Below are 71051 nucleotides of genomic sequence, written 5' to 3' on the forward strand. Positions count from 1 at the left end.
TGGACTCCCCGGGACCCTCCCGAGGGGCGATGGCGGCTGCTCTCCCCCCGAAAAAGCTCCTCTTAGGGAGCCCGGAGATATCCGGGGCTCGAGTCCGGGATCTGCTGGCTCCGAACACTCTCCAAAAAATCCTCCCGGAGACCCCTGGCTGGAGCCGGGGCGAGCTCGGCCTCCGCCCTCCCCTGCGGCTCGGGGCTGGGGGCGATGCTCCCGGGGCAGGGGGTGCTGCAGGCTCGGCGTGCGGGCGCTGCGAGCGCCGCGATTCTCCCGCTCCCGCTCCTGCTCCTCCTCTCCCTCCTCTTCCTCCCGCATTTCCTCCGCTGCCATCCCGGACGCTCCTTTCCCACCGCTCTGCCCCACGGCCCCACAGCACCGGCTGCTGGGGGGGAGCCCCCGATCGGCCCCAGAGCTGGGCAGGAGGCTCGGGTGATAGTGGAACCCTGGAAAAAGTTAAAGATAGAATCTAAAATGTTAGGCTTTGTGCTTACGCTGCTTTCCCAGATCAACTGCACCTGCGTAAGCAGTATGATAAATTATATAATTGTTAGATGTGATGATTGTTTAGTAATTAAATGTAATTATTATATAACCATAAGAAGAATAGTGAGAAACTATGTTGGAAATTCAGAGAGGGGCTAAATTTATGTATACAATAGAACAATATAAGTTTAATAATTAACATGAAAGTTATGTAACGATAGAGTATAAAATATGATCATTTCGGATGTATGGTCGGAGTCAGATTTGGGTTGAATATACCCCGATTCCCAGAGCTCTTAATAAAAAGCACTGCATATAATCGCTCCTTGATTATGTGTTTTTGAACGCCAACATTTTGGCAACCCAGATGGAACCGTTGTGAGCACTGCTGAGCGAGTTCGTGACTTGATCATGCTCCAGCCAGCACCGAGGGATTCTAGGGGAGCCCATTGGCCACGACCGCTCCTGCCGCTCACAACGTCCCCGGGAGAAAGATAAGGTGCTTTTTTTACTTTGGTTTGGTTTTGGATGCCTGCCAAATAAGACACAGCAAAAGCTACACTTGGTTGGGCTAAAGGAATTCCTGTTGGTACAAGCCTAGGCGCCATTCCATAAGACAATCACAAAAGCATTGCGGGTTCGGCATTTGTGGTGTATTTGAAATGGAGAAATTTAAAGGGATTTTGGGCAGTAACACCCCTATCCCGCAAACTTCTCCTTTGGGGTGCTTATTAGCACATTGGAAACAGGGTAACTTTGGGGAAGAATTACGTAAAACTAAGTTGATTGATTACTGTAATTCATGGTGGCCAGAATATGCCTTGGAGAATGGCGAAAAATGGCTAAAATACGGTACTCTGCAATATAACACTATTTCGCGGTTAATGTCGTTTTGTAAACAAGAAGGAAAATGGGATGAAGTCCCATATGTTGATCTGGTTTTCTATTTACAGGGAAAGCCAGAATGGCAGGATGAATGTGGATTATTAGTGGTTAAAACATCTGCAAAGTGTGGGGTTTGTGAGGAACATTGTTTAGAACACTTGGCGTTAAAAGAAAGCTTGAGTAGGGAAAATTATACAGATGTTGAATTACAAGTAGCTCCAATAGGAGCTAAGAAAGCTACAAGAGAACCTAACCCTATCCCACCTGTTTCACCTGTTTCACCTGTCCCTATTCCACTACCTGCTCCTCACCCACCTAGTCCTGAGCCCGTCTCGTCTAGTACACCTTTCCCTCTTTATCCTCCTCTCCCATCATCACCCGGTCCCTCTTCCTCAGAACATGAGCAAAACCTAACTGTGATAGAAAGGAGAAAGAGGTATGCGAGTGAAAAAGATAGCAATGGTAATGAATCAGTGACCCCAATTGCCCACAGAACCCGGAGTCGGGCAAAGCTTGCCCCAGTTGTGCATAGAAAAGGCATAAGCAAACAAAAACGGACTGTGATTGCCCCCTTACAACAAGGTGTCGGAATGGAAGGGCCAGTATTTGTAAAAGTGCCTTTTTCCCCTGCAGACTTAGTTATTTGGAAACAGTCAGCCGGAACTTATAGAGAAAATCCTGATAAAATGGCACGCGTAGTAAAAATGGTTATGAAAACTCAAAATCCTGACTGGGATGACATACAAGTAGTATTAGATACTCTGATGGATTCTACTGAAAAAGAAATGGTACTTAAGGCAGCCAAAGAGAGGGCAAGAGAAGATATTAGAAATGGGCTGGTAACAGGGAATTTAGATGTGAATTTCCCAATTGAGGATCCAAATTGCGACCCTAATTTATTGTGCGATATGAGGAAATTACGTAAATATCAAGAGTGGATCCAAATAGGAGTTCAGAACGCTGTGCCCAAAACTATAAATTGGTCCAAACTATATGAGGTTCAACAGGAAAAGAAGGAATCTCCCACTGCGTTTTTGGAGAGGCTTAAGGAGGTAGCAAGGAAATATACAGACCTCCAAATGGATACAGAGCAAGCAAAGGTTCAGTTCGCTCTCATATTCTTGGGCCAATCACAGGATGACATTCGTAGAAAATTGGAAAAATTAGAGGGGGAAGAATTAAGGAATTTGGATAAGCTACTTGAGGTTGCTTGGATGGCATATAGCAATCGGGAAAAAGAAGCTAGTAACAGACAGCAGTAGAATCTATTGGCAGTAATACAAGGAGAAGGTGACCCAAATTTCAGGGGACGTAACAGGAATATCCGCAGTAAGAGACCAGTCACACAAAGGTTAAGCCTGAATCAATGTGCGTATTGTAAGCGGGAGGGGCATTGGAAGCGAAATTGTCCAAGCTTGAATAACCAGTTTGACCAGGGCAATCAGTTCCAGCAGGGAAACGCTGCCAAAGCCATGGTGTTAGGAGAATATAACTAGCTGAACCTGTGGAACAGGTTCAAGAACTCACCACAAATATAGAATAGAATTTAATCCACCAATATTTCCAGTAAAGAAAACAAATATCTGAATATAGGTTAGCGCAGGATTTGAGAGCAATAAATAAAAAGGACATTTATCCAGTGGTAACAAATTCTCACAAATTGCTAACATCCGTAAAGGGGATTTATAAGTGGTTTACTGTAATTGATTTAAAAGATGCCTTTCTCTGCACACCCTTTGAGAAAGAAAGTAGGAAACTGTTTGTTTTTGAGTGGGAAAACCCAGGGAAAGGAAGAAAGACCCAGCTCACCTGGACACGACAAGAACTCGCCGACCCTATTTGGAAACTAACTGGCAAAGGAACTGGAGATTTGGACTGAAAATGGGCTAGTACTGTCGGAGAATGACTTAAAGAAAAGGCCATGAGACATAAAATTGAGAGAAAAGTATAAGGGAAAAGTAAGGCAGTTTCTAACAGTTCTCAGCCTTCTGATTTGTATAAACAATTAGACTCTCTTTATAAACAATAAAGTTCTCAGGCTGTCTTCCCATAACAAGTAGAACACCGTCTCTGGGAAGGCCTGCCATCCTGAGAGCAGATGTAAAAGTTTTGGGAACACTGGTTTCTGTTTTAGTTTCTGGTTTCTGTTTTGGTTTCTGTTTTTAATAAACAATTGTAGGTATTCTAAAACAAGAGGAGTGGTTAGAAATTTCTCTGTTAGCCTATCATGACATTGGATTACAGAATATGCATGAAGTTCGTTAACTTTGTTATTTAAAGTGATTGATTGATCAATAAAGTTGGAGTTCGATGCATTACCAGGATGGTCGTTCTCCCCTTCACTTCAATATATGGTGACCTCCGACCGTGATAGCGAACACCACGGGGAAGCGAACGCCACGTGAAGTGAAGCCAGGTTCGGGTTCCGTAAGATTGAAACTGCAGCCGGAACGGCGTAGAAGTGCGGAAGACAAAGCGGAGGGTAACCCGCCGGCCCGCGCCACGCTGCGAGCGACTATACAGATAGGCTCGTCTGAGACATGTGGCCGCGACCTTGATTTGAAGAGCTGCAACGTGCGCACATAGGTATGGAAAGGCAAGCCTCATATGAACTTTTTATTACCCTTTTGCAAAAACGGCAAATTAAGGGAATAGATTTACAGAAAGATTTACCGGGTCTTTTAGTTTATGGCCTAGAAAGGGGGATCTTTATAAATCCTCACACAGTTCACGAATTGTTGGAGTGGCGTAGATTTGGTGATTTATTGTGGCAGGCTACGTTAGATGATGATAAAACTGCTAAGAAGTGGGGTAAATTATGGCGGGTCGTTAACACCGAGCTTTTGCAAATTCAAGTTGAAAAAAGGGCCGCTCACCAGGCTACTGCCGCTTACGATCGTAACAAAGAATGCGATCAAGATAGGGAATTTGATAAGAACGCGGGAATTCCTCTTGGCCCCGCGATGCGGACAGTTTTATTACCTGCTTCGCCGCCTCCCTCGGAAAGCCAGGCTATGAGTCACACTATGAGCCAGGCGCAGACTGCCTCGCTGCCCGCCGCGCAGCCCCCCTTAACGGGCCAGGCTACAAGCCCGGCTACGAGCCAGCCTACAAACCAGGCTACGCAGACTGCTTTAGTACCCGCTTCGCAGCCCCCCCTAATGAGCCAAGCTCCGCGGGGTGCCTTGTTGTCTGCTTTGCCGCAGGCTACACAGAGCACCTCTGACTCTCCTGTACCTGCTGCGTCTCAGCAGCTGGGGCCAGATACGTGTACTCCGTTCCCAAAGGGCAATCAGCCGGTCCCTGGGTCGGAAATCGGCTTGGCGGCGGCGATTGCGAGGGAAAGACGGGACGCGTGGGCTGCCCTGGCCAAAGATGCAATTGACAAGGGAGATCAAGAGCTGATAAGTTCGGCTCGGGAACTGGCTTGTCCGGTTGTCTTTAACCCCCAGCCTGGAGGAGGTTTTCAAGCCACAATTAGCGCTCTTGACTGGAAGCTGTTATCTCAGTTGCGAGCTACTGTTAGTCAGTTTGGCTTTAAGAGTGAACCAGCTAAGCAAATGCTCGATTATATTTTTGACACCAGTATCCTTCTTGTTAATGATTGTCGTGGGATAGTTAAATTAATTTTTACTCAACATCAACAATTGCTGTTTAACGCCCACTGGCAAGCTTTAGCTAATGAATGTGTGGCAGTTCAAAGACAGCCGGGGGATCCCTTGCATGGTATCACTATAAATGAGCTTATGGGTCTGGGACCTTTTCTTCGTACTGATGCACAAGCTTCAATAGGTCCGGAAAAGTGCCGGAAGGCAATGCGGTTAGTCAGACTCGCGATAGATATGGTAAAGGAACCAGGAGGGATACCAGTGTATATGGGAATTAAGCAAGGCAAAGATGAGACATTTGGCGCTTATGTTGATAAAGCTGCGGCTGCAATTAAGAGAGCTGGCGTGCCAGAATATTTGCGCAGGGTCCTACTCAGGCAGTGTGTCCTTCAAAATTGTAATTCTGCTACTAGAAACATACTTAATGCTTTAGGTGCGGATTGGACTGTAGAGGAAGCATTAGAGAGGATGGCTCTTATTCCTACCAGGCAGCAGGCTTTTGTGGCAGATGTACTCAAACAGATAGGAATAGGTTTTCGAGAACAGGCAAGGTCCTCTCAAAGTCAGGTGTTAGCCGCTTTTGCACCTCTTCAAGCGTCAGCTGCGTTTGCAGCATCAAATAAAGAGGGCCGCACGAAATGCTGCGAAGGCACGGGCCGCTTGCACCGGGAATGCCAAGCACCATCAGAAGTCATCGCTGCATCATCGGTACCTTTTCCTGCCTTCAACCTGACACCACAGGGAGCCACCGCGGGCGAAGCTGAACCGCCGCGAAGGGAGTGACCCGCAACGCAAAGCAGAGATGAATTAGCAGAAGGATTCAACAGGACTTTGGACTTATAGTTACGGTAAAGGGATTTTCCATATGGTTTACGGATTACGGAAATGTGTGAATTCGGTGATTTATGGTAGAATTGCAGTGCTGTGCTACTCCGAACTTGGCACGGGCGCACCGGAGGCAGCGGCGGGAAGATCAAAAGCTGCCGCCGCAGGAGCCGAGCCGCGCCGCCCCCGAGAGCGGAGCCACTGCGCGGGAGCAGCCGCGCAGCCCCGAGAGCGGAGCCGCCACCGCAGAAACCAAGCCGCGCCACCCCGAGAGCCGCGCCGGAAGTGAACAAAGAGCGCCGCGGGGGGAGCGACCGGAGCCGCATCGCCCTCATGTGTGAACTGGGGGCCAGATGTCCACGGGCGGCCAGTTGCTGCTAGGGAACAGTAACTGGACATCGGAGAGCAGGTGATGGAGGAGCAATCATGCTGTGCATTGATAGTTTTCGTCCTGCACACTCCTTAGCGGATTCCGACTTCAGAGTGCTTTTTCGAGCGGTAGCGCTTCTCCCTCCGCCCCGTAGCCGGCAGGAGCTACAGTTTAAGATCTAACAGCCGTAATAACTGTGACTCTTGTCAACAAAAGAAAAGATTCCTATTGCAATTAAAAGATTAGTGAAACTAAACAAGCGACACCAAGGACTGTTGCTGTCAGGATGTTTTTCACCTAAGTTAGAGAGATCTTTTGTTCTCCCCAGCACAGACTGTAAAGCAGATCAGCGTAAATGAACGCAGGAGTCAAGTTTCGGCCGATTTGGCTCGGCATTGGGTATGCTGTCTTGGAAACATCTGTATTACCAGAGACTTTGAACATCAGAAGCCCGGATGGCTGGGCCGGTGGAACATTAGACTTTAAAGCTGTGTTTTGAAAAGTTTAAAAATGTTGAGATGTGTTGGATTGATTGTATGAGTGAGATGTTGTGAGTGTGTTTTTGGTATAAAAATGCTATAGCAAACACGTGAAGAAAGTTATTTTAGCTTAATATTTTAGAATCAGGCCTGTAAGTAAGTTATAGTAAATGCTATATATTATTTCTATACTAGGTTTTATCTGTCATTAAGTAGTTTAAGTTAAGTTATCAATTAAGTGCCATTAAATGTTAAGGTTAAAATTGTTGAGCTTGTTTTCGGTTGGGTTCGAGGTCTGCTAAGTTTAAATTATTTATAGGTTTGAGTTGTGTGAGATTTAAAGAAAATTAAATTTTGTTAAGTATTATTAAGTAAGTTAAGTTAGATTCTGTTAAGTTTGAATTAGATTTAAGTGATTTTACATGATTTGCAAATAAGTCTGTTAAGTTAAATATTTTAAGTGCCTTAAATGCATACTATCTTTTCACCACTCCAAATTAACAAAGGACTGAGACTCTCCCAGTTGATGCCATTTGAGCCAAATGACTAAAGGATTACAAACTGAAAACTGACTTTGAACATTTCTGGGAAGCTCATGAAAAAAGGTGGATGTGATAAATTCAAGGACAGAAAGAATAATTTTCAGACTTTTTCACCTCCTCTCCAGGGTTGCATGAATGAAAACAGTTAACAGCTTTCTTTTCTTAGTCCAATTACCACCTGTCGTGGAGGTAATGTCTCCTCCACAAGAGTTTCTGTGAGGAAAAACTTCACCATTATCTTACCTTGTTGCATTCAAAAAATAGTCAGTAAGATAATAGAAAAAACCTGCAAACTAACCTCCTTTCTTAAAAAGAAAAAACGGGGGAAATGTCGGAGAATGACTTAAAGAAAAGGCCATGAGACATAAAATTGAGAGAAAAGTATAAGGGAAAAGTAAGGCAGTTTCTAACAGTTCTCAGCCTTCTGATTTGTATAAACAATTAGACTCTCTTTATAAACAATAAAGTTCTCAGGCTGTCTTCCCATAACAAGTAGAACACCGTCTCTGGGAAGGCCTGCCATCCTGAGAGCAGATGTAAAAGTTTTGGGAACACTGGTTTCTGTTTTAGTTTCTGGTTTCTGTTTTGGTTTCTGTTTTTAATAAACAATTGTAGGTATTCTAAAACAAGAGGAGTGGTTAGAAATTTCTCTGTTAGCCTATCATGACATTGGATTACAGAATATGCATGAAGTTCGTTAACTTTGTTATTTAAAGTGATTGATTGATCAATAAAGTTGGAGTTCGATGCATTACCAGGATGGTTGTTCTCCCCTTCACTTCAATATAGTACCAAGAGACCAATACTTATTGTTGCAGTATGTTGATGATATACGAATAGCTACAGAAGAAAAAGTAACCTGTATAAAGGTAACCATTGAGATTTAAATTTCACAAGGGCAACAAAAACTAGATACTAACCATATCCAAGCTATTTGTGCTATTCCAGAGCCCCAGAATTTACATGAGCTGCGAGTCTTCCTCGGGATGGCAGGATGGTGTCGCTTGTGGATCATGGACTATGGACTGATTGCGAAACCCCTGTATGAAGCTCAGAAGATGCAGCCATTCACCTGGGGCAACCACAGAAAGAAGACTTCCTAAAATTAAAGGAAGCACTGACAACTGCTCCAGCATTAGGGTTACCTGATCTGTCTAAAGATTTTCAGCTGTTTGTACATGAAAGGCTGCGCCTAGCACTAGGAGTCCTGACCCAACGTCTGGGAAGCTGGAAAAGGCTGGTGGGCTACTTTTCTGAACAACTCGACAACATAAGTGCCAGATGGCCCCCATGTCCGCCGGCAGTCGCAGCTACTCTGATCCTGATACAAGAAGCCAGGAAACTTACTATGGGAAGGCACATAGATGTCTATGTACCAAACATGGTAACCACTGTCTTAGAACAAAAGGGGGGCCATTGGCTATCTCCCAGCAGGATGATGAAATTCCATGTAGTCCTGACTGAGGAGGATGATGTCACATTAAAAACAACTAACCTTTTGAATCCAGCTTTCTTCCTAGGTACCACAACTGAACAAGGCCCATTAGAACACGACTGTGTAGAAGTAATAGAGTACACTCATTCAGCAAGAGAAGACCTGAAAGACGTCCCACTAGAGCAGCCGGAGTGGGAACTGTTTACAGATGAAAGCAGCTTCGTGGAAAACAGAACCAGATACGCTGGATATGCGGTAACAACAGTCAATACAGTAGTGGAGGCAAAGGCATTACCACCAAATACATCTGCCCAGAAGGCAGAACTGGTTGCTTTAACCAGGGCACTAGAATTAAGTGAAGGGAAAATGTAAATATCTGGACTGACTCAAAATACGCCTTTGGAGTGGTGCATGTACACAGAGCACTGTGGAAAGAAAGACTCTTATCTTCTCGGGGTACACACATTAAACATCAGGATGCAGTCCTGCAATTGATAAAGGCAGTACAAAAACCTGAACAAGTGGCAATCATACACTGCAAAGCACACCAATCAGGAAACTCCAAAATCTGTGAGGGAAATCGAAAGGCAGACTGGGCAGCCCGACAGGTTGCTCGAGAGGTACAAACAACAATGGCATTGATACCTTTGAAGCTTAAGGTATCCCAATTCAATTTGCCTCCAAAACCAAAATATTCAGTAGAAGATGAGAGACTGGCACGTTTGCTAAATGCACAAAAGAATTCACAGGGATGGTATGTGACTGCACAAGGACAAATAGTGGTACCCCCTTGATAATGAGAGAAGTTCTATAAATTAAACATAATGAATGTCACTGGGGAGCAGAGGCATTGGTAAAATTGCTAAAGCAGAGTTTAATTTCAGTACGGATGCTAACAATGGCAAAATCAGTAATGACAAAATGTGATATCTGCTTGAAAAACAACCCGGTTGCCAGGTGACAGGCACAGCTAGGAAGAATTCAGGTAGGAATAGAGCCAGGAGACTATTGGCAGGTTGATTTTGTAGAGCTACCAAGGACTCGAGGATACAAATACCTGTTAGTGGGGGTTGACACATTCTCTGGGTGGCCAGAAGCCTTTCCCTGTCGCACGAACCAAGCAAAGGAAACAGTTAAGTGGTTACTACAGGAGATTATTCCCAGAATTCGGGGTACTCCTAGGGGTATCATCAGATACGGGACCCCATTCATAGCTACAGTAGTAAGAGAGGTAAGTAGATTGCTGGGGATAAATTGGGACCTCCACACACTGTGGAGACCCCAGTCAAGTGGACAGGTAGAGAGGATGAATCAGACACTAAAAAGGCAAATCAGTAAAATATGCCAAGAAGCCAAATTGCAGTGGCCCCAGGCTTTGCCAATAGCACTGTGGAGGATTCGGATAAAGCCTAGGAGTGGGATGTCAGTCAGTCCTTATGCGATATTGTATGGGAAACCATATGAATCTCCTGAACCCTAATGTACATGTCACAGGAAAGCAGGAAGTGTATAATTATGTTCTGTCTCTCGGGAAAACTTTAGCTCGGCTCTGGAGTATCCTCGTGTGGAATAGACCAGTGACTCTCGAGAACCCAGTTCATAACATACATCCAGGAGACGAGGTGTACATCAAGAACTGGAACGAGGAACCGCTGAAAGAAAAGTGGAGTGGACCCCATCAGGTACTACTGACCACCTTTACAGCAGTCAAAGTAGCCAGTGTGGACCCCTGGATTCACTATACCCGAGTGAAGAAAGTCCATCCTGGATCACAGACTGTATAAACTCTGGAATGAACAAAGGCTGCAGATAAGATGTGTTTAATTGCTTTCAGAATGCTATCAGTAATTGTGCTAACGTTATGGTTATTAATATCTTTGGGATGTGGAGTGCAAAATGATCGACTAACCATTCTTCATTCTAGAATGAAGAGAGAGGTACAAACAGAAACACAGGTGATAAAGGTTTCTAATGCAGTTCGGGCTGAGAATGTAATGATTGGATTAGTCAAAGATTTTGCCAAAATGCAAAACACCAGTCGAATAACTGCCTGTCTGCCAATGCCAAAGGCAGCAGGAGACCCAGTAAACTGGAGAATCATAACATCAAAACTACCTGAAATACAAAAGAACAAAACAATTACATGTAAACAGGTACCCGAATTGAGGCAAGTTACAGAAACCACTCTTGTATGGAAATGTGAGGCCAAGGATAGGAAAGATCAGATAGAACCTTGGGACAGTGTGTGGTCTGTGAGTATTCTTCAAAGATTCCAATATATGGCAAACACCCCTTGGTGTATTAAGTGGGAAGGCCCTGAGAATGAAACAGATCCAGCAATAACGAACACTGACACTAGTAGCAGAACGAGGGCAGACAAAGTAAGTTGGTGGACATGTAATAAAACTTACAACTGCACTTCAGATGATGTAGAGATAAAGCAGATGCCACCCCTGGCAATAGCCCTACAAATTGGTTGTGCTTGCAGAGGGATCAAACATAAACAAGGCAGAGTGAATTATAGAGTAATTATAGGGTGTACCAGGGTTACAGTCTGAGGTCCAGCACAATTTGTATGGGCAGCAAGTGATGGTACCTGGACAACATATCTGCCTGTAGACGGGAAAGTAAAGGAGATTACTTTAGGCCTCCCAGCCTTATGTCCATTTTGGAAAAAGTCCCCATTTAATGGAAAACATGAACTTCTGCAGATAAGAGCAAGACGAGAAGTTCTAGACGATAAAAATCCAGATGACACTTGGCAAGAACCCTCTAGTTGAGTGAAATTTGGATGGGCCCTAGCTAGAGTCATTGCTTGGTCCTAGAGCAAACTATAAGAGCAGAGAGATGCTGTACAAACTTACAGGTCAGGTAGGTAGACTGGCAAGAGTCACCCGGGAAGGATTTAAAGAATTAAATATACAATTACAAGCCACCACAAAAATTACTTTACAAAATCGATTGGCCCTAGATATGTTACTCCTGAAAGAGCATGGAGTATGTGGATTCTTAAAGGGACAAATTGATCATTGCTGCATTCATATCCCAAATGTAACTGCCGATGTGGAATATGACATCAATCAGTTGAAACAAATAGAGCATGAAGCACAAGAAGGGCAAAAGGATTTGGCTACAAGCTGGTTAGGAAAAACATCAATCAGTTGAAACAAATAGAGCATGAAGCACAAGAAGAGCAAAAGGATTTGGGTACAAGCTGGTTAGGAAAAATCTTTAATAGATTAGGGTGGAATGTGAGTTCATGGATTAAAATCTATCATTGAGAGTGTGATAAGCTTACTAATTGTATTCTTAGCAATTTGGTTCGTTTACAGCATCTTAAAGGGAGAGATACAGAAGAAAACGTCCTGGAACCAGAGGATAATAAAGGCACTAACACGAGATCCACACCCACCATCTTCTGGTTCTCCAGTTCGTAACAGCATCCACGACAATGTTTACATCAACCCTGGATTTGAAGAACCAAGTACGAACTGAGGAATAAAGGACTGTATCAAGTGAAAACATTTACACCTATAGTGAAGTGAAAATGCTTTCAAAGGGGGGAGAATGATAGTGGAGCCCTGGAAAAAGTTAAAGATAGAATCTAAAATGTTAGGCTTTGTGCTTTCCCAGATCAACTGCACCTGCGTAAGCAGTATGATATATTATATAATTGTTAGATGTGATGATTGTTTAGTAATTAAATGTAATTCTTATATAACCAAAAGAAGAATATTGAGAAAGTATGCTGGAAATTCAGAGAGGGGCTAAATATATATATACAATAGAAAAATGTAAGTTTAATAATTAACATGGAAGTTATATAAAGATAAAGTATAAAACACGATCCTTTCGGATGTATGGTCGGAATCAGATTTGGGTTGAATATACCCCGATTCCCAGAGCTCTTGAATATTAAAGCACCGCATATAATCCCTATGTGATTATGTGTTTTGAATGCTAACATTGCCAGCAGTTGCTCCAGGTGCTCCTGCCATCAGCCCTGGCAGGAAGGAGCACAGCCCCTAATGCACGTGGGCTTTGGCTCCCTGTGGCACAGAAGCCCCCGGGGGCACAGGTCTCTGGGGCAGGAGACGGGCACCAGCGCTGCCAGGGCTCGGGGGGTGGCAGCTCTGCTTGGGAAGGGACTCTGCCACACCTGCTGATGGCAGCGCTGCCCGGACCCCAGGGCTCAGAGCAGCATTGGTGCCCGGGCCCACACGTTCCTTGTGCGAGTCACACCCGCGGGTTTAGGATGGCCACGGGCCGGGACGTGTCCCAAGGAGGCCGTGCCCGCTTCCCTGGAAGGGCCTGTGCCTTCCCAGAGCAGCTGCGTCGGCAGCCCTGGGGGCTCCTTCTGCTGCCCTGGGCCCACAGAGCAGGGCAGCGTTTGCTGATGCTCTGAGCCCCTTCCTAAAGATCCTGTCAGGCTGCCTTAGACACCTGGGGCCAGGCATTCCTTCCACCCTGGGCCACTTTGGCTGGGCTGGGGGCAGCCCCAGGGCAGGCGGCAGTGTGTGCAAGGGCCCTTGGTGACACACTGCAGCACGGTCACTGTGACATGGAATAGAACCCGGTGTCCAAGGTCCCTTTGTGACACGTGAGAAATAGAAGCATGCCCGGGTGCTGGGAGAACGCAATGGGACAGGACGGGACAGAGCAGTGCCGTGAGGAGCCCCCGCACAGCGCACTCGTTCGTGTCCCACCTGGAAGTTATCTGAGGCGTTGTTCTTTTAGCTGAGCTTGAGGCCAGACCATAAGACTTGCTGACCTGTGGTCTCCCCGAGGCTTCTCTTTCGCAGCTGCCCTTGAGGGCAGCGTGTGGGACTTGGTGCCCTTGGAGCATTTCCAAGGTATCTCTTCTGCAAGAAGCTAGTGTCACTGACATGAAGCACAGAACCCCAGAAGTGCCCAATCTGGCCTGGGGGGAAGAGGAGGAAGAAGGCCCTGGAGCTGCTTCACCACTGGTGACTCAACAGTTGGAGCCATTCCAGCCACCACAGGAGGGTGAGTGGCAGAGCTAGGCCACAGGACTGGTGCCTGCAGCCAACTTGACCCTATGCCATGCCATGCCATGCCATGCCATGCCATGCCATTCCCTGGGGACATGCCCAAGGACAGGACGGAAAAGGGGCCGGGCAGACACCCCGCAGGGGCCGTGCTCCATCCCCTGGGCCATCCCGGGGCTCTCCCTGCCTGGGCAGAGCAGGGCTGGGCTGTGTTCTCCGGCCTCTCCCGCAGCCCCTCAGCTCTGGCTGCACTCGCTCTTTGCCAGGTGCAGCCCTGGAGCACACACAAGAGCAGGAGTCCAGCCGTGGCCGCTTCCGCAGCACAGCCCAGGTACCTGCAGCCACCCCCACCTGGGCTGGGCCTGCTGTCCCTGCTCAGCCCAGCACCGTGTGTGGAGCACTCCATGCAACATCCCCGGCTTCCTGCCCTTCTCTTACAGTTGGTCTGCAGATTCATGAAAAGAATTCGGCAGGAAGAGGGCATCACCATGGGCACTGGGCTCAGAGCAGATTCAGAGCTCCTCGAACATGAGACCAGCGCGGCCCTCCTGTGTATGTTTGTAGAGGAAGTTTTTTACAATCCAAAGCAAGTAAGGAGCCTGTGGCCAGGCTTTGATCCTCCCAGCAATTGCTTGGCCTCCCAAGCCACACATGCTGGTTGCTGTGAGCCTTTGGGGCCACATGGCAGTGCGCTGGGAATGGAAGCACTTCTCTGGGGAAGCTGGCAACATTGCTCCCTCTGGCAGCTTTCCAAGTCTCCCTGTGCCTTCTCTAGGTGCCCGCCATGGTGAGGTTCATCCACCAGAGGATCATGGCCAATGATTGTGATGAGCACAGGCTGGAAAAGGCCCTGCTGGACCTCACTGAAGCACAGCCAAATGACGCAGTCATCACGCTCCTGCGTGTGGCCCCGTCCTGTGACAGGTATGGGGCCCACCTGCCCATAGGGCTCAGGCCTCCCCAGCCCATCACCCTGTACAGCCTGCCCCAGGTGTCTGAGCAACAGAGACTTCCAGGGCCCTCTGGCTGCTGCCTTTCCCAGCCCTGGCACGTCAGCCCCTGAGTCTGCTGCCATGCTCCCTTGCTGCCTCTCAGGGCTCTGTCCCCAAAGGGCTGGGCTGCCTGGCTGCTGCTGGCCATGGCCAGTGGGCAGAGGCAGAAATGGCAGCCAGCTCAGCTCCCCTCGTTGCTGTGTCTGAGACCCCCCTGAGACATTGCTCTGACCCCACTGAGCTGCCATGGCCATGTGGAAGACCATCATGGGCTCAGCCAGGACTGCAGAGCTGGCACAGCTGATACTCCTGGATGTGCTGGAGAGCTGGCCAGAGCACAGCACGTGCACCTCCGATGGGGACAAAACGGCTGTCTTTGCCCTGGCTGTGAGTTTCTGACACTGGCCTTTGCTGGCCCCAAGGCCGCCTCTCCAGCAGCTCTCCATTCTCCTTCCCCCACTGCATCTCCCTGCCTCAGGCGCTGGCCTGAAACCTTGCCCAGTGGCAGCTTCAGGCCCACCAGGCCCTGTGCTCCCCCTGCCTCTCTCCGGGCCTCTCCCTGCCACGCTCGGGCCCTGCCACACGGACACCTCGGCACTGAGCGCTGTCTTGGGGGCTTTGCCCTTTTCAGGCAACCGTGGTGATGTGGAAGATCCTCCAGGAGTCCCATGTTCCATGTATACTGAAAGTGTATTTCCCCCGCCTGTTTGTGCATCTGCTCTTCCAAGCGTTTCTCAGCACAGAAGAGATGCCAGAGGAGGTCGATACATTCTTGAAAGGATGCCAGGAAGAGCACGGCCTTGCCACCAGCCCCAACAGGTGCTCCATGCCACTCCTCCTGTCTCTGCCACATGGCCTGGGAAGGAGCCAGTGCTGCCAGTGTGACCCGGGCTTTGCTGTGTGTTATGGTTTGGGCAGGTTTGGGCTGTGTGTTATGGTTTGGGCACACAGGTTTGCAGTGCAGACCCTGAAGTCCCTGCTTTGCCGAAAGCAGTACAATGTTGTGGTGGTGGCAATGGAACGCAGGTGTGGCTGGGACAGACTGCTCTCTGTTGACACCCGCCACTATGCTGTGGGTCTGCTGGCCAGGTGAGACCCCTTTCTCCCCACTGCCTCTGACAATTGTGCCCTGTGCCCAGAGTGACCCACACAGTCCCCGTGGTCATGGGCCAGAGGGCCTTGTCACTGAGGGACGGCCAAACAAACTGGAAAGGCTGGGGGAGGAAGGTGGCCAAAAGAGCAGCCTCTGAAGTAGCCCAAGGGCGCTTGCAGGCTGTTGGAGAAAAACCTGACCTGTGCGAGTCACTCCTGTGAGAGGTTTTATTCTCCTGGCTTACAGTCTTGCTGACTTTTTCTCCTGCCAGGGAGATGTCCTGCGTCTCCATACCCTCCTGTTCCCGGATCCTTCACTACCTGCTCCGGTTGCTCAGAACACGGGAGCCACGCTGGGATCTGCCCGCCCTGGCGTCCCTTGTGGAGGTGAGCCTCAAGGCCAGCGCTGCCTGGCTGAGCTGCCTCCCAGCTCTCTGCCCTCTCACAGCCACAGCTGCCAGGACAGTGCCCATGCCCTGTGCTGCTGCCTGGGCCCAGCCCTGTGCGGCTCCAGGCTCCTGCTGGCCGGCTCCCTGTCACTGCCCTGTGCCTTTCAGGTCCTCGAGTTCCTGGACTTGAAGGAACGTGATGCTGAGAGAGTCCTGCAAATCTTCTCAAGGTACCTGCAAAGCGAGTGCAGCGAGAGGCGTCACCTGGCGTTCAAGGCCCTTCTCAAACTCACTGACGATCCCTCGATGGTGAGAAGGGGTCAGTGGCTGAAGCCGTGCAGGCAGCGGGGGGCTGGGCAACGTAGTCGCTTGGCCTTGCCTGGGCTTTGGGCGCTGGGGCAGCTGCTCCCAGCTCTCCTGCCTCCCGCTTCAGCTGCCCCAGTGCTTCGGGACAGGCCTTTGGCCTCTGGGCCCTGCAGCAGCAGGGTGATGTTTCACAAAATTGTGTTCCACACAGACCAAAAAAATGTGGAGCCTGACTAAAAGACTTGTGGGGCTCCTGCAGGATGAAGATGGAGAGATAGTTAAGATAACAGTCATGGTGCTCAGCTTTATAGTCTTGGAGAAGGACACATCAATACCCAGCCCCATCGCCCTGCAGCTGGCTGAGGGGCTCCTGCCAGTCTTTGACCATGTAAGGCTCTGTGCCCACAGCCATGGCCACTGGCTGCTGCCCTGACACTTGGTGCCCTGTGCAAATGCAGGCCTGCACCCAGGTGAGCCTCTCACAGCCCATGCTAAGATCATCTTTTCTTCTCTTCCTACAGGATAATAGCCAGGTGAAGCAGCTCTCCATATTGCTCTTTCACACATTGCTGAGTCTTCCACTGGAAAAGAAAACAAAGGACCTGAAGACACAAGTGCGCCACAGCCTGCTCCCACTTTTCTTCTACTGCCATAATGGGAATCGGCGTGTGGCACAGGTGAGGACTTATGGGCTGCTTGTGTGCCCCTGGGAGGGGACTCAGCTGCCTCCTGCTCTGGTCACCTCCCAGGCTGCATCCTCCCCAGGCTGTGGCATTGGGACATGGGTCCTGCACCCTGGGCTTTGTGGCCATATCTGGGACTCTGCTGCTCTCCAGGTTTCTCAGGAAACACTACATCGTGTGGTCAAATTCCTGAAGAGGAAAGATCTAGAAAAACTGGCGAGGAAGGAGAAACTCTGGATTTTCGCCAATTGCCTAGTAAGGACAGCCTGTAAGCCCCAGCCTCAGCCTGGAGAAGGCCCCTGAGGGCGCTGCTCAGTGTGCGGGCTGGGCAGCTGTGCCCCTGCCCACTGCTGCGGCCAGAGGCCACGCGGGCTCTTCTCCAGGCTCCCGTGGGCCCGAGCCGGGTGCCCATGGAGCCCTGGCCCGGCGGGGCTGCGGAGCGGCACCGCGGCTCCCCGGGCAGCAGCCGGCCCTCTGCCCCCTGCCCTCAGGAGCCCTTGGCCAGTGGCTGCTGGCCGCGCCTCAGGGCTGTGCAGGTAGGGGAGGCCGGCGCTGGGCGCAGGCAGCGCCCGGCCCGGGGGCTGAGCCCGCGCCAACCCTTCCCTCCTGCCGCTCTCTGCAGCTGGCAGACGACAAGCGCCGAGCGGCCGAGTACCTGCACCAGGCCCTGCGCTACCTACAGAGCCCACAGGAGCCCCTGCGAGAGGCGGCTGTCAGATTCATGGGTGAGCCACCAGCCCGGGCTCCCTCCCCGCCCTGGCCTGCCACAGCTTGGCCCCAGCCCCGCCGGCTGCCTCGGCAGCGCCAGCGGGGCCCGGCGCCGTGGAGCCCCGCCTGGCCTGGGCATTGCTGCTGCCGCCCTCTGGCAGCCGTGCCCTGGGGCGGCAGCGTGCGGCAAGGGCTGGGCTGAGCCCTGCCGGGCCAGCAGCCCGTGTGGCCACAGCGCCGGCAGCACCGCTGGCAGGGAGCCGTGCCACTGGGGCCATGACAGGCTCTGTGTTCACAGGCATGGCTGGGCGGCGCCTGAGGGGGCAGCAGCAAGAGCTGCAGCTGATCTGCACTGCTGAGTGAGGGCAGCGGGCTGCCAGCGTGGGCTGCCGGGGGAGCTGCAAGCCTTGCCCTGGCTGCTCACACACAGAGAGATTTCAGGGCCACGTGGGGGATTCGTGGCTGCTCTTCGGGCTGATCCCCTTGCTCCCTGCTCCCTCCTGGCCATGGCAAGAGCCGGCTGTTATGGCCCTGGCAGGGGGCTCTCCTCAGCTCCCCACAGATCCAGGATCTGATCTTGGCTCTGTTCCTCTGTCTTGCAGTCCTGGAAGACATGGCAAATGACATCAGCCTCTCTGTGAGAAGCCTGACAATTCAAACTTTGCATATTCTCAGGGCACTACACAGAACTCAATATTTCACTTTTACAAATTTGCCCGACCTACTTTGCAGGGTGTGGAAGACAGGGCCACAACTGCTGGGGCTCAGCTGGCTGTGCTGCTGGAGCTCTGCAGAGAGATGATCCCTGCTGGTGCCACCAGAGCCAGCATGGATTTTTTCAGTTTGTTCAAGACTGTTCTTTTCTTCTTTTTTTTTTCTTTTGTATGTAAATATAGAATGTATTATTATAGAGAGAATCCCAGGATCTTTATTTTGCTGCCCAGGGTCCATAGGGCATAGAAGAAGAAGGGAAAAGGTGCTTGTGCTCAGCCAGCTGCCCAGGCGTGCAGTGTTGCAGGGAAAATAGCCAGAAGCCCCTTGGCCTTTGGTGGTTCTGCTGAGTTCTTTGTGCTGCCCACAGAGCAGCTGGGCAAGGGCCAGAGCTGTGGGAATCCCTGCCAGAGCCGTGTCTGGAGATGGCCACAAGCCCAGGGCCAGGCAGGAAACGCCATCCGTGTCCTTCTGCCCGGGTGCTGCTGGCTGCCTTGCTGAGGGCTCCCAGGTGCCTCTGGATGGGGCTGCTCTGGAGCTACTGTGGGACTGCGGTGCTGCTGCCGGGCAACTTGGCCGGGCTGGGGCAGCCCCTGAGGGGCTGGGGCGCTGGCAAGCCCTGAGCAATGGGCTGTCAGAGGCCACAAGCAGCCCCCTGGCAGCTGCCTTGATCCTGACAGCTGCCTGCTCTGGCGCTTCCTCAGTGGGCGGTTGGAGGGACCCCCTGGAATCAGGCATGGAACCCTGGTCCTGGCCTTTCAGGGCTGTGAGGCCAGGAGTTGTGGGACTGGGCGTGTGCCCTCCCTGTGCTCCAGACTGGAGCCCCTTGCCCCTCAGCCTTAGGCATTGAGCACCACTGCCTGCCTGCCGAGTCTTGTTCCTGTTGCCGTGAGGGAGGCCAAGCTTTGTGGTTTTAGGCCCCATTGAGCCAGAAGAGCAGCAGCTTTGAGCTCAGAGGGGCCACAGAAAGGCCCTCTGCACGAAGGGCATTCCTGGCTTTCCCAGGGCAGGGACACATGAGATTGTGGCAGGTACCTTCAGGGTGCCACGCTTCCTTTTGCACTGGGCCACCTCCCTGTGTGCAGGGCTGGCTCTTTGCTTTGCTGTCCTCGGCCTGTTGCCGTCATGCTCCTTTGGCTGCCTGCAGAGAGGGGCAGCCCTATAAGGAGGGTGAAAGCCCTGTCTCCAACATCTCAAGGGGGAAATGGAGCTCTCCCGGTCCTCAGCCCATGCTGTAAGCAGAGCAGAGCCTTTTCCCCAGCTCTCATGGATTTCTGCCTGCTGCTGGCCCCTGGCCCCCATGACCCACTGCACTCGCTCTGAGTCACCTACAGGATGGCTGGTGCCTCTTCATTTGCTGATGGGATGTGAGGGGCACTGAGAGAAAGGTGGCTGTCCCAATGCTGAGGGCACACTGAGCAGACTTGAGGCTTCCCCAGCAGGTTGCAGGTGCCTTCTGTGTCACTGAAGGGAGAGCAGAAGCCCTGCATGCCACTGAGGCCAGCGAGAGTCCCTGAGGGGAGGCGGGTGTCTGTCGTGTCCCTCAGGGTACGGCGGTTTCACTGAGGGAACGGGAGCGTCACTTGAGGGGGACACGGGCACGCTGCGTGTGGCTGAGCGCACATGCCGCTGGCTGAAGGGACGCCACGGCCGCTGAGGGGCCGTGGGCTCGCCCTGAGGGACACGGCAGGGCCGGGCCGGTCCCCGCTGCGCCGCCGCCCGCTCCCCTCAGCCGCAGGGAGCGTTTCCCGCCCAGGCGCGGGCGGCCCCGCCCCGCCGCTCCCCTCAGCCGCGGGCGGCAACTCGAACCCGCTGGGGCTGCCCCGTGGGGCCGGGCGCCGGGCGGCCTTCCAGAAGCCCTGGGAGAGCTGCCCCGGGAATGCCCTGCACTCAGACACACCGAGGAGCATGGGGCAGCCTTGGCTCAGCGCCAGGGAGTGTTTCACTTTGCCAGGGGTGAAGCTGCAGTAGCTTAGAGGGACAGAACTTCCTAGCACAGGGCTGCTGGAATTTCCTGGTGTCACCTGTAGGGCACAGAATGAACGTTTGGGCTTTCAAGTTGAGGTAATCACTGGACCGTGAGAATAATGAAATCGGAGGTGATATGTCGAGTACATGTAGTGGATGTTTGAGCAGGAAGATCTGAGGTGATCTCCAGGGGAATAAATTTCTTTTCAGGCAAAGTCTGAGTAATTTCTAGAGGGCACATATAGATCATTTTGTGACAAAACCTGAGGTAAAAGTTACGGCAAAGCCAGAACATTTGGGGATAAAATCTCAGGTTCTCTGCCTTCCCACTCCCTCATGCCATGCCCCACCAGGGCAACTTTGCCCTCCCTGTGCCCAGCCAGCCCAGCCTGGGCACCTCAGGGGTGCCCCCACCCTCCTGCTGAGGCCCGGCCTCGAGGGCTTCTGCCGCAGGCCTGGGAGACGCTCTGGGCAAGCGCCAGAGCAGCCGGGTGCCAGGGACAAGGCAGCTGCCTGGGGGCTGCTTGTGCCCTCTGACACCCAATTCCTCAGGGCTTCCCAGCACCCCAGCTCCTCAGGGGCTTCCTGGTGTTCTGCCAATTGACTGAGGTGATAAAAAGGACACATCACTGGAAATAATGTTCTTCTTTTACTGTGAATATGAAGGAACCACAATGTAAGATGATACATTCAATAAAAAATATGCTTTTGGTTTAAGTGACAAGCAATAACAAGCAAGGTAATGCACCTAATACAGTAGTATAAGAGAGAAATGAGAGCGATTCAGAAAGATGCATCACCAGTTGCCTAAATTGTTTATCATCTTGCAGATCTGCACTTGCTGGTGAGTCCCATTTTACACCAAGGACCTGGGGAACCATTCCCCGTAATTGGGAAAATCCTAGGTCATCTGTTCACACAGAGATGAGATCTCCAAATTTGCCCCCAAAAGTGGGTCCAGCTTTTATAGACCAAAGAGAGCAAGTCAACATGACTTAATTATATTTTTAGCCCAGAAACACCTGCAGGTGATGGCACACTTCACAATCAGCAGGACACACAGCCAGGCCAAAGCCCAGACCTCTGCTGGGAGGGTTTCCCCTCAAATACCCTTCAAACGAACCTCTCTTCAAGTCAGTTGGGAATGTTTCTTCAAATGATCTATTTCTGGCACCTAGCCCCACACTGTTATGTGAAAGTTTCTAAAGCAGCTGCTTTAGAGTCCAAGAGCCACCATTAAGAGTCCTTGTCATCTATTCCCGGCTAAATCACACTTAGGAGCATTTGAAGGGTTTGGACCGAGTGAGAAACCAGACCTCTGAGCTTTTTAGATGATGCCATTTCTTTTTCTTATCTTCTACATTGATAGGAAGGATGAGTTTGGCTCACATCTCCACTACAAGGCTCAGAAGGTCACAAGACTTCTAGTTCAAAGGCCTTTTAAGGATTTATTGGCCAATAAAACATTGCCAACAAGGATATGTATGTTTCTGACCCAATCCGTCAATATTTCATTCTACGGACTCATGCTCCAGCGTAAGCTTTCTTAGGAAATCATGTTCTGACACACAAACCTACAGCACTGCAGTCTAAACTTCGTGTTTACTGATTCAACTACTTTTATTTTCTCTACATCTTAAACTCTAAAATGCTAAACTTTCCTTCACTTAGCTTAAGGTTTCTGTGCCTTATACTAGAAATCTACATTCTCGCTTCTAGCACCTGAATTTGGAAGCCCTTTGCAAGGCCTCAGCTCAAATCCTGTGTTTAACTGTAGGCCTTGGCTAACAGGCCCAAAGATCTGAGAACTCCCTGCATTTCTGTTTCCAACAACACTGATGCTGTCAGTTCCAGAGTGCCCAGGAACCGCCTTGCAAGTCAACTCTGTCAGGATCAAGGCAGCTGCCAGGGGGCTGCTTGTGGCCTCTGACAGCCCATTGCTGAGGGCTTGCCAGCGCCCCAGCCCCTCAGGGGCTGCCCCAGCCCGGCCAAGCTGCCCGGCAGCAGCGCCGCAGTCCCACAGTAGCTCCAGAGCAGCCCCATCCAGAGGCACCTGGGAGCCCTCAGCAAGGCAGCCAGCAGCACCCGGGCAGAAGGACACGGATGGCGTTTCCTGCCTGGCACAGGGCTTGTGGCCATCTCCAGGCACCGCTCTGGCAGGGATCCCTGCAGCTCTTGCCCCTGCCCAGCCGCTCTGTGCGTAGCACAAAGGCTTCAGCAGAACCACCAAAGGCCAAGGGGCTTCTGGCCATTTTCCCTGCAGCACTGCACGCCTGGGCAGCTGGCTGAGCACAAGCACCCTTTTTATCCTCCTCCCCTAAGCCCTGCCGATCCTCGCAAGGAAAAGATCCTGGGAGTCTGTCTACTATACATATTTTTATTTACATACAAAAGAAAAATAAAAATATGAAAACAAAAATCTTGAATAAAAATAAAATCCCTGCTGGCTCAAGTGGCCCCAGCAGACTAGAGTCTTCCAGATCAACTTTACACAGAGTTCCAGCAGAACAGCAAGGCTGTGTGCCACAGACGAGGCCGTTTCCTCCATGCGCTGTGGAACTCACCTCGCAGCTTACGCCACGTGGAGTAGCGAGCCCTCTGTACAGCCCGGAGAACGAACCCAGCTTCAGCTGACAGATTTCTGATGGCAGGACTGCTGTCATATGCCATTTCTTCCAGGGCTTCAAGAGAGAGGAACAGAGTCAAGGTCAGGTGCCATATCTGCGAGGAGCTGAGGAGAGGCCCCTGCAAGGGTCATCCCAGCCGGCTCTTGCCATGGCCAGGAGGGAGCAGGGAGCAAGGGGATCAGCCCGAAGTTGCAACCAACAAATCCCCCATGTTGCCCTGAAATTTCAGTGTGCTCTGCCCACGGGAGCAGAGCCCTCCACAGCCGGGGCAGGGCTTGCAGCTCCCCCCAGCAGCCCCTGCTGTTAGCATGCTGCCCTCACTCACCAGTGCAGATCAGCTGCAGCTCTTGCTGCTGCCCCCTCAGGCGCCGCCCGGCCATGCCTGTGGACACAGAGTCTGTCACGGCCCCAGCGGCACGGCTCCCTGCCAGCGGCGCTGCCGGCGCTGTGGCCACATGGGCTGCTGGCCAGGCAGGGCTCAGCCCGGGCCCTTGCTGCACGCTGCCGCCCCAGGGCACGGCTGCCAGAGGGCGGCAGCAGCAATGCCCAGGCCAGGCGGGGCTCCACGGCGCCGGGCCCCGCTGGCGCTGCCGAGGCAGCCGGCGGGGCTGGGGCCAAGCTGTGGCGGGCCAGGGCGGGGAGGGAGCCCGGGCTCGGGACTCACCCATGAATCTGACGGCCGCCTCTCGTAGGGGCTCCTGTGGGCTCCGCAGGTAGCGCAGGGCCTGGCGCAGATGCTCGGCCGCTCGGCTCCTGTCGTCTGCCAGCTGCAGAGAGCGGCAGGAGGGAAGGGTTGGCGCGGGCACAGCCCCTGGGCCGGGCGCTGCCTGCGCCCAGCCCTGGCCTCCCCTGGCCGCACAGCCCTGAGGCACGGTCAGCAGCCGCTGGCCAAGGGCTCCTGGGGGCAGGGGGCAGAGGGCCAGCTGCTGCCCGGGAAGCCGCGGTGCTGGCCTGCAGCCCAGCCAGGCCGGGGCTCCATGGGCACCCGGCTAGGTCCCACAGGAGCCTGGAGAAGAGCCTGCGAAGCCTTTGGCTGCAGCAGTGGGCGAGAGCACAGCTGCCCGGCCTGCACACTGAGCAGCGCCCTCAGGGGCCTTCTCCAGGCTGAGGCTGGGGATTTGTGGCAGCTCTTACCAGGCCCTCGCCGAACCTCCATGTCTGATCCACTTGGAGCATTTGTTCAATATCCCTCCTTTTCAGGAATCTGGCTGCAGAATGCAGCGTTTCCCGGGAGGCCTGGAGAGCACCAGAGAGGCATTGTTGGCCCCACAGGCCAGGGCACAGGAGCATCCCAGTGCCACAGCCTGCAGGAGGCTGCAGCCCGCAAGGTGCCAGGGCAGGAGGCAGCCCAGCCCCCTCCCAGGGGCACCACAGCCGGCCACAGGTCCTCACCTCAGCAACAATCTGATTCTCATCATGGCAGTGGAAGGACAGTGGGACCAGGCTCTGGCGCACGTGGGACTTCAAGGCCTTTCTTCCATCTTCTGTTAATAACTCCAGCATCTCTTGAAAGACACACATGCAGCTCAGCTGCACCTGGATATCATCCTGGATGAAAGGAAAGGCCAAAGACCTCAGCATCAGCTGCTTCAGGCCCCCCAGGGCACAGGCGTGCATCTGCACAGGGCACGAAGTGTCAGGGCAGCAGCCAGTGGCCGTGGCTGTGGGCACAGAGCCTTACATGGTCAAAGAGTGGCAGGAGCCCCTCAGCCAGCTGCAGGGCGATGGGGCTGGGTATTGGGGCACCAATATTCAGCAGCAAATATCTCAGTAGAAGGATGGTCATCCTGATCACATTGCTTTCATTTTCCTGCAGGAGCTCCACAAGACTTTCAGTCAGGCTCCACATTTTTTCAGCCTGTGTGGAACACAAGTTTGTGAAAGGCCACCCTGCTGCTGCAGGGCCCAGAGGCCAAAGGCCTGTCCCGAAGCACTGGGGCAGCTGAAGCGGGAGGCAGGAGAGCTGGGAGCAGCTGCCCCAGCGCCCAAAGCCCAGGCAAGGCCAAGCAACTGCATTGCCCAGCCCCCCGCTGCCTGCACGGCTTCAGCCACTGCCCCCTTCTCACCACGGAGGGATTCTTGCCCAGCACTACGAAGCCTCTGAGTGCCAAGTGACGCCTCTCCCTGTGCTCACTCTGCAAGTTCTCTGACATGATGTCCAGAACACTGTCACTGCATTCGCTCAAGTCCAGGCACTCAAGGACCTGAAAGGCACAGGGCAGTGACAGGGAGCCCGCCGGCAGGAGCCAGGAGCCGCACAGGGCTGGGCCCAGGCAGCAGCACAGGGCACGGGCACCGGTCTGGCAGCTGTGGCTGTGAGAGGGCAGAGAGCTGGGAGACAGCTCAGGGAGGTAGTGCACCTGAAGAAGGCGTGAGGAGACTTGGAAAGCTGCCAGATGGAGCAAAGTTTCCAGCTTCCCCAGAGAAATGCTTCCCTTCCCACTGCACTGCCATGGCCTCAAAGCACCCAGTGACCAGCAGGCGTGGCTCGGGAAGCCATGTGATTCATGGGGGAATTGAAGCCTAGGCACAGGCTGCTTACTTGTTCTGGCCTGAAAACACCCTTCTCCACAAGCAAATGCATCAGGATGACGCTGGTCTTAAGTTTGAGGAGCTCAGAGTGTGCTCTGAGCCCAGTGCCCATAGTGCGGGTGTCTTCCTGCTGAATGTTCTTGGTGAATTAACAAACGAGCTGTAAGAGAAGGGCAGGAAGCCAGGGATGTTGCATGGAGTGCTGCACACATGGTGCTGGGCTGAGCTGGGACAGCAGGCCCAGCCCAGGTGGGGGTGGCTGCAGGTACCTGGGCTGTGGTAGCAGCCACGGCTGGATTCCTGCTCTTGTGTGCGCTCCAGGGCTGCATCTGGCAAAGAGCGAGTGCAGCCAGAGCTGAGAGGCTGCGGGAGAGGCCGGAGAACACAGCCCAGCCCTGCTCTGCCCAGGCAGGGAGAGCTCCGGGATGGCCCAGGGGATGGAGCATGGCCACTGCGGGGTGTCTGCCCGGCCCCTCTTCCGTCCTGTCCTTGGGCATGTCCCCAGGGAATGGCATGGCATGGCATGGCATGGCATGGCATGGCATGGCATGGCATGGGGTCAAGCCGGCTGCAGGCACCATTCCTGTGGCCCAGCTCTGCCACTCACCCTCCCGTGGTGGCTGGAATGGCACCACCTCCTCGGTCTCCAGTGCTGGAGCAGCTCCAGGACCTTCTTCCTCCTCCTCCACCCGGGCCAAGTTTGGCACTCTCAGGAATCTCTGCTCTATATCTCTGATTGGATTTGTGGCAACTTGCAGGAGAGACGCCTTGGAAAAGCTGCAAGTCACCAAGTCCTACAGTTGTGCCTGGGAGCCACCTTCAAGAGAGAAGCCTCAGGAAGGCTGCAGGACAGCAAGTCCTGAACTTGGTCTAAAGGGCTCCTGCCACAAGGACAGGAGACTCCTGTCAAGGACTGTGATCTGGCCTCGACGGTGCCAGCGGCAGGGATGGGAGATGCTTCAGAGAAGTTCTGAGTCACCAAGTCCTACAGTCTGGCCTCATAGACTCCTGCGAAAGAGAACCTCGGGAAGGCCACAGATCAGCAAGGCCCGCAGTCTTTCCATGAGGTCACCTGTGGAAGTAACGCCTCGGAAAAGCTCCGGGTAGGACACGAATGAGCGCGCTGTGCGGGGGCTCCTCACAGCACCGCTCTGTCCCGTCCTGTCCCGTCGCGTGCTCCGGGCACTGTGGCCTGCTCCTGTCACCGCCAGCTCCTTTGTCACCACGTGTCACAAAGGGACCTTGAACACCCGGTTCCATGTCACAATGACTGTGCTGTGCCGTGTCACCAAGGGCCCTTGCACACACTGCCGCCTGCCCTGGGGCTGCCCCCAGCCCAGCCAAAGTGGCCCAAGCTGGAAGGAATGCCTGGCCCCAGGTGTCTAAGGCAGCCTGACAGGATCTTTAGGAAGGGCTCAGAGCATCAGCAAACGCTGCCCTGCTCTGCAGGCTCAGGGCAGCAGAAGGAGCCCCCAGGGCTGCCAATGCAGCCGCGCTGGGAAGGGCACAGGCCTTTCCAGGGAAGCTGGCACGGCCTCCTTGGGACACGTCCCGGCCCGTGGCCATCCTAAACCCGCGGGTGTGACTCACACAAGGAACGTGTGGGCCCGGGCACCAATGCTGCTCTGAGCCCTGGGGCCCAGGCAGCGCTGACATCAGACGGTGTGGCAGAGTCCCTGCCCAAGCAGAGCTGCCGCCCCCGAGCCCTGGCAGCGCTGGTGCCCGTCTCCTGCCCCAGAGACCTGTGCCCCCGGGGGCTTCTGTGCCACAGGGAGCCAAAGCCGACGTACATTAGGGGCTGTGCTCCTTCCTGCAGGGGCTGATGGCAGAAGCACCTGGAGCAACTGCTGTCCACACTTGCTGTCTGTCAGAAGGCAGAAGTTGTTAGTCAGTCCTGAAAGGATTTTCTCATGGAAGGGATTGGCAATAGCAGCAAAACACCATCAGCTTCTGAGCTTCCCAGGACAATCAGATTTCAGTGGAACGCTGTGCTTTCCTCACTCTCTTTTCCGCATTCTGGAAAAAATAGAATCTGCGCAGCCTCTGATATTCTTGGCTTCAGTTGCTGTCTGTCTGGCGGAGGCAGCTCATGTCTGAACAAAACTGTGTCCCTGCTGAGCACAGCAATGGACAGCCACAAATAGAGAGGTTCCACAGTGAGTATGAAGGCAGACACATGGAAGTGCAGAGGATAAGGATAACTCTGAGAGGAAAAGCTGTTCTGTGTCTCTGATTATGGTGCCCACACCCTGAAGCAGCAGCCAAGAGAAGTGCTGTAAGCAGACAGGTGCAGTTTTTGGCACCACAATATACAAATATATTAAGCCATTAGCCAGAATGCAAAGGAGGACTGCAAGGATGAAGCGTGGTCTGGAGGGGAAGCCCTAGATGGAGCTGAGGCCACTCTAGTCTGTTCAGCCTGGAGGAGAGTAAAGGGCATCTGTGTGGTCTTCAACATCCTCCTGAGGGGAATCAGAGGGGCTGCTGCAGCTCTCGTCACTGTTGGGACCAGTGACAGGACTCGAGAAAAGGGCAGGGAGCTGGGACAGGGCAAGTTTCATTCCCATATCAGGAAAAGGTTTTTCACCCAGAGCACGGTCAGGCACTGGGACGGGTTCTCCATTGACGCAGCCCAGCGGAGCCCGGGCTGGCTCTTGGGAAAACTGCGGCGCTGCGCCAGGAGTGGGGAACGGCCAAGGCATGGGTTCTGCCTGCGGCTGACCCTGGTGAGCCACTGCTCAGTGATTCAGGATCTACTAACTGCAGCATGGAGCAGGCAAAACAGAAGGAGGAGGCTCCTCGAATGTGAGGTTCCACAGGCAGAGGTTTATTCTAAGGGAAGGATTCAGAAGCAAAGAGCCACGAGCACTTCTGTGCATGGGATTTTATAGGGGTACAGCTCAGGGGGTGGATACAAACGATTGAGCAAGAAGGAATCTGCAGGGGAGGAGCGAGGGGATTCCATCAGTTGCTTGGCACTAATTAGGACAGATGAGAGGAGAGGGTAGGTCCCATGGGCCAGTGGGGTTTCCTGCAATAGGGGAATTCCAAAGGCGTGGTGCAGCCAGGGATTGGTCCAAGACAAAACTGACAGGGAAGGTTCAGGAATAAAGAGCTGGGTCATCTTGAGAGGCAGGGAAGGAGCTGCAACAAAGAGTGGGACATGGCATGAGGGACAGCTTTGAGGGAGGGAAAAACCTAGGGGTAAACCAACTTGGGGAAAACATGAGGTACATTAAAAAAAACTATTATACCATAACTGATAAATAAACACGAACTGCAACACCCCAGGGAAACGGGCACAGCACCAAGCCCATCTGAGGTTGAGAAGTGTTTGAACAACATCGAGCAGTCACCCAAGCTTTTAGACACTACATAAAAAGTCAAGGGTTGTGAACTCTAGGTTTACATGAGATCTATTCCTGAATATTATTTTAGAAACTTGTTTTATCTCCGATCATACCCCAGTTCCTTGTAGATTGTGTGGAATGTGTAATCCTTTTGTGTCCATTGCTTGTTAGGACTATAAAAAAGAATTTTGGTTCTGGGTGATTCGGAGACACCCAGTGTGTGTTAGGTGCAGTACACAGGGCATAAGGAGAAGGAAAAGAGAAGTACTAACACATACTGATATGTTTCGAGATTTAGATAGCATTAAGAATGAGTAACACAAGAAGTAAAAATGTTATTGAAAAGAATCCACTAGAATGTATTTTAGCACATGAGAAAGATTTGGGAGGAATCCCAGAGGGTAATTTTTCAAAGAAAGCTAATCTGATTTAATACTCTACCTAATGGTAGCCTTGGTATCAGTTAGAAAGTGGTGAAAAGTGACCCCCTAATGGAACTTTAAATTATCATACATTCTGACAGTTGATGTTATTTTTAAGAAAAGAAGAAAAATGAGATCAAGTGATATATGCAGACATATTTTTTTTCCCTGAAGAATAAACCTGAGTGGCAGAAAGAATGTGGCTTTTATTTGGCCCCACAGGACCCTTTAGTCCTAACTTTGGAAAGAGATAACAGGCAGGAAATGAAGCGATGTTGTTCTGCATGTAGCATAGGGCAGAGATGTTTGAAATTGACTAAAAAGCACAAGGAAATTGATTTCTAGGTGTCCAAAACTTACAGCCGAGTTACCCCAGGCCAGCTCGGGTACATTCCCCCTCACAAAACCACTCCACCCCCTGAATTAAACCCAAATGGCAGTGAGGATGAGATGAATAATGCTGGTGAGGGGACAATTTCAGAGACCCCAGGGACAACCAACACAAGGAATCAAACCAACAAAGCTGTGCTTTTAGTCTCCCCCTTAAGGCAATTAGTGGGTCCCCCAGGTGAAGCCATGTGGGTGAACTTCTGCTTTTCTACTAATGACCTGAATCATTGGCAGGAAAAAGTTAAAATGGATATTGAAAACCCCAGCAAAGTAGCAAAATTATTTGAGTTCATAGTCGAAAATCAAGACCCAGACGGAGGTGATAGTGATTTCATGCTGACAGAGCTAAGAAAAGCAGCAAAAGAGTTGGTGATAAAGACAGCCTGAGCCCATGTGCAGGGACAAATTGCTAGTGGAGCCTGACAAGGTACAGTGCACCAGTTGTTTCCTATTGTAAATCCTTTGTGGGACACGAATGATACAGGCAGCTGTGCAATGTAAACCAGATACCAAGAACTAGTCAAATTTGAATTAAAAAATACCATTTCAAAAGCAATAAATTGGTTAGTAATATACAATGTTACACAGGGACAGCACAAGTCACCCACTGACTTTGTGGACAGGCTCTGAGCAGCTGCACGTAAACACAGAGCCCTGGATCCCTGGTTGGATATGGGAAAGCAGCAGTTCATTTCCCTGATGTTTGGGCAATCTAGCCCAGATGTCAGGCAGAAACTTCAGAAGCAGAAAGAGCCTGTAAAGAGAGAGTTAAAGGCATGAATGAAAAAAGCAGAGAAGGTGTATGATAAAAAAGACAGAGAAAAAGGAAAAGAACTCCCTGCAGCCATGGTGGCAGCTCTGGATCAGGAGCACCAGGGAGAGGACGTGGGCGTGGATGAAGCAGAGGCAGGGGCCAAAACAGCAGAGGCAGAGGAGGTTCAAAGCAGCCACAGACAACCTGGAGGCAAATCAAGGAGGAGGAGAGGGGACTCCAGCTGGGGGCAAAGTCCAGCTTTATTAGAGAGCTTCAAGGAGATCTGCAATCCCAGGGATTCAGCCAACTGCAGACAGAGAACTGGGCTGTGCAAGGTGTTATAAAGGGGCGAGTGAACAGGGGAGGGGATCGCCCATCTGCCAATGGAATTACAGGAGGGCGTGGGCAGCAGGAAAACAGACATATAGGGGAACCAATTTGGGTAAACCAGGGGAGGGGCCCCAGTGCCTGAACCTATCACTCGACGCCCTTGGAAGAAGTTTCTGGAGGGAAGGGATGGGCTGTGGAGTGACAGACAGGACACAGGGGAGGGGTTGAGGGAATAACAAGGCAGTTTTCAGGGAATCAGGGGAGGAGGCAGCGAGATTGACATTAAAAAGGAGGGAGGAAGCAACGGGGGCAGAACCACTGTAACAGGGAGAAACTGCAGCAAACCAAAGTACAGCTTAATGCAACTACAACTAATCAGAACACAATACAACAAGCAACAAGTGGATATGGGGTCTCGGGAGGATAACGGTCTTTGGGAACTGCCTGGAAGGAAGCAATTTGAAGACACCTCAACCACAAACTTTAAGATAACTCCCTGCTTTCCTTGGAATGACAGCTGGGTGCCAACTGCACATATACAGCTACAGATTGATCATGAAACCTTTATACAAATTGGTAAAAATACTGTGATATGGACGCCTGAATTGAACAGGGCCTTTGAAGAACTGAAGCGTGAACTCATGAGGGCCCCTGCTGTGGGGCTGCCTGACGAGAGCAAGCTGTTTTGGTTATTCCCAGTGAGAGAGAGAATAACTTTAGGGGTTCTGGCAAAACACCTGGGTCCTTACAAATGGGCAGTGGCCTGATTTCTAAACGACTCGATACTGTGAGAAAGGGCTGGCCTGCCTGCCTCAGGGCAGTAGCAGCAGTGATCATGAACATTGAAGAAGCATAAAAGTTTATATAGGACAAAAGATGAGTGTCTCAGTTTCACACACAGTGTTGGCTGTTTTAGATCAGAAAGGGAACCATTGGCTGTCTTCCTCGAGGTTCCTGAACTACCAAGCAGTCCTGGCCAAATCTGATGATACCGGAATCAAGTGACCAATATTGTTAACCCCGCCTCTTTTCTGCAATGCAAGTCCAAAGCTGAACCTGTAGTACTCGACTGCCTAGAGGCTATGAAAGCTATGCACTCCAGCTGCCAAAATCCAGAGGAACAGCCGCTCCCAGATGCCATGAACTGGTTCAGCCATGAACTGCTGCTGTGATGGCAGCAGTTTTGGGAGACAGGGAGTGCGAATGCTGGTCTACACTGTGAGCACAGTCTTAGAGTAATCGAGTCAAAGCCATTTCCAGCAGGAACCTCAGCACAGGAGGCTGAGCTGATAGCCCTCCCTCTGGCATTAGAAGTGGCAAAAGGAAGGGAAGTTAATGTTTGGACTGATTCCAAACATGCCTATGGAATTGTTCATGCCCACAGAGCCATATGGAGAGAAAGAGAACTCCTGACTGCACAAGAGAAGATGGTCAAATATGCAGCTGAAATCCTCAGGCTCCCCGAGGTGGTGGAGCTCCCATTGCAAGTGGCAACTGTGCATTGCTGAGGGCACTCTAAAGGTAACACCCTCCTGGAAGCAGGTGACAGATTTGCAGATTATGAAGTTCAAATCGCTGCTGAAAGAAATGAACCACTTGTGGCAGCTCTAATACCTACTGCAGTATCAACCAAGCAGCCATAAGATACCAACCTTCTCATTATAAATGGATTAACGAAAGTAAAGGAAAACGTTCAGAAAATGGTTGGGGACAATTAGAAACAGGTCAACTCATAATATCAGGAAAGTAAATGAGACAGTATGTGAAATCTGAACATGATAAGACTGGCTGGGGAGCAGAAACCAATACCTACAGGTAAGAACTGCAGGCCCAGACATGCAGAACGCTGTTAAAGAAGGATCATCACAATGTGTGACTTGTTTGAAGAATAATGCAAATCCAACAGTCAGGCTAGAACAAGGGGTTTTGAGCAGAGGAGCTTTTCCTGGAGACTTGTGGCAGATAGACTTTGCTGGACTCCCAAGAAAGTGAGGTTTCCAATATTTGCTGGTACTTCCTGATACTTTCTCTGGGTGGGCAGAAGCGTTCCCTTACAGGACAAAGGCAGCTAGTGAATTGATACGAAAAGTATTGCTGAATGAGGTCATACCTAGGTTTGGTGCACCTAGAGAAATATCCTCTGACAGAGGATCTCATTCCTGTGCCATCTCAAATGGTGCAAGCTGTCAGCAATGCATTAGAAATCCAATGGCAGCTTCACATGCCCTACAGAACACAAGCTAGTGGTCTGAAAGGCTGAATCATATGATCAAAGAACAGATAGCTAAAATTTGCCAGTCTTCTATTGTATTTTTTATGAGATTTTATTTATCCTTTTAAATTTTTGGAAGTGAGCATAATTTCTCACAAATGGGGACTCGTCTGGGAAATACACCTGATGGCTTTAGGAGTTTTCAAAAGGGGCACCCCTGCCACAGATTGGGCAGAGTCTGTTGGACTCTCCCGGTTCCACCAATGGTTGTGGGTTGGAAGCCCAAAGACACCAGGAGACTGGATAAAGAAAAGAGAGGAAGGGGGGTGAGCACCATCCACATAACTATTTTTGGCCAGATTGTGACTCCATAATTCCAGTGTATGAACGTGAGCTTCACCCTAGTAATATACTGGATCCATCCTGGTCCCTTAAGTGTCAGGATATTGGATGGTAGAAAGAAAAAAGGAACAGCGGGATGCATGGGAGGGAGGGAAGCGGGGATCCCATAGACAAGGACCCCATGGCCGGTGGGACATGTAGGATTGAAGGGTTTGTGGGGACTTGGGAGCAGGGTTCACCCATCAGGGACCCACAGCAGGATTCCTATCCAGCACGCACCAAGGGAGCCGGTGAGCTCCACATGGCTCTGTGGCTCCCACGGTGCTCAGAGTGGGGGCAGCCTCTGGGGTGCAGCCAGTGCTGTAATTTCCAGGGCCAGCCAAAGCCGGGCTGGAAGTGGGGTGACCGCTGAGGGGTTTGCTGCAGGGGGTCACCCAGGAGCCGGTGCAGCAGTTTGTGTGCTGCTGAGCCAAGAGGGTCAGGGCAGTCTGGCCAAGCCAAGTCATGTTAGGGCAGAGCTGCGGAACCAAGGGGGTCAGACTGGGCTGGCTGCTGAGCCAAGCCAAATCGGGGCAGGTGGAGTCACTGAGGCTGAGCCGAGTCAGGCCAGGGGCAGGACTGCAGCTGCTGAGCCGAACTGGGGCGGGCACAGCCTCCAAGTTGAATTGGAGTGAGCGGAGCTACCGAAGCCAAACCAAGTTTGGTTTGAAGTGGGATGGAAGCCTCTGCGTCGAATCAATAATCGATACTTACACATGGCGGAGTTGCCGAAGCCGAGCCAGGTTGAGCCAGGTGTGGGACTGCAGCTGCCAAGGTGCATTGGGCCGGGGCAGGCCACAGCCGAACTGAGCCAGGTGGGACAGGGAGCAGAGTGTGACCGTGGGACCAGCGCATTGAACCAAGGAGGAGAGGAAGGGCAGGGACCAATCCGGTGATACGGAAGCCCCTGGATTGTAAGAATTTTTTTTATTTTTACTTGTCAAAAGAGAAGTCCAGTTTTTTGGGTTTTTTGTCTCTCTTCCCTTTCCTTCTCTTTCCTCCTTTCTTTGTCTCTTTTTTTCCCTGCCCCCCTTTCCTTTTCCCTTCTGAGAGAGGCAGGCTCTGTCTGGAGGGCCTATGGTTGGAAAGGTGGGCTCTGTCAGAGGAGGGCCTGTGATCGGCCAGTCAGGATGGGACTGTGGGCAAATAGGGAATCCCCAAGGGGAGGAGTAGAAATTGAGGCAGTACCAATAGGTATACTCCCAGATGGCCCACTGGGAAGGAAACTAGACCTGTGGAAATATGACCCAAATACCAGAGATAAGGATGAGCTCAAAATGATTCAGTATTGCATGGTAGAATGGACCAGAAGGGAAATTAGGAGCAATCATGTACACTGGCCGAGATATGGGTCATATGGGTCAAAGGATGGATGTGTCAGGCATTAAACATCCATGTAAGAGCTAAGAAACCATTCAATCAGGAAGAGAGTGACTATGCTGCCTGCTGTGGGAGGGAGAGTTCACCCTCAAAGGTGAGCATGTTTAAGCTATCAGAAAATAAAGAATGGGACCCATTAGAACACTTAGCCCCTCCACCTCCAATAGCCCCAGATGCACCTCCCCTACCCCCTGATGGGCCTAGTCAAAACACCAGAAAGAGGGTGGCACAATGAGAGGAAAGCAGGTCAGGGGATGGGAACCAAGCAGTGGGATTGTATCCCCTGAGGAAAGTACCCTTGTGTAGGGTGCTGGGAGGAATTAAATTTGTAACTGTGCCTCTTAGTTCTTCCTATGTGAGAATGTTCAAGAAATAACTGAAAGGATTACTAGAGGACCTCACTGGATTAGTGGAACAGTTAGATCAGTTTCTGGGACCCAATATTTATACATGGGAAGAGATGCAATCAATAATGACCATGCTATTCACACCAGAAGAAAGACAGATGATCCAAGTGGCTGAGATATGGATATGGGAAAGGGAGCATGTGCAAGGACCTCCTGGGAATCTGAAAATGCCCATAGTGCACCCCACCAGCAATCACAACAGCATTAGGGAGAGGCAAGACATGGAGGAATACAGAACATTGATTATAAGAGGTATCAAAGAGGCACCTCCATGTAATTAAAACACTCGTAAAGCTTTCAATGAGCAGCAAACTAAGGAAGAAACCATGACAGAGTGGCTAGAAAGATTGAGAAGGAATATGAGGCAGTATTCAGGGGTTGACCATGATACAGTGGCTGGACAGGTCTTACTAAAGATAAATTTTGTCAGTCATGCCTGGCCAGATATATGGAAAAAGTTAGAAAAGTTAGATGGTTGGCAAGAAAGGAGATTAAAAAATCTTTTAAGAGAGGCACAGAAGGAGTATGTAAAGAGGGACTAAGAGAAGACTAATACAAAAACCAAGGTAATGGTAAATGCCATTACGGAAGGAAACAAACACATAAAGAGCAACCCATGAAAGGCTGAGGGATTTCGAGTGGGAGAAGGTAGAGGGAGGGAGGATGCAGCACCTTGGGACTGGACACAGCAAGGAGAGTTTGGGAAACACAGGAACCTAGGACCAGTTTGCTTTTACTGTAAAGAGAGTGGGCATATCAGAAAGAATTTCCCCCAGAAGGGAAAGGAGCTGAGAGCCTATGAGACTAAGCAAAAAAGAGAAGTGGAAGACTAGGGGTGTCAGGGGCTCTCCTGGGGGACAGAATACCATCAGGAGCCCTTGATAGCTTTATAAATAGGTCCTCAGGAGGAAGAATTTGAGTTCTTAGTAGACATGGGGGCTGAAAGAACTTGTGTTTGTAGAATCCCAAAGGAGTGTAAAAAGGATCAAGATACCATGCAAGCAGGAGATGCTAAAGGGGAAGGGTTCAAAGCCACAGTTATAACACAAATAAAATTTGAAGGAACAAATAAAATATGAATTGGGGATGTTCTACTAGCTCCAGATGCAGGGTGAAATTTATTAGGATGGGATTTACAGGAGCAGTTTGACATTGTAGTTCTTCCAGTGGAAGGGAAAATGGTAGTTCAGCTTCTCCAATTAAGGGAAGAAGATGAAGACAAAATTAATGAGATGAATTCTGGGCAAAACCAAAAAAACGAGGTAAATTGAACATGAAACCTATAGAAATTAAATAGTTAATGAGAACCATCCAGTTCGAGTTCGACAATATTCACTCTCCCTGGAAGGGAGACGAGGACTGCAGCCAATGATCCAGGACCTACTTGAGGACAGGACCTTAGAACCATGTATGTCCCCCCATAATACACCCATAGTAAAGAAGTCAGATGGGACTTACAGGCTTGTCCAAGATTAGAGAGAAGTGAACAAAAAAACAGTGAATTGATACCCAGTAGTGCCTAACCCCTATACACTACTGAGTAATATCCCTCCAGAACACCAGTGGTTTAGCATGATAGACCTAAAAGATACTTTTTGGGTGTGCCCACTGGCAGAGGAAAGTGGAATACATTTACCTTTGAATGGGAAGACCTCGATTCTGGGAGGAAGCAGCAGCTTTGGTGGACTAGGGTAGCCCAAGGGTTTTCTGAATCCCCAAACCTATTTGGTCAAGCCGTAGGAGAAGTACTACAACCCTTCTCTATCAAACTTTAGATAAAGCTCATCCTATATGTAAATTATTTGCTCCTCTCAGGACAGGAAGAAAAAGAAGCTCGGGAATCTACCATAGTGTTGTTAAATTTTCTGGGGGACCAAGGACTTTGGGTATCAAAAGGAAAACTTGAATTTGTAGAAAGGGAAATAAAATACCTAGGACATGTGATTTGTCAAGGGAGCTGGCGGCTGAACCCTGAGAAAATTGCAGGGATAATCTCACTCCCATGGCCAAAAACTAAGAGGAAAGTCAGAATGTTTTTAGGCCTGTTGGGATATTGTAGGCTATGGATAAAAGGATACAGGCAAGCCATCAAGCTCTTGTATGAAAAGTTAGTTGAAGAAGAGATTAGGCGGAAAAAAGACGATGAACAAAAGTTTGAAGCTTTAAAGCAAAAATTAGTCAGTGCATCAGAACTGAGTCTTCCTGCCTTAGACAAACCCTTCTATCTGTTTGTAGATGTAGGAAAACAGGCAGCTCACGGAGTACTAGCCCAGGACTGGGGAGGATCCAAGAAACCAGTGGCCTATTTATCAAAATTACTACACCCTGTCAGCCAGGGGTGGCCAACCTGCATTCAGTCAGGGGTAGCGACTGCTGTACTCGTAGAGGAAAGCAAAAAATTGGGAGAAAATTGAAAATATGTACCCCACACTCAGATAGAATTATCCTGAGCCAAAAGGCTGAGAAATGGCTCACTGATCCCCAAGTACTAAATTATGAAGCCATCTTAATACATAATGGTTTAGAGCAACCAACTCAACCCTGCCCAGTTTTTGTGTGGAGAACCAGATGAGGAACTAATACATAATTGCCTAGAGGTTATAAACTATCAAACTAAAGTAAGACAGGACCTAAACAGATCGAAGTCTCCAAGGTGGAAGACGATTGTACATCAATGGATCTTCACAGGTAATAAAGGGACACAGGGTATCAGGATACGCTATAGTGCATGAAGGTTTAGCGGCCATAGAAAAGAGAAAGTTACCTTCCAACTGGTCAGCCCAAGCATGTGAGTTGTATGCCCTAAAATGAGCTCTGGAAATATTAGCGCAGAAAAGGGGAACAATAGATACAGACTGAAAATATGCTTTTGGAGCAGTGCATATTTTTGGAAAAATTTGGGAAGAGAGGAGGCTATTAAATTCAAAGGCAAAGGGACTGATTCATAAAAAATTTATTTTAGAAGAGATAGAAACCTTACAATTACCAGAGGAAGTAGTGGTGGGATATGTTGAAGGAAATCAAAAAGGGGCATAAGGGAACAATTTAGCTGATTTAGAAGCTAAAAATGCAACTGAATCAGAGACAGAAAAACTAATAATAGTATTAACACCCATGAGAGAAATGCAAAAAGTCCCTGTAGTCAGTGGGACAGAAGAGGAAGAACTCCTCAAAATAGGAGCCAAGAAAAATAGTGAAGGGAAGAGGAGATTAACAGATGGGAGATAAATGTTGAATAAATCCCCAGCCAAGAAAACATTAGAAGGCATACATGGAACAACACATTGGGGTACAGAAGTGCTAAGTGATCAATTTCTGAGGGATTGGGGATGCATAGGAATTTTCAGAATAGCTAAGCAAGTAACTGAATGGTGTGTGATATGTCAACAAGTAAATAAGAAAATCACAAGGAAAACAATCAGAGGAGGATGAGAACTAGTCTTAAAGCCCTTTCAAAACATCCAAGTAGACTTTACTGAGCTTCCCCAGATACAACGGTGGAAGTTTTTGCCAGTGATAGTAGATCACGTGGCTCATTGGGTAGAGGTGGTACCCACTGTGAAAGCCAATGCAAATGTTCTGAAAAAAACAATTCTAGAATCAATCATTCCCCAATATGGGATGGTAAACAGGATTGATTCAGACCAGGGAAGTCATATCACATCGAAGATATTGCAGAAAGTTGTTCAGGCCCTGGGAGTAAAATGGGAATTACACACTCCATGGCACCCACAGAGTTCTTGTTGGGTTGAGAGAATGAATCAAACTCTTAAAAGAGCTCTAGTTAAGCTAATGATTGAAACCTTAATGTCATGGGTAAAATGTCTCCCTTTGGCCTTATTAAGAATTAGAACCCAACCCCAGTCAGATCTGGGGGTGTCGCCCTATGAAATGATGTTTGGGTTACCCTACCTGACCTTACCCCAGAACATTGCCACCTATGAGGAAGAGGAAACCAATGCCAAGAAATAAGTGAGGTCTATAGCACAAACATTAGAAGGGCTAAGACATAAAGGGGCAATTCTCAAACTACCACCCTGGATTTCAGAATCCATAATATTAATCCCAAGAATTGGGTGATGATCAAGCCATGGAGAGATCAGCCTCTAACTCCTCCGTGGGAAGGTCCCTTTCAGGTACTGCTCATCACCGAATCAGCCGTGCGAACTGCAGAGCGGGGATGGAGTCATGCCAACAAAGGCCCAGCAGGAGAACTTAAAGAGTGGACTATAACATCCAAGTCAGGTGAAACAAGATTGACTCTCAAGCAGAGACTGAGAGACAACCAGAAAAACACCAAGACGCCCAAAAAATAGAGTCAAGCTTCCACCAGCCAGCTTGAGAACTCTTCCTGTTTTCATGAGTGAGAATTACCAGCATCTGTTGAGGAGAAGTACACAAGGGACAGTAAAAGGTAATGGGACAGCTTCTTCAGGAAAATACGGCAAAGGAAGGAGTGCAAGACCGGGTTGGCCCCTTTGTTTGCTACCAAGAAGGCTCCATAGCCCTGCTGCGAGCAGCAACCCCATAGGCATGGTAAGGTAGGGACAAAAGGCCATTCCAGACCTCTATCATTTCTCAGTTATCTTTTAATTCAACAGGGACTGGAGGACAGGACCGAGTTGGCCTCTGTACTCACCCCTAAGATACACTGACTATGGCTGGCAGCCACAAAGTCACGGTAGATGGGAGTCAATGCCATACTGGACCTCTGTGATGCCTTTTTGTCCATTCCAGATAAGTGTGTCTAGGGAAAACCCGAGATATTTTTTCTCCTGTTCCCACTGTCCTTGACCACATCAACAGATGCTGGTATGACTCATTCAAATGAGAGAGAAATTTTTTTCTTAATTGTTCAAGCAAAACGACTGAGAGAAAAAGAAAAGGGAATAGTGTTATAGATGAGTAATCGTATGGTGGACTCTTACAATTAAGGGGTCAATATTAAATATATGTCAAAAGAAGTTTTGTAGATGTATAGTTATCCTTCCCCTCCCCCTTGCATTGTTATCACAGGATGGCCTCAGTAGTTGGGGCATGTTGGAGGGTTGGCTTGTTACTATGGCAGCATCTGACCCCCAGTCAAGGTGTTAGACAGTGATGTCCACCACTGGACAGTGAACAAGGAATCAATTGACAAGACTTTGGGAGAGGCTAGAGGTATAAAAGACAGAACATCCATTTTGTAGATGAGCACATGGTGACTGAATTCTTTGGTCCTGGCACTGTATTCTTTTCTTTATTCAGTCTTTGGTTGTATTTTAACAGATATGAAAATCAAGATCCTTCTGTTGTATTTTTATAAGGTCTTAATAAATCATTTATATTTTTGAAAGTGAAAATCGTTTCTCAGATAGGGTTGGGGAATGTGGGGCAAGGTTGTCCACACTGGGTCAGCTCCAAGGTACAACTTTTCTGACCTGGCCAGACCTCCTTAGGAGAGACAGTGGATCAATATCAATCACCGAATTCTGCAATCACCTCTTGTATAATAAGAACAGCAATAAAAGACACCCTTTAAGATAGGAATACAGATTTCTTAGAAGCTGTTTCAAATATTTCTCCACAACTGTTAAAGGAAATCCACCTAATGAATTGCTCCAGAGCCAAGAGAAATCAAGGCAGAGCCATGGTTTGTCAGGTATTGCTTGATGCTAATGAGCCCTGTGGTGTATTTGGAGATGAGCCCTGGAAACTCAGAGCTTTAGATTGCACAAACCTTTCCAAGAGTCAAAGTCAGAGAAAAAACTCAAAGTGTCTCAAAGCATGAATGGGTCCCACTGAGGTCCATCCCAAACACAGGCTCTTCATGGACTCTTTGGAGGCGAGAATTGGAGGCCAGAATTGGAAAAAACACTTCTCAGATATTCAGAGTGGAAAGGAACATCCAAAGTACCTCAAAAACCTTGAGTATCTCAAAGCATTAATGAGCCCCACTGAGTGTATATACGAAGCTCTCAAGGGACTCGTTAAAGCAGATAATTGAGGCCATGATTGCAAAAACCTCTCATAGAGTCAATATCAAAAGGGCAACACCAAGTACCTTAAAATAACTGAAGTACCCTGAAGCATTAATGAGCCCCAGTGAGTGTTGTTACTGACAAAGCCTCTCCAGGGACTAATTAAAGCAGAGAATTGGAGGACAAGATTGAACAGAGCTCTCAGAGACTCCAAGGCAAAAGCAAAACCCAAAGTCCTTTGAAAAGCCTGCAGTCCCTGCAGGGAGCATTCAGGAGCCCCCATGGCCATTGCTGAGCAAGGCTCCCCAGGGACTGCTTCCAGCAGATCCTTGAGGCCACTGGGAGGTGGGCTAGGGGGGGATGCTGAGGGCAGGACAAGGGGCTGACAGTACCCAGCCTGGCTGGGGCTGTGCCAGGAGGCCCCAGTGCCTCAGGACAGGATGTCTCCTCACAGCCCTTGGTGGCACAGACCCTTCTGTGCTCCAGGGCACCAAGACTTGGCTTCTCTTTCTCCCCAGCTGTCATCAGTGCCTCCAGTTCTGTGCTCTGCCTGGGGCCTGGGGACACTTTCTCAGTCGTGTCCCTCAGTGGGACCCATTAAAAGTCCAAGAAACTTTGGAGTCGGATTCTGACTTGGAGTTCTGGAGAGGTTTCTTCAGCTCCCTCTGAGGGACTGATGTTCAAGGCCTGAGCACAAAGCCCCAGAGGCTCATTAAAGTCCTGGTGCTCTGTCTGTGCTGCTGAGCTGAGCTGGGCTCCTGGCACAGAGGCAGTTCCTGGTAACCAAGAAGAGCTTCAAAAGCACATTTCTCTTGATGAGCAGCTCTTCTGCCAGCCCAGCAGGGCTGAGGCACTGCCTGAAGCCACCCGAGGCACATCACAAAGGCACAGAGAGCTTTAATCAGTCAGGGCTGGGAAGGGGCTGAGAAGTGCCTGGGGCAGAATCACTGCCAGCACTTGGCACAGGAACCTCTGGCTGCAGGACAATGCAGCTGCAGCTCCTGGAGCCATCTCCTAAAGCTGGAACATCCCAATGCCTACAGATTCTGTGAGTACATTCTCTGATTGTGTCTTGTGCAGAGCAGCCAGGGGTGCCCAGGGCTGTCCTGCAGAGCAGGGTGCTGCAGCCCAGGGTGCTGTGCTGGGGCAGGGACTCTGCTGCCTGCCAGGGACAGCTCTCAGCCAGCCCTGGCAGCTGCTCCCAGCACTGGGGGACAAGATCTGGGTGGGAGGAGACAGCTGGTAAGGCTTGGAAATGTTCTCCTTGTGTGGAGAGGATGCTGCATTGTTCAGGACTGCTTCCAGCGTGCCATTTACCTGCAGAACTTTTCCAAGTAGATTATGCAGGGGGAACAGCGAGGCAGGGGATGCATAAAAGGGAAAATCCTGGTTTTTTTAATCTCCTGCTCTGCGTTGCCTGGATGTGAAATTGCACATAGATATTCCTCTCTCAGTTCTGGCAGTAAAAAAAAAACAAAATTTCCCTTATATCTGAATTAATTGGGCAGTTATTAAGATCAGCACAGGGCCTCTTAGAAGCAGGATCAGTGTTGCTTTTCCAGCCTCTTCAGGGTTGCTCTGACGTTGCGATCAGAGCCTGCAGAGCCAGAGCTGCCCCTGGGCAGTGCCAGAGCTGGGAGGGGTCTGCAGGGCAGAGCTGAGCCCCCAGGGCTGGGCTGGGCTCTGTCAGCACTGGCAGGGCCCAGCCCTGGGCACAGGGAAGCAGCTGCTGGCAGGGACAGCTCCAGGCAGCAGAGCCCTGGGCAGGCAGTGGGGGGGAAGTGCCCCAAAGCTGTTCTGGGATATTTAAAGTTCTCTCCAAACCCAACTATTCCATGATTACTTTCCTTACAGATCCCCATGCCAAGACAGCACAAATGTCCAACAGCAGCTCAATCAGGCACTTCCTCCTGCTGGCGTTGGCAGACACGCGGCAGCTGCAGCTTCTGCACTTCTGCCTCTTGCTGGGCATCTCCCTGGCTGCCCTCCTGGGCAACGGCCTCATCATCAGTGCCGTAGCCTGCGGCCACCACCTGCACACGCCCATGTTCTTCTTCCTGCTCAACCTGGCCCTCAGCGACCTGGGCTCCATCTGCACCACTGTCCCCAAAGCCATGCACAATTCCCTCTGGGACACCAGGGACATCTCCTACACTGGATGTGCTGCCCAAGTCTTTCTGATTTTTTTTTTTCTTGCAACAGAGATTTGCCTCCTGACCATCATGTGCTACGACCGCTACGTGTCCATCTGCAAACCCCTGCACTACGGGACCCTCCTGGGCAGCAGAGCTTGTGCCCACATGGCAGCAGCTGCCTGGGCCAGTGGCTTTCTCAATGCTCTGGTGCACACGGCCAATACATTTTACCTTTCCCTGTGCCATGGCAATGCCCTGGGCCAGATCTTCTGTGAAATCCCACAGATCCTCAAGCTCTCCTGCTCCAAATCCTACCTTAGGGAATTTGGGCTGCTTGCTGTTAGTGCCTGTTTATCATTTGGTTGTTTTGTGTTCGTTGTTTTCTCCTACGTGCAGATCTTCAGGGCTGTTCTGAGGATTCCCTCTGAGCAGGGATGGCACAAAGCCTTTTCCACCTGCCTCCCTCACCTGGCTGTGGTCTCTCTTTTCTATAGCACTGGCACATTTGCCTACCTGAAGCCCCCCTCCATGTCCTCCCCATCCCTGGATGTGGCCCTGTCAGTTCTGTACTCAGTGGTGCCTCCAGCCCTGAACCCCCTCATCTACAGCCTGAGGAACCAGGAGCTCCAGGCTGCAGTGTGGAGACTGAGGACTGGATGGTTTCAGGAACATTAAACTGCTGACCAGTATTTGCAAATCACTTGTAATAAAAGTAACCTTCAATACTTCTTGTTCATTTCATTTTGCAGGTTCTTTGTCTTTGTTTAAAATTTTAAATATTTTCTACAAAGTGATGTCATTGTTTGTGCCAACTTGGTGTTGCCAGTGCTGCTGCCGTGGCCCTGCCCTGCTGTCCTGGTGGCCCTAGTGTTGCTGTAGGGCCTGAGTGCTCTCAGGGCCAGGCACAGTCCTGGGGGTGGCAGTGCCGGGGCTGCAGCAGGGACAGGCCATGGGCACTGCTGGGGCAGCGCTGACGCCTCAGGCCAGGGCCTGGGGGCTCCAGGCTCCTTGCCCAGGCTCTCTCAAGAACACGGCCTGGCCAATGCTAAGCACAGAAACCCCTGTGAACAGCCCCAGGGGCAGACGGGAAGGAGCAGCAGAGCAGGGGCTGATCCATCCCCAGTGCACTGCACAGCCCAGGGCAGCATCCCAGAGCGTCCTGATGGAGCTGCCAACAACATCCCCCCTCTGCAGCCCTGGCCTCTCCCCCAGCTCACACAGGTGCCCCATCCTTGCAGGCACAGACACGGCAGCACTGCCTCAGCAGCCCCTGTTTGCATTGCACACAGCAGGGGGAGCACCCCCATGCTGTTGGTGTGGGGACATGAACCTGAGGGAGCACAAATGCCATCAGCCCCTGGGGCCAGCAAGGGCTGGGGGACACCAGGGAAACCACTCAGCTTTGTCCTGGCCTCTGCAGTCAGCCAGAAAGTTTGTTCCCATCAGCTGGGAGTTTCCTGTGCCACTGCAGACACTGTTGTTCAGAGCCAGGGCTGCCTGGCACCCACCCCCAAACTGCCCTGGGCATTTCCTTGGCTTCACCTTTGCTTTCTTTATTACTCTTCTTGCTACAAATTTCTTCCTGTTGCCCAGCCCTGTTCCTGCCCTGCAAACAGCCCATCCCTGTTTGCCCTTTCCTCTCTGGCCCCACTCCCCATTGCAGTTCCTGACTATGCCCCATGGGAACGTCCCTTGGGCAGCAGGATCATCCTACATGTGCTGCAGGAATTGTCTGCGGGCTCCTGCAGTGCCTGGTGCTGCTCCCTTGCCAGAGGCACCCCAGGCCAGGGGGGCACATCTGGGCTGCTGTGTCTGCCTCTGGGGCTCCCTGTTCTGGGCAGTGAGGAGGAGCTGCAGAGGCTCTGCAGGACTGACAGGATGGGCTTTGGGGCTGGCAGGAGAAGCTGAGGGACCTGGGCTGCTGGAGCTTCTCAAGAGGAGGCCCAGGGCTCCTCCTGCATCTGCTCCAATGGTGGCTTCAGAGAATCACAGAAGCAGCAAGGGTGGAAAAGGCCTTTGAGATCATCAAGTCCAACCTGTGCCCTGATACTGCCTTGTCTCTCCTGAGCTTCCTCTTCTCCAGGATAAACAACCCCAGCTCCCTCAGCCACTCCTCACAGGACTTGTGCTCCAGACCCCTCCCCAGCTTTGTTGCCCTTCTCTGGACATGCTCCAGCCCTTCCATGTCCTTCCGAAATAGGAAGGCCCAGAACTGGACACAGCACTCGAGATGCTGCCCCACCAGTTCTGAGCACAGGGGAAGAATCCCTGCCCGGCTCCTGCTGGCCACACCATTCCTGAGCCAGGCCAGAAGCCATTGGCCTTCTTGGCCAGCTGGGCACACTGCTGGCTCATGTCCAGCCTGCTGTCCATCAGTCCCTGCAGGTCCCTTTCTGCCTGGCTGCTCTCCAGCCACTCTGTCCCTAGCCCTCAGGGGTTGTTGTGGCCAAAGTGCAGGACCCAGCACTTGGACTTGTTCAACCTGACCTTGTTGGATTTGGGCCCTGGATCCAGCCTGTCCGGGGCCCTCTGCAGAGCCCTCCTACCTTCCAGCAGATCAACATTCCCAGACAACTTGTTGTCATCTTCAAATTTGACGATGGTGGACAAAATCTCCTCATCCAGATCATCAATGCAGATATTGAAATCCACACTGGCTAGCTCTGATCCCTCAGCCATCCTGTGGGTGCCCTGGGACGGCACTCAAGGTGATCTGTTCCATAACCTTGCCGGGCACCCAGGTCAGGCTGACAGGCCTGGAGTTGCCCAGCTCCTCCTTCCAGCCCTTCTTGGCGATGGGCTCACATTGGTACCTCCAGTACTCTGGGACCTCCCTGCTGAGCCAGGACTGATGGTAAATGATGGAGAGCAGCTTGGGGAGCTCATCCACCAGCTCCCTTATCCCCCTAGGATAGATTCCATCCAATCCCATACACCTGTGAGCATCTGAGTGGCTCAGCAGGTCACCAACTGCTTCCTCCTGGATTACAGGGGCTGTTCTGCTCCCTGTGCCCATCTGCCAGCTCAGCAGAACACTTGTCCTGAGGACAACCTGTCCTAATATTGAAAACTGAGACAAACAAGGTGTTAAGCAGTTCAGCCATTTCCTTATCTTTAGTTACTATCTTCTCCACTGCATCCAATAAAGAGTAGAGGTTCTCCTTCTCCCTCCTTTTGCTAAAACTTTTTTAAACAAACTTTTTTTTTTTTTTACAGGCTTGGTCAGGTTGAGTTTTGATTGAGCTTTCACCACTCTAATGTTCTTTCTGATAACCTAAGGACTTTCTTAAATACTTCCTGAACTGCCTGTCCTTTTTCCCCCTGAGTTTCCACAAAAGCTCCATGGGAAGCCAGGACTGTCATTTTCCTGACTAGATCATCTTTTGCCACACTGGGACAGGCTGCTCCTTCCCTCTTAAGATTACTTCCTTGAAATGTGTCCATCCTTCCTGGACCCCTTTGTTTTTGGGGCTATTTCCCTTCAAAAAATCACAACCTGATTCAGTACTCCCCAAATCTGCATCCTAAATAAGCCAAAGTCTGCCCTTCCTAATTCCAGTGCAGAAGTTTTGTTGCTGCCCCTCCTTCTTTCACAGAACTATGTAAACTTGATTATTTCATGGTCACTGTGCCCCAGACAGCCTCCGAGCCAAACATCTGCCACCAGCCCTTCTCTGTTTGTGAACAGCAGCAGACAGAGCTTTCCTTGACAATGGAAGTGTTACGAAAAATTTGGTGAAACAGAAAACTCCTTAACCCCAATGTAGCATTAAGAAGTAGCATTCTATATTCAGCTGGAGGCACTGGTGATAGCTCCTCCCAAAGCCCTGCATGCTGAGCACAGGAAAGTTTCTGTCTATTTTCTGTATTTTGCACACATATGCATTGATTGTCCTGGACTAAACATATATATGATAATCATTTCCCCAAAATCATTACCACATTTCCTCTCCCCATTACCCATATGTTGTTCTGTTCTGGGGGTCTCTCTGGTGGTCCCTGGTGGTCGTGGACCCCAATGTTCCAGTGGGCCTGGCTGAACTGGCAGGACACTGAGGCTGGTGAACTTCCAGTTCCCCTTTGCACACAATGGGCATTCTGTGATTTCCATAGGCCTGGGGTTTTGGAGAACAAGCTCCAGGTGTCAGCTCACCTGGTGGAGACAATTTATGATCTTTTAACATGAGGTGACAGAGTGGGCTGTGACATCACAAAGTGGGTTATGTGAGGTCATCAAAAAGCCATTATACACTGCCTCTGTGACATCACAGAGCAGGCTGTGACATCACAGGGCAGGTGTCTGACATTCCAGAGCAGACTATGACATCACAGAGCAGGCTGTGACATCACAGATGGGCTGTGTGACATCCCAGCAGGGCTCTGTCAGGTCACTGGGTTGGTCACTCTGCCCCAGATCCCCCTCACAGTTTCTCCCAACAAGCCCAATGCTGTTCATGCCCAGCAGGGTCCCTGTCCCCCGGGATGCCCCCGGCCCACCTGGAGCCACAGCCTCCACCAAAGGATGTTCCACAGGATCCTCCCCAGAGCCTGACATGGGGACAAGGGGCCAGGGCTGTGTTACCAGGACATGAAGGACGGGGATTATCCAGGTCACTGTGGCCTGGGTTGGGTTCCCCAGGGCAGGAAAGATGTCTGGCAGCTGGAGCAGGGTCTGGGAAGGGCCTCCAAGGTGGGGCTGGAGCCCCTGGGCTGTGAGCAGAGGCTGAGGGAGCTGGGCTGGTCCAGCCTGGAGCAGGGAAGGCTGAGGGGCTCCTCATGCCAGCCTGGCAGTGCCAGCCAGGAGGGGATGGAGAACACAGAGCCAGGCTCTTCACCGGGGGGCCTGGTGGGAGACAAAAGCCAATGGGTGGAAGGGGAAAGAGGGGAGATCAGCCAGGACAGGAGGAGATGAAATGAGTCAGGCTGGTTTTAGCATTTCCTCAACACAAAAAGCAGCCTGACCTCCCTTCTCCATCCACCACTGGCAGCTTTCCAAATCAGGAATTGTTTGAGCTATTTTGCCCCCACTCCAGGTTAAGCATCCTGATACAAGAACTTAATTATGTTTATATCTATCACAGAACCACATTGTGAGGCCAGGGCAGGACCTGGTCCTTGGCCTTGGTGAACCTCATCCAGCTGTCCAGGGCCCATGGCTCCAGCCTGTCCAGATCCCTCTGCAGAGCTTCCTGCCCTCCAGCCACACTCCCACCCAGCTTGGGCTCACCTGGGAACTGACTGAGGGTGCCCTCGATGGCCTCGTCCAGATCAGCAATAAAGAGATTTCACTGACCTGGCCCCAGTCCTGAGCCCTGGGGACACCCCTGGATGTGACTCCATTCCTCAGCTGCTCTGAGTGCCAGGGGTTGGGTGAGGAAAATGGTAGGGAAGGGGTAGTGACAAAGTGTGATTGATTGTCAGCCACAAAGGGTCTTGATTTTCATATCTGTTCAAACTGCATTAGGAGGTGCTGGGGATCAATATCCACTGGGGATTGCTGATATCAATCTATAAAGAAGAAAATAAACCAGGACAAAACAGTTCTCTCTGCATTGTTTTCAATATGGTATATTCACTTTGAATAGACTTATGAAATCTGTCTAAATAACCACAGAAGAATTGAAAACTTAGATTATTCCCATGGACTTTTCTTGTTTTGGGTCTTTTGAACAAATATTTATAATCTTTTCTCAATTCCTGAAGTGAAGAGCTCAAGGAAGAAGAGGCCCTGGAGTAGGAAAATTCATCATCAGCCTCCAAGCGGCTGAGGATCCATCAGAGCAGCAATGAACAGAAATGGGCACAGCTTTGTGGCTGCCCCAGCTTTGGCATGGGCCCTGGGCCTGGAGCAGGAGCAGCTCTTGAGGGCCCCAAGGCTGGGGCTCTTGTGCTGCCCTGGGTAGATGGGATGGCAGCAGGGGCTGCAGAGCTCTCAGCACCTCAGCCTGAGGGCAGCAGGGCAGCCAGGGAGCCTCCTTTGGCCTTGGCCAAGCTCCTTCCCCCATAGCTGCGGCTGAGTCCTGTGGCAGCTGCAGCTGCTGCTGTACCCTTGCCAGGAGCTGAGGCCGTGGGGCCAGTGGCCAGAGCAGCCTGGCCTGAGCAGAGCTGTGGGGCCAGAGCCAGCTGGGCTGGGCTGGGGAGAGGCCCTTGGTGCTGCCCAGAGCTCAGGGCAGTAGGCAGAGCTTGCAGGGAGCTGGGCTGGGCTCAGAGAGCCTGGCCCAGAAACCATCAGTGTCCATCTCAGCCTGGATGAGCATGCCGGGGCAGGACTCAGGCCAGGCCTTGTGGGGCAGGGCCAGCACCTGTGCAAGGCATTGAAAACAGGCAAGTGGCCCAGAGAGGAGGCTGCTCTGTGCCCTTGGAGGCATGGACAGAGCAGGGAGGGGGCCCAGGACATTTGTCAGTGCCAGCCTCTGTGCCCGTGTGTTGGCAGCCCTGGCTGCTGAGCCCAGCTTTGGCCTGGGCTGAGTTTGGCTGTGGCCCAGCTCCATCCTCCTGTGGGGCTCAGGGCCTATTCGCAGCCATGGGCAGCCCTGGCTGCCTCTCAGCTGGCCCAGAGGCCGGCAGAGCCCGGGGCAGGGCTGTCTGTGCAGCCCCGCAGGTGCCAGGGCCTCTGCAGGAGCCGGCAGAGGCTGCCCAGCAGAGAGGCCATGGGGCACAGAGCCCCAAGGCTGCTGTGGGCACCACGGCACAGGGGCCGTTCCCAGCCGCAATGCTCCTGACCTGGGCTGGGCCTGCACAGGGGCTGGGCCACCATGGCTGGGCCGGCACAGGGCCACAAAGGGGCCACGCAGCCGCTGCCGGGGCTGACAGCAAGGCCAGGCTCACACAAGCAATTGCTGAGCATGGCCTGCGCTGGCCAGGCCTGACTGTGCCAAAGGCAGAGCTCACCTGCCCTTGGGGCTGCAGGAACAGTCCAGAGCCCAAAGAGCCTCCATGGCTGTGCTGGAGACCAAGGCTGCAGGAGGGAAATGCAGGGCTGCTGCGGGATGGGGAGGGCATTGAATTCCAGCACACACCTCAGCTCTCTGACGATCCCAGCACCATGCTGGGCCCTGTTTCAGACTGGAGCAGAGTAGATGTTGATGGGCCAGGAGCCCTGTGGGGCTGTCAGGGACCTGCAGCTTGCAAGGTGCTCTACTCTCTCTCAGGTGCTCTCAGAGAGATTCAATTCCAGCTGGGCACCTCAGGGCACAAGTGGCACTGCCTGTTCATGGGCACACAGCTGATGTCTGCCTGGAAAGGGGCACAGGTTTAAATACTTGTTAGTTTCTAATATACAAACAAATCTTTCTTATCTGGGTAATCTGAGTACTTTGAAGTTATAGCAAAGTTTTCCCATCAAAAACAGGGATTTCCTGGAAGCATACTGATGGCAGAAGGAGAAAAAATATTGATCTTCTCCTCTGCTTGTGTCCACAATATTCATTCTATGATTTAATCTTTCTTTTCCATCAGGTGTTTCCAGACCTCCTGGTTAAATGGCCGTGTCTAAGGACATCTCTTCTTTTAAAGCAGGTGGATTATGTACTTCCTGCTGCCCCCAGATTTAGTCCTATAGGTCCTCTCTGGTCATTGAAGTACCTCTCAACTGACTGATTTCATACTTTGAGCTGCAAGAATTTGCCCAATATTTCTGAAGTTCAAATAAATATATAATTAAACATCATCTCATTTCTGTTTATATTTATCACAGTATTGTGTTTTCTTATGTCCTTTTTTTAGAACTCTTCCTGTACAGAAATCCCTTGGGGATCGGGGGTATGTCAGATGCTTCTGGGACATTCCAGAGAGCTGAGGGAAGAGCTGTGATGGTTCTTAAACTGTTCAAATGTTCAACTTGTGTTTGTTGGCAAGAAACCTTTCTGTGCCTCTGGATGCCACCAGTCCCTGACCACAAAGGACATAAACCTGATGAGTTGTGGTTCCCACTGCAGGGGCTGCACTTGGACCTTGGCTCTGCACAGGAGAGCTCTTCATCCCCTTTCTCTCTTTTCCTCCCTCTGGGCATGGAGGGAGCTCCTGACTTCAGCGTGTGACTCATGTGTGCAAAGAACAAATTTGGGCAGAATTGGGGCAGGGAGGGTTTGGGGGCACCTTGGGATCTGTGGTGGGCACAGAAGGTGTTTTCCATTGCTCTGAGACTGTCTGCTGTGGAAAGTGGATTCAATATCCAGCAGAGGAATGACTTTTGCATTTGATGGAGCTGTGCCTTCCCTTGGCTTTGTTGGCTGACAAGAAATGAACATCCCTCTTTTTCTTGGGCAGCTCCTTCTCCAAGGAAAGCAGGTGGGAGTTGGAGCCAAGGAGCTGACAGGTGCAGCCTGGGCTGGAGGGAGCTCAGATCTGCACAAGGCTGCTCTGAGTGCCCGGGCTTGGATGGGGGAAATGGTGGGGTGGGGGTAGGGACAGAGTCTGATTGATTGTCAGCCATGAAGGGTCTTGATTTTCATCTTTATTCAAATTGCACGAGGAGGTACTTGGATTCAATGTCAATTGGAGACTACACATACTGATTTATGAACAGGAAAAAAACTGAAGAAGGACCTAAAAAAAGTTTTCTCATTATCTTTGTAAATAGAATATATTCCGTTTGAACACACTACTGAAATCGGTCAAGTTAACCACAGATGATTTGAAAACTGAAATCAAATTATTCCCAGAGGCTTGGCTTGTTTAGGTGTTCTGAATGTTAATGAGCCCTGGGCCACTGAATTCCTGAACTGAAGAGCTGAAGGCTGAACAAGTGATTTGGAAAATTAAATTTAATTATTCCCTGAGGCTTGGCTTGTTAAGGTGTTCTCAATGTCAATGAGCCCTGGGACACTGAATTCCTGAACTGAAGAGCTGAAGGCTGAGCAAGCCTCTGTAGCAGGAAAATTCAGCAGCAGCCTCCAAGTTGCTGAGGATGTCAGCAGCCCCCACTGAGGCCATCCCTGCCCAGAGACCGTGGGGGAATGGGCAGACAAGGAGAGCGTCCCTGGGGCTGGGGCAGCACAACTCAGAGGCACCAGGGGCTCCAGCTGGGCAATGGAGTGTGGAATGTGGCTGGGAAAGCCCTGCCTGGGCTGTGCCCAGAAGGACAGACAAGCCCTGACTCCCATCCACTAAAAAACTTTCTCAATGAGAGATTTAAAAGAAATTGCAATTGTTTGTTTCCTCTGAGTTGGACGCAGTGCAGAAAATCTGACAAGAGATCATCAGGAGCTCAAAAGAACAAGACAGCTTTTACTAGTTATATTAGAAAATTATGGAAACTTGGCAAATGGTTTAATATGACATTCAATGAAAAAAAAACCCACTTATCAAAGCTTTAAATTGGACCATTCACCTTCACAAACTCTAAGCCTGTGTAGTTTTAAGTTACTCAAGATTTGCAAGAGAAGAGAAATGGAAGAAATATACACAGAAAGAGAAAAACAAAAAACATGTACAGAAGCACCCACACAGCTACCAAGTCCTGGATTCCAGGAGTGTTCAGATGGAAATTCCAAGTGGAGGTAGGGTCAAGATGTGTGCTTGCCTTGTGGTCAGCTTGGTTTCCCTGGACCCTTCCCCCAGGTGGGACTTGGGCTCATTTGGTCCCTCAGGAGCTGGGTTGGGGGCTGCAGAGGTGGCTGTGGAGCATTGCCTGTGCTGTGCCAGGGACTGGCAGACACTGCTGGGCTGGGAGAGAGGCTCTGGGGCAATTGGGGTTCCAGGGCACAGCAGCATTGGAGTTCCAGGGCAGGGCAAGGCTGGACCTGCCCCTTCCTCCCCTGTGCAAAAATGTTTTGAGCCAACAATCTCCTCCAGTTTGTCACAACAGGGAATGTTGGAGGTGAAATCCCAATTCTGTCCATGGGTGCCTGGAGGAGAAGGACAGTTCTATTCCACAGGAAGGAAAACACAGGGCTCCAGTGTTTGGAAGGCAGCTGAGAGCCTCACAAGGCCAAGGCCTGGCAGACTTGTCAATAAGGGCAGATTTTGTCTGGAGGCATTTTTGAACTGAAGGAATTTTGGAGGTGGAAGGCCAGTCTTGGCCATGGGCACCTGGAAAAGCAGGACAGTTCTTTCCACAGGAAGGAAAGCATGGAGTCTTCCCCAGTATTTTGGGGACAGATGGGAAGTGACCCTCATGAAACCACTGGCAACTAGACTTGTCCTGGCAATATTCCTACTGGAACAATCTCTGGATATAGGGAAATTTGGAGGTGAAATCCCAATTCTGGCCATGGGTGCCTGGCGGAAAAGAACAGTTCTTTTCCATTGGGAAGAAAAGCACAGAGGACCAGTGTTTCAGAAGCAGATGACAAGAGAGTCTTAATGTTCCAAGGTCAGCTGGACCAGTCAGGTGGCCCCTGGGAGGCCAAACCAGCAAGACCTGTTCCATCTTCCCTTGGTTTTGTGGGGCCCCATAGTGTCACAATGGTGCCTTGGATCCATAAGGCCCCACAGTGCCATAATGGTGTTACATGGCTTTGCAAGGGTTCCTCAGGGGTGAAGAGATAGACGAGAATCTTGGCTTCATGATCAGAAGGCTGGATTTATTAATTCATTATATATAATACATTATGACTATACTAAAAGGAATAGAGAGAAAAGTTCAGAAGCTGCTAAGCTAAGAAAAGAATAGGAATAGCAATAAATAAGAGAGCTCTCTGTGAACTTGTCCCAGAGAGCTTGGTCCTGATTGGCCCTTAATTGTAAACATGGAACATGGGCCAATCATAGGTGCACCTGCTACATTCCACAGCAGCAGATAACAATAGTTTACATTCTTCTTCTGGGGCCTCAGCTTCCCAGAAGAGGAAAAATCCCAAAGAAACGATTTTTATGAAAAAATATCAGTGACATATTGGTGTCTTGTTTCCATGGGGTCCAGCAGTGTCACAATGTCCCCTCGGCTCCACAAGGCCCTGAAGTCTCACAATGGTCCCACTGATTCCATGAGGCCTTGCAGTGTCACAGTGGTCTCCATGGTTCCCCAGGCCCCACAATGTCACGTGACTCTCTGTTCCATGAGGTCTGCAATGTCACAATGGACCTTAGGACCCTGAGGGTTTGCCGTGCCACAATGGTCTCCTTTGGCTCCACAGTGTCACAATGGACCATTGATGACATGAGGGCTCACACTGGACCTTTGGTTCCAGGCAGCCCTGCAGTGTCACAAAGGCCTCTTGGTTTCACGAGGCCTTACAGTATCACAATGGTCCTCTTGGTTTCTGTGGGGACCTCCAGGGTCCCAGTGGTCTCACTGGTTCCATGAGGCCTCACAGTGACACAATGCTTTGGTTATTCCATGGGGCCTCGTAATGTCACAATGGTCTCCATAATTCCATGGTGCCCCTCAGTGTCACAATGGTCTCCTTCATTCCATGAGGCTGTGAAGTGTCCTAATGGTCTCTCCACGGTTCCATGAGGCCCTGCAATGTCACAGTTTGGACCCTTGGCTCCATGGAGTCTTGCAGTGTCACAATGGCCCCTTGGTTCTATGACACCCCAAAGTGTCATAATGGTCTCCACAGTTTGAGGACTCCCGGGAGTGTCACAATGCACCCTTGGTTTGATGGCGCCTCTCAGTGTCACAATGATCCCTACATTTCATGGAGCCACACAGTGTCAGGACAGTCCCCTTGGTTCCATGAGGCTCAGCAATGTCGCAGTGGTCTCCATGATTGCATGAGGTCCCACAGTGTCACAGTGGTCCCTTGGTCTCACAAGGCCCCACAGTGTCACAGTTGTCCCTTGGTTCCATGGGCCCTGTACTGCTGCATTCCCCCCTCCCCTTCTCAGGCCGCCCTGCCAGCTGAGAAATGCTCCTTGGGCCTGGGCCTTAGCCAACAGCCCCTTGGCTCAGCTCCTCTGCAGCTCAGTACAAACACAGTCAGCTCCAGGCACTGCTGCTGCCCAACCAGCTCCTGGTTCCTTTAGGACCAGCCCTGGGAGCTGTTTTTGTTCCCTCAGTGGCACAACATCCCTGTTCTCACACTGCCAAAGAAAGCTGTTGGTGCCAAGTGTGGCCAGGATGAACCATTGCTGGGACTGAAGCCCCTCTCTTGGGGCCCTGCACACAGCGCTCCAAAAGGAGCCCTTGGAGCTCTCCTGGGCCAGCGACTCCCTCTGGGTGGGGCCTTTCCCAGCCGGGAGCTCTCCCGTTTGCTGCACTCGGGGATCCTGAACAATGACAGAGCCTGGGCCGATCCCCACACTCCTCCAGGCTCAGCCCTCTGCCCACTGGGAAGATGCCAAAGCATCCTCAGTGAGCATTCTGTGCCCTCAGGGGAATTCCTCCCAGGTGCCTTGCACTGACTCTTTGCGTCTGTGTGCACACAGGAGTGCCTGTGCTGGGGAAATGTGGCAGAAATGCTGCTCTCTGAGGAGTTTGAGTGCCTTGGATAGCTGAGTCAGTCAGGCCCGTAGGAAAGGTTAAATCACAAGGCCTAAGTGAAGTTAATTGCTGCTAAGAGTTGTTCTTTTGCTAAGGTGTTCTTTTGCTAAGTTGCTACCTTTAGTGTAAGTTATAAGCTAAGCAAAATATTGTAAAGTGTTATTCCTTTGTTAAATTGCAAAGTCATAGGTTTTATTTAGGTTAAATGCTGTTACGCTCTGCTCTTTTGCTAAATTGTGAAGTTGAAAGTATCAGTTAAGGTTAAGATATAAGTTAAGTCCTGTTAAGTTTGAGCTCTGTTAAGCTTTTAGGCCATATTCCTTTGATCCTTGCCCTCACTGTCCTTGTGTCACACACACACAGAGGGACAGTTCTGGGTTAATTTCTGGTTTGATTGCCTGGATTCTGTTTGGTTTTGTTGTTGCTTTGTTTCCCTGGTGTGCCTGAAGTGTCCAGTCAGGAGCAGAGTGACTCTTGCCAAGGAACTTTGTGCTGCTGTCCCTTAATATTAAATCTGGTTTTTCCTGATCCCCTGCTGGGGATTTTTTCAGCACTCTCAAGGCCTTGTTGGTAGCAGGGTGAGGGAGCCATGGCCCAGGCTTTGGCCCTGGGGGACACGGGGACGCTGCCGGGGGGTCCGTGTCCCCCTGTGCCACCCCCATCCCCCGGCCCCCCGTCCCCATGTCAGGCTCTGGGGTCGATCTCGTGGAACATCCTCTGGGGGAGGCTGCAGGGCCGGGGGCGGGGGGACCCAGGGGGACAGGGGACCCTGCTGTGCACGAGCAGGGTTGGACTGCTCTGGGGGGAGCTGTGAGGGGAGCCGGGGAAGAGTGACGTCTCCAGTGACCTCACACAGCCCCTGTGATGTCACACAGCCCCTGTGATGTCACACTGCCACCTGTGATGTTACACAGCCCCTGTGATGTCACACTGCCCTTGTGATGCCACACATCCCCATGATGTCACACAACCCCTGTGATGTCACAAAGCCATCTCTATGTCACCTTTTGATGTAATACAGCAGTGCTGTGACGTCACAGAAGACTGATTTCACAAAGTCACCCTGTAGTGGCACAATCTGTTCTGTGATGTCACAGCCTGCTCCCTGATGTAACACAGCCACCAGGTGATGTCACAACCCACTCTCTGATGCCACAGAGCCACCCTCTATGATGGCAGACTCTGCTCTATGGACTCACACCCTACTCTGTGACCTCGCAGCCAGCTCTGTGATGTCACAGAACCCTCAAGAACTCAGTTCTATTGAAACACTGAAGTTTCTTGTACTTTGAAGAGATCCCTGTCAGGGACACAAGTAAGAAAGTGTCCCCAGGTTCCATCCAGAGCAGAACCCTGCAGGCAGTGATGACAGCTGGGGACAAAGAAGGCAAAGGTGTCTGGTGCTGAGCAAAGCTTGATGTGTTTCAGGAATGCACAGGGCCAAGGCCTGAGCCCCAGACCCTGGCCAGGCAGATCCTGTCCCTCCCTCCTTGCTCAGGGTTCTTCCTGGGATGGGCACTGGCATGTGGGGATGTGCAATGGCAAGGGCAGGAGCATGGGGCGGCCCCTGCCAGGCTGCTGAGCAGGGACAAGGAGGCAATGAGGCCTCAGCCCTGCAAGGGTCACTTGTCCCCTCGTGGCCTCAGGCCCAGGGCCAGCAGCCATGGCCAAAGTGCTGCCCAAGTTGGCTCTGGCAGGGCTGTCTTGCAGCTGCTGCCCATTCCTGTGCCCTGTGCAGCCCAGGCTGTGCTACGGTGTCCCTGCCCTGCGCCTCTGTCCCTGCAGGCTGTCGGCATCCCCCGGCTGCCCCAGCTGGCTGGGCCCTTCCTTTGCTGACAGCTCTGCCTCCTGCCTGCCTCTGCCTTCCCACACAAAGCCTTGGGCTTATTATCAAAAGGGTTAATTAATTTTTACTGTGCCTGTGAGCTTTTAGCACAGGAACAAGGCATTCAGGGGCTGCTTTCCCAGCGAGGATGGTTGGAAGAGAAGATGAAGACATCTGGCTCAAGAATGCAGTGATAGAAAAAGCAAGGACTGAATCTGGGAACTTGGGGTGGGTTTTATGGAAATGGGTAAATTTTAATATACACATAGTGACTGTATATAAGCGATAACACTTGTAGAATCTCAAGTCCATTGTGAGGAGTTATCACCTGCTGGACCACCAGCCTCAATAAATGATGCTCTCCTAAACACCAAATTAGTGTTAAGGAGTCTTACTCTGATATTTTGGACATTTGGTGGCAGCAGAGGCACACAGAACAAAGGATCCAGCTGTAACACTTGGAACCCCATGGAACAAAGGGTCCATTGTGATGCAGTGGAACCCCATGGAACCAAAAGTCCATTGTATCAGAGCAAGGTCTCCTGGAACCCAAGAGACCATTACTGACAGTATGGAAGCTCATGGAGCCATGGGGTCATTGTGAGAGTTTGGGGGTGCATGGAACCAATGGTCCATTGTGACACTGCAGAACCTTCTGGAATCAAAGTGGTCATGTTATGCTATAGAACCTCATGGAACAAAGGATCCAAGGTGACACTGTGGAACTCAGACCATTGTTGACAGTGCGGAAGCTCATGGAACCAAGGGTCCATTGTGGCTCTGTAGGGTTTCACAGAACCAAGGAGACCATTCTGACACTGTGGGGCCTCATGGAACCACCTGCCACTGTGACACAGTGGGGCCACATGGAGCCAAGGGGCCATTGAGACACTGAGGAACCTCATGGAATCAATAGTCCATTGTTACACTATGGGGCCCTATGGAACCAATGGGACCATCATGACACTGTGGTGCTACATGGAACAAAGGGACCATGGTGACACCGTGGTGCTCCTTGGAATCAAGGGGCTTCATGGAACCAAGGGGCCATTCTGATTCTGCTTTGCCTCATGGAATCAAGGGGCCACTACGACACTGCAGGGCCTCATTGAACTAAGGCAGCCTTGTGACACTGCAGGGCCTTTGAAACCAAGGGTCCGTTGGGATATTGCAGGGCCTCATGGAACCACAGCAGTCACTATGAGCCTTCAGAACCCATTGGAACCAAGGGTCCATTGGGATATTGCAGGGCCTCATGGAACTACGGAGACCATTATGAGCCTTCAGACCCCATTGGAACCAAGGGGCCATTGTAGCACGGCAGGGCCTCATGGAACCAAGGGGAACACAGTGACACTGTGGGGTTCCATGGAACAAAGGGGCCATTCTGACACCGTGGAACCAAGGAGACCATTGCTATGCTTCAGGGCCTCATGGAACCAAGGAGGCCATTGTGACACAGCAAGACCTCATGGAACCATGGAGACCATTGTGACACATGGGGCCGTGTGAACCAAAGGACCATTGTGACACATGGGGCCATGTGGAACCAAGGGACCATTGTGGCACTGCAGGGCCTCATGGAACGAAGGGCACAACAGTGACACTGTGGGGCTCCAAGGGACCAAAGGAGCATTCTTTAAGTGCAGAACCAAGGAGGCCCTTGTGACACTCTGGGGTATCATGGAGTCAAGGGTCCATTTTGACACAGCACAGCCCCGTGAAACCATGGAGGCCATTTTTACACTTTGAGGCCTTGTGAAACCAAAGGGGCATTGTGGCACTTTGCATCCCCAAGGAACCAAGGAGTCCATTGGGACACTACAAGGCCTCATGGAACCAAGGAGTCCCTTGTGACACTACGCAGCCCTGTTGGGCCAAAGGGCAATTGTGGCACTGCATGGCACTCTGGAACCAAGGAGAAAATTGTGACACTACAGGGCTCCATGGAACTAAGGACTGATGGAACAATGTGGGGCTCAAGGAACAAAAGCTTCATTGTAACATTGCAGGGCCTCATGGAATACTGGAGCCCATTGTGACATTTCAAAGCCTCATTGAACCAAGGGGCTCTGCAGGACCTTGTGGAACCAAGGAGACCATTTTGACACTGCAAAATACACTATGGAAAACAGTACAGAGAGAATTGTCTTGTCCTGTATTCTTTTCTAGTTTGTAGACTGATACCAGCAATGTCCAATTGATATTGACCTCCAGAACCTCCTAAAGCAGTCTGAATAGACATGAAAATCAAAACCCTTCATGGCTGACAATGAATCACACTCTATGCCTAACTCCTCCCTACCATTTCCCTCGTCCAAGCTCTGGGACTTCTATGGATCAGGAATGGTGTGGCCAGCAGGAGCAGGACAGGGATTCTTTCCCTGTGCTCAGCACTGCTGGGGCAGCACCTGGAGTGCTGTGTCCAGTTCTAGGCCCCCAATTTAGGAAGGACATGGAGGGGCTGGATTGTGTCCAGAGAAGGGCAACAAGGCTGGTGAGGGGTCTGGAACACAAGTCCTGTGAGTAGCAACTGAGGGAACTGGGGTTGTTTATCCTGGTGTCCTGGTTTGAAAAGGAAGTGAGATTTTGGGATGCTGTGGTCAAACTAATAGGAGCTTAGATTTGAATATTGGCACGTGGTGTGGCCACTGAAGGCATGGATACGCCTCTGAGAACACAGGGGGTTAAAAGCAGAGAACTGCCAAGAAAACTTTCTTTTGGTTCCGGTGGGTGAAAGAGGTCAGAGCTCCCCTGCCTAGCTGCAGGCTGGGTGGGGAAGGGGAAGCCATGGAGCCGGGTGAGGTAGGCCGGGGCCTTGTACAGAGAGGGGAGGTGAAGGCCCCTGCAGGATGGAAGGGTGGACGAGCACTGAGAGGCAGCAGGCAGCCCCCTGGCCCCCGAGACAGAGAAAGAGTGAGCCTGTGCCTGTGCTTGTGCCACTTTGAAATTTGATATCATGTGCCGGCAGCGAGGCTGAAGGAGAAGGGGGGCGTGTGTTGGAGAATTTTGTTTAAACATGGCTCATAGAAAGAGGCCATGAAAATATACAGCTGATGGAAAAGTAAAAGGCAGCTGAAAGCAGCAATTCTCAAGCCTGTTTCTATAAACAACAAAGTTCTCAGGCACATTTCCATAAACAACAAAGTTCTCAGGCACATTTCTGTAAACAACAAAGTTCTCAGGCTGTTTTTTCATAACAGGTAAATATTCTGTCCTTGGCTGATATGGGAAAACAAAAGTAACAAACCACAGGTATTGAAAACAAAAGGAGGGGTTGATGTCTAATCTGTAACCTATGATGAGCTCGGGTTTTGCAATATGTATGAACTTAATTAACACCGTTATAAAATGTGCATGGTTGGATCAATAAATGGGAGTTCGATGCTGATCAGAGGATGGGTCGTCTCCCTTCGCCTCTACAAATTGTGACACCCGATCGGGATACGGCAACGCACCATGAAGGAGCGAAGAAACGGGTCAGGTCCGAGCAGCCCGGGCGCAGTAAACGCAACTAAAGGGATAAAAAAGAAGCTGAGACGCATCGTGCCTTGGGTGTCGTACAGGTGAGCCTGACTGATACGTGCTGCACGGACCTTGAAGAGGCTGCAATCAGCGCTGACGATTTTAGGTGTGGAAAGGCAAGCAGCATATTTACAAAAAAGGCAGGTTAAGGAGGTAGATTTGCAAAAGGATTTACAAGGACTTTGGACTTACGGCTACGGTAGAGGAGTTTTTATTAACCTCCATGCGGTTTACGAGTTAACGGAGTGGCGTAAATTCAGTGATTTATTATGGGAGGCTACTTTAGAGAGTGATAAAACTGCCAAGAAGTTAAGTAAGCTATGGCGGGTAGTGCACAATAGACTGCTTCAGCATGTCTCTGAGCGCAAGGCAGCAGCCGCGGCTCGGGGCGTTTGCAGGGCTGTGCTGCTCCGAACTCAGCATGGGCGCTACGCCATGGAGAGCAGCCGCGGCAAGTGACCGCCTGAAATGCTGCGCTGCAGCCGCGGTAGCGGAGGCAGCCGCGGGGGAAGGGAGCCGCCATAGAAGCCCAGTGCGGGGGGGGTCGCCCGCTCCAACACAATCGGCACACGCTGCCGGCGAGTCTCGTGAAACAAGGAGCCCAGCGCGGGGGGGGTTCGCCCGCTCTGACACAAGCGGCGCGGGACCGGAGCGCTTTTCCAGCGCAAGCGTTTCTCCCTCCGCCCCGCAGCCGCAAAAAGCTTCAGTTTTAGACCTAACAGCCGTAATAAATGTGACTTTTGTCAACAACAGAAAAGACCCCTACTGCAATTAAGAAACCAGTGATAATAAACAAGCGACACCAAGGAGCATTACTATCCAGACGTTCCTTGCCTAAGTTAAAAAGACCTTTTGTTCTTCCTAGCACAGACTGTGAAACAGAAATCAGCGTACTGAATGCATAGGCCAAATTTTGGCCAATTTGGCTTAGCATCCATTATGCGGTCAGAATCACCTGCATTAACATGGCCCGGATAACTCAGTCGGTAGAACATCAGACTCCGAAATTGTATTTTGAAAAATTTAAAAATGTTAAAAATGTGTAAAGTGATTGTATAAGTAAGATGTTATGAGTGTGCTTTTTGGTATAAAAATGCTGCAGCAAACATGTGAAAAAAGTTGTTTTAGCTTAGTATTTTAGAATCAGGCCTGTAAGTTAGTTATAGTAAATGCTATATTCTATTTCTATAGTAAGTTTTATTCGTTGCTAAGTAGTTTAAGTTAGATTATCTATTAAGTGTCATTAAATGTTAAATACTGTTAAGTTTAAGTTTTGTTAAGTTTATCTTCTGTTAGGTTTAAGTGCTGTTCAGTTTAATTTCTGTTAAGTTTAAGTGTTATTAAGTTTAAGTGAAGTTTGATTCTGTTAAGTTTAAATTATATCAGGTTTAAATTATGTAGAATTTAAAGTCAGTTAAGTTCTGTTAAAGTTAAGTTTAAGTGATTTTACATGTAAGTTCTGTTGATTTGAAAATAAGTCTGTTAAGTTTAAATATTTTAAGTGCTTTAAGTTTAAGTGCTCTTAAGTTTGAGTGATGTTAGATAGATTTATGCTAGGTGTTTATTTTATGATCTGCATTTGTTGGGACTATATGTTATGGTGCATACTACTTTCCCACCACTCCAAATCAACAAAGGACCGAGAATCGCTCAGCTGGTGCCATTTGAGCCAAATGACTAAGGGATTACAGACTGTAAAAGGACAAGAGAGGGGGGAAATGGTTTTGAATCCACCGGAGGACTTACCTTACTGACTTTGAACTTTTCTGAGAAACTCAAGAAAAGGGTGGACGTGGAATTTCAAGGACAGAAAGGATCATTTTCAAGCTTATTGGACACTGGGGTTGATTCCAGCATTATTAGCCCTAGCAGTTTGCCTCCTCTCCGGGTTGGCATGAATGAAAACAGCTAACAGCTTTCTTTTCTTAGTCCAATTACCACCTACCGTGCAATGTCTGATAAGGCAGGACATTATGGCTCAGCTGGGGGTGGTTTTAACCCTTTGGGGTAAAAGCCATTGCTCGGACCGTGGCTGGAGAACCTTACAGAGATACTAAGTGTGCTTTAAATTGCTTTTGCTTATTTTGCCTTGTATTTTTGATTGTATTCAAGATACGGTCAGTAGAATAATAGAAAAACCCTAGCAGACTAACCTCCTTGTGCATAAAAGAAAAAACGGGGAATTGTTGGAGAATTTTGTTCAAACATGGCTTATAGAAAGAGGCCATGAAAATATACAGCTGATGGAAAAGTAAAAGGCAGCTGAAAGCAGCAATTCTCAAGCCTGTTTCTATAAACAACAAAGTTCTCAGGCACATTTCTATAAACAACAAAGTTCTCAGGCACATTTCCATAAACAACAAAGTTCTCAGGCTGTTTTTTCATAACAGGTAAATATTCTGTCCTTGGCTGATATGGGAAAACAAAAGTAACAAACCACAGGTATTGAAAACAAAAGGAGGGGTTGATGTCTAATCTGTAACCTATGATGAGCTCGGGTTTTGCAATATGTATGAACTTAATTAACACCACCGTTATAAAATGTGCATGGTTGGATCAATAAATGGGAGTTCGATGCTGATCAGAGGATGGGTCGTCTCCCTTCGCCCCTACAGGCGTGCAGCAAGGGTGCGGCAAGCAGGTGCCCGGCAGGGCCAGCGTGGGAGTCCTGGACAGGCAGAGCCTGAGATTTGAACTCTTTTCTTGGATGATGAAACCTTACAAATACTGATCCTTCTGGATCTGAATGATGAGAGATTGAGATGAAATAGAAGGAAATGGACAAGTGTGATGAAAGTCCATGCAAGTGAAAGATATCAGGAGAGCTGAGAAGAATCCTAGGTGGGAGGAGATGATGGAATGGCCTTTTGCTGGACTCCTCCTGTATAGCCATGGACAGAACCATTTTTCTTGTGACACAGAGACTGCATTTAGAGGGAGGCAATGCCTTGGAACCAAGAGAGTATGGTGGTGTTATGTGAAGGAGTGTGTGAACAGAGGCAACGGGTGAGGAGGGTGGTGGTGCCCTCCGTCTTCAGGGAAGAGATCTCTGTTCTCAAGACCCCTCGGCCCCAGGGGGTGAATTTGGGGGGGACGGGTGTCCCAAAGTGAGAGACTGTACTTTTTCTGGAACTGGGCAAAGCATCCTTAAAAGAGGAGCCCTAGAAGCAGCTCTGGTCCATGTGCAGTGGTGAGAGCACTGGGCATGGAAGTAAGATGTCACCATGGCAAATGATCTCCGGGTGGTGCTACATGTGACATGGAAACACAAGAGGTCTCAACTGTGTTTCCAGGGGAAGCCTATGGCACAAGAGGGACTCCTCTCCTCTTGATGAACTGAGAATTGATTATCTAAAGGGTGGTGATGGACTGAGAGTTTGTGATCTGAGGGGTGGTAACTGAATTGTGAGTCCAAGTTGTTGCTTACTGTGATGTATTGGGAATTTGGTCAGGGGAGGAGGAATGTTTGGAAGGTTTTAATCCTGAGTTCTGTGTGTTTCTTTTATATATTCTAAGTTAATAAAGTGGTTTTTTTTCCCCTTTTATTCCTAGGCTGGAGCCTGCTTTGCCTTATTCCTGGTCACATCTCACAGCAGACACCAGGGAGAATGTATTTTCATGGAGGCACTGGCATTGCGCCAGTGTCAAACTATGACACCTTTGCAGCAGACGCCTGGCCCGTCTATAACTCAGAGCTCCTCTGCACCACAGGTAAGAGACCCAACCTGGCAGATGCTTGGGACAGGTGGACAAAAATGCTGCCCAATGCTCTAGAGGAATCCGAAGAATTGGACCTGTTGGGGTCCTCCAAGGCCACATCCTGTGTCAAATTTTACTTTAGACATCTGAAAAACAATTGGCCAAAAATTGACCGGACACAAAACACATACCAAAAAGACATATCAGCAATTAACAAAGCCTGTAACTATCCCTATGGATAACTATCAACTATACTGAAAAGCAGTAAATGCAATGCCTTATTACCTATCAAATTTTAACATGGTCTGATTTCTTTAACAAGAATGCGCACAAATTTGCCATATAAAATGATGCCAGATGCAGTCACAAAAAGCTGTTGGGCTGTTCAGCAATATGCTAAATTGCACGTTATTGTGTTTATTTTCCAGTAACCCTGCACTTTAAAAAGTCTTACTGAATTTCTCTTTCCATGGAATTTGCAGTTACCATGGGTTTTTCTCATAACTGATTTACTTATAATTCTAATATGCTTGTTACAACTTGAATCCCTCCAGTACACCATCACGCGGTTATTTCACTTCTGGCTTATTCACCTTCAAGTAGTCTTTTTGTGTTAATAACCTTGGACAAAATTACATCATGTCATATCTATAACTTTTAAGGATGTTCATTTTAATTCTGTTAAATTAAAGCCCAATATTTTGATGCTCAGTTACCTTCTGTTAAATTAAATAAGGCAAAGTTTTATTTGGGTAATTTTGGTAGATTTTATTTCTGTTAAGTTTCAGTATTACTAAGTTTGAACAATGTTCTATTCCAGTTTTTATGCATCCAGTTATGTTTGGTATTGAATAGGAATTAACTTTGAGTTCTCTTGAGTGCGCTTTTTGTACTACCAAGGTGATAATGAAATTATGTTTATTAATTTGAAATCCTTTTAGGGTTGAGTTTAAGTTCCTCTTGTTAAGCTCTAGTGCTGTCCAAATAAATTTCTATCAGGTTTGAGTGTTATTTAAACTGAAGTATCATCAATTTTACTAGTGAGCTGTTCAGTGTTTTCCTTTGATGCATTTATTCTGTCATAAATATATAAATGTTTGTATCACTGTTTTTATAGCCAGCTTTCCATATGCCTTACCATCTTTTGGTGTAGTTATCTACAAGACACGTGTCATTTCAGGATCCTCCTTTTGTTCCCTAGCTGCTTATGTATCTCTCAGACCAGACTACCCCTCTAGCTGGGCTTCACACTGTGGCTCTGTGCTTTGACCCAGTGCTGTCTCATCATTTTTAAGTATTTTTCAGAGTTCCAAGAAATGAGATCTCAGCTTTGTTGGAAGCCTCCTCTAAACTGATGGTATTGTGACATCTACTCTCAGTAATCAGATGGAGCCCCAATTATTATTACAGACCCACTCCAACAGTTTGCTGAGTTTAAAGCATCTCTGTGCTGACGAAATTTTGGAGGAGACAGCTCTTGGATGGTTCATTAGTCTGTCACCCCTAGACCTTTACTCCTAAGTGCTATTCCCAAGAGCCTTGTTTTAAATTACGTTTAAGGAATTCTCTCCCACTTAGAGCTTGGGTGGTGGCCAGGCCTTAGCTCTACCTGGATGGGAATTTGCCAACAGACCCAGATGTTTTCTGCATCAAAGCTAGATTTGAGTTGCTTTGACTTGGCAATTTCACCCTCTAGACATGACAGTTGAACTATTTTGAAAGGGAGTTTGGGAATTATTATCTGGAAATAATTATCCAAGTCCCCACTGAATCGAGGTTTGTCAGCTGTTTGCAGACTCTGAGGTGATGGGACATTTTTTCAGAGATTGCTATTTACCTAATTCCACCTATGTTGTTAGCTTTGTCTGCTACTTGAAATATTCCTGATTGTTGTATCCAAATTATTCCTAATTGCTGTAAGTTTCTTGTCCACTGCATGTATTATTTTGCTATGATGTTTCATCATACTCATAACAAAAGACATGCATCTCATTCTTAAAAAACAAAAAAGAAGAGGAATGATTGCCTTAAGAACGTTCAAGTAATGCAATATGTACAAGAGAAGTTTGGATAAATAATCATTTTGAATAATGCAATATTTACATTAGAAATTTGGAAAAAAATCATCACATCTAAATCCCAATTGGCTGTACCACAGTGAAGCATAATTGATTCATTAACTTCAGGAGAAGATGTGCCTGTGTTTTATCATCAGCAGCTCAAAGCAGTCACCTGTTCATTCCATCAGATACTGATCAGCTCTGAAAAATTAAGGCCCAGTGAAAGGAGAAATAACCTCATCACCTTGCAGCCTTTGTGGCCAGAGCAGGAGCAGAAGGAGGACTGCCACGACATGGCTGTGGCTGGAAACTGACAGAGGCAATTTGACACCAAAAGCCTCATGGCATCCTCATGGTACAGCGCTCCTACGAACCTTCTGCAGTTATTCCCTGTTCCAGTGCCCAGGAGGACATTCAGTGATGTCAAAGATCAACATTTCCAGCTCACAGGCTTTCTCATCCTTCTCAACTCATTGGAAAAAATGGTCATTTCTTTCCATTTCCCTAAGAGACACTGGACATTATTCTTTTGTTTTCTCATGCTGCAAAACCCTGTGTCAATGACTTGATAGAATTTGCTAAGTTTTGTTGATTGTAATTGGTCTTTTATCTATCTTATCCCATATTTAACAGATAACCAGTGAAAACTGTGATGAGATAATACCCTGACAAGAGTGAGCTGTTTCAACATCAGGACATAGGAGCCTTTTTTAAATGAACGAAAAGGGGGAGATGTCATAGACAGGTAGAATAATGATAAAAGAAAGTCCTTTTGAAATCAGGCCTTCTTCTGCCATATTAATAGCTGGCCTGTCATCTATTCTGAGTGCAGCTAAGCAGTTACAAGTTCCCGTGTGAAGCTATTTTGAGAATGAGACTTTGTGAACAATCTATTCTGAGGCTGAAAAACAAATGCACCTGCAACAACAAGGGATTTGTCCCATGAGAATCAGTGAAGAGGTAAACAATACAATAGAGAGATTTGATGCACAAGTAAAATCTATTTTATTAACCAATAATAGAATAACTAGAAAGAAATCTATGAACTAACTAAAGTTGCATACAAGGTCTGTCAAACTGTGTAAAATTAGTTGTGTGAATAAAAACTAAAGAGTTCTCCAGCTCAGGTGGTTCCTCTGGGATTTCAGTTCCCCCCTTCTTTGAGGCTTTAGGTTCCGCCTTCTTTAGGGCTTTGGTTTCCGTCTTCTCTGGGATTGTGGTTTTCTTTTCTGGGATTTTGGTTTCCTTCCTCTCTGATGCTTTGGTGTCCTTCTTCTCTGATGCTTTGGTTTCTTTCTTCTCTGGGATTTTGGTTTTCTTCCTCTCTGATGCTTTGGCTTCTTTCTTCTCTGGGGATTTGGTTTCCTTTTTGGGGATTTTGGTTTCCTTATTCTCTCGAGTCTTGGTTTCCCCCTTTGCTGCTTTTGGAGGTTGCTTCCCAACAGAGACACTCTTCTTTTCCTTCTTCTGCCTCTCTTCTTTCTCTAAGGCTTTTGCCTCGTCCTCGACCTTTGGAGCTGGCTCCTTCAGCTCCCTTCTGCAGACAAAACAGGAAATATGGCTGAGAGTCCCACCAGAACCTTGGGCTCCCTAGTCCTGACTGGCCCTGCACTTCATTCCTTGACCCTGAGGCCATTTCCGTGAATTCTCCTCAACCCACAGAGGTTGGGAACATCCCAAGTGAGGGCATGGGTGGAAGGGGACCTCCAGGACCAACCAAACCTGAGCTTTGCCATCATAAGGTGTTGACTGTGCCAGCTCCCTCTGAAGGCACAGCCAGACCCCTCCAGCCCCTGCCAAAGGCTGATCCAGCAGCTCTCTGCGCTGGTGCCTGGAAACGCCCTTTGTCTCTTGGCTTCCCAGTTTAAAGCAGAGCACAGATTGCTGACATCTGCTTAGCTCTCCTACAGTTCTTACTCAGCTCATTCAGCTCCCTTCTCCCTGGGCATAGCTGAAGCATGATTTTAAAGAGTTCAGATTTCAGCTGAGGGTTAGAAGCAATTCCCATTGATCAGGATGTAGGTTAGATAGGCAGACCATAGGTTAATGATTATGAGATGCTTAAGCTGGAGTTGATTGTTCTATTGTTTACCATTAGGAGCTTCTTTCTAGAGGGAAGTGGAGGAAGTGAACTGTTATAAGAACATCTTGAAACCAGTAGAACAATGGTTAGCACCTGGGCTTGATGTAAATCAATCACTAAGTTGGGGACCTTGGATGGTGCCAGAGGGTCACAGAGACCTGATGAAGACATTCCTGACTTCATCCCTTAAGACCACTGACCCAATTCGAGACCACCAACCCAATTCAAGGGAAGAATTGAACAGGAGTGAAGGACCAATGACCTCATTTGAATACAGAGCAGGGATGGGAGGTGCTGGGGTTGTGCAGATGTATTTTATGTAAGATCTTGGGAAATAAAGAGAGGGCAAAGAACCTTGGACAGCGTGGGCACGCCTTTTATGGACAACTCTGGTGCTGCCCACCGGTGTTAATAAACATCCCACTGTCTAACTTTAATTAGTTAGAGAGTCTCTGTCCGTGATCTTCGGTTTTAAAGACTCCTAGCCTGCTCCTTCATGAGAACAATCCTATCAGTCAGAAAGCAAAGGTTGCAGGAACTCCTCTCCTGCAAGCCAGGCTCTTGTCAGGCAGATTTCCTGCTGGAACCCGGCTGGGACCAAGCAAACCAGTGCTGGCTGCCATGGAAACCATTGGAAGCAGCCTCATCCATCTCCTCCCCATGAAACCAACTTCAGCCTGGCCTGAAGAAGTCCTGATGCACAGGCTTGCTTTAAGCAGCCTCCACTCCCAGCTCCACACTTGTGCCTGTGTGTCCTGAGCTGGGCTGCCTTGCTGGAGCTGAGCTTCTCCTGTGCTTGCCTACGGCTGCAGCTGCAGGGGAGCCTAAAGGACAGGAGCTTTTCTGGCTGCTGCACCACCATAAGGAGAACCCTGGCAAATCAGCAGTGCAAGGACTTCATCTGTAGCAGGAGCAGGACCCAAAGCAAGGTTTGCTCTGTGCCCCACGCCTGCCCATACCACAGTCCCACTGTTCTGGTGAAGAAGGCAGATGATGAAGAAGATGCCACTCAACACCATGGACTTCAAGACACCTCTAGAGGTGGTGCCAAGGCAAGCCCAGAGCCCAGCTTCCTGCAGACAGCAGCTAAGCCAGGAGGGCTCAGCACTCAAATAGAGAAGAAGATGTTCTGTCTCAACAGAAGAAGGTCCTTCCTCTCTTGGCAGCCAGGGAGCTCAGAGTGGCCATCCCTGTGTTGCTGCTGGCCTTTGCTCTGCAGCACCTCTGAGCTCAGAGGCCTTGGAACAGGGAAGCCCTGCACGGACAATAACCCATGGCAGAGCAGGAACCCACGGAAGGCTGACTCACCTGTCCCTGAGAGGGGCCTGTGAGCCACAGTTGATCTCCTGGGGGCTCAGGGAGGAGCTGACACGTGAGGCCGCCCTGGGCACCAGCACCTCGGAGGTGGAGCCTGCCTCCATGTGGCACAGCTCCGGGACATTGCAGGTGGTGTTGAGCTGGCCAGAGAAGGTGGAGGAGACCTGCTGGCTCTCTCCTGGCTGCAGCACACCTGGCAGTGGCAGGATACTGAAAGCCTGGATGGAAGACAGGAGAGATTGAGTTGTTGAGCATGGAAATGGAGGCAGAAGAGCATCTTGGAGCAAACTGCCGCTGTAGCCAGAGGGGCCTATTCCCCAAACACTGCCAGAATCACCCTCACCTCATCCTGCATCCATGCCATTGACCAGTGCAGGGACCATGGGGAAAATCTTCTCCCATACTCATGGGTCAATGCATTAATTAGTACATGAAATGAAAGTGAACTAGGATGTCTCCTGGCAGTAGAAATTCTCTCTGATGCACAGCTTTCCTTTAAAAAGTTTTAAAACTACCTGCTTTTAGAAAAGGAGGAGACTCAGAGTGAGAGCTCTTGGAGCTGAGGGAAGGAGTTCAGCCCAGCTCATCTGACTCCTGAGGCTCTTCCCCTCTCTCTCTGATTTAAATGCTTCTTTCTCAAGGTGCTACAGCAAAAGCTCCTGCAAAAATTTCCTGTGGAGCACCTGAGGAGTTCCAGGGGGAGCAGTGCCCTCCACAGGTGCCGCACAGTGTCCCTGGACAGCCCTGCAACGTGTCCTGCACGGCCTCTCCAACAAGCAGCTGCTCCAGCAGCACTTTGTGATGGGCCTG

The 71051-nt window shown here is 50.1% G+C and overlaps 1 protein-coding gene across 1 annotated transcript; it reads left to right on the top strand.

Annotated features, from left to right (window-relative positions):
• The first annotated feature begins 14121 nt into the window (after positions 1-14121).
• LOC128946047 (olfactory receptor 14A16-like) lies at positions 14122-46023 on the top strand. Its single transcript, XM_054289979.1, has 5 exons — positions 14122-14223; positions 16275-16415; positions 17249-17350; positions 43486-43947; positions 45916-46023. The coding sequence occupies exons 1-5, from the start codon at positions 14122-14124 to the stop codon at positions 46021-46023; spliced, it is 915 nt and encodes a 304-aa protein (XP_054145954.1).
• Positions 46024-71051: the final 25028 nt, after the last annotated feature.

This window comes from Melozone crissalis, unplaced genomic scaffold (genome assembly GCF_028551555.1).
Source record: "Melozone crissalis strain CALT ecotype California unplaced genomic scaffold, PUWL_Pcris_2 ptg000073l_1, whole genome shotgun sequence".
NCBI classification, from domain to species: domain Eukaryota; kingdom Metazoa; phylum Chordata; class Aves; order Passeriformes; family Passerellidae; genus Melozone; species Melozone crissalis.

What these genes read in the sequence shown, in the direction of transcription:
- LOC128946047 (XM_054289979.1), top strand. Translation starts at nt 14,122, where the DNA reads ATGGGCACTGGGCTCAGAGCAGATTCAGAGCTCCTCGAACATGAGACC. An exon ending in TCACTGACGATCCCTCGATG is followed by an intron (nt 16,416 to 17,248) that starts GTGAGAAGGGGT and finishes GCTGCTCTCCAG; the next exon opens with GTTTCTCAGGAAACACTACA. An exon ending in GGATTTTCGCCAATTGCCTA is followed by an intron (nt 17,351 to 43,485) that starts GTAAGGACAGCC and finishes ATCTGCAAACCC; the next exon opens with CTGCACTACGGGACCCTCCT.